This window comes from Lathyrus oleraceus, chromosome 3, assembly GCF_024323335.1.
Source record: "Lathyrus oleraceus cultivar Zhongwan6 chromosome 3, CAAS_Psat_ZW6_1.0, whole genome shotgun sequence".
Classification (NCBI taxonomy): domain Eukaryota; kingdom Viridiplantae; phylum Streptophyta; class Magnoliopsida; order Fabales; family Fabaceae; genus Lathyrus; species Lathyrus oleraceus.
The window spans coordinates 447,944,007-448,016,095 of record NC_066581.1 but is presented as its reverse complement, the minus strand read 5'-3'; positions in this window follow the sequence as shown (position 1 = coordinate 448,016,095).

Sequence of the window (72,089 nt, the reverse complement as noted above, 5' to 3'; positions counted from 1 at the left end):
CATGATTTCTCGTCGTAAAATCTGATGGTCCAAACAAACATGAGTTTCCATGGTACATATAACAATCACCCGAACCTAGGTCGGAAGCTCCATCAGTCCTCTTCTGAAACGCTGCTCTACTAGTCTTAGACGTGATAACACTTGGCTTCGATGATTTCAAAGCTCTGAAATAATATCGGGATCGTATCGTGTGCTAGATTTTCAGACTCGAATTAGATTGTGTGTGGCAGGATCGAAGAGTAAGAGGATGAATCGAAGCGACACGCCGAACTTTGAATCACGAAGATAATGAAGGAGAACTTACAAAAATTGATCTTTGATTTGACCAGGTATGAATTCCTCTTCCATGATTCTACTATGCTTCTTCTTCCTCTGCGTTGTATGTATGAACGAACGATGCTATTGAACTTTTGATAGCATGTGGACCAAAGAAGGGATGACCGAAGAAGCCCACAATGATAAGCCCAAAAGAAAGATCATTAAACCAAGATATCTAGAAGATTATGTCACTCAAGATGCAACAAATTCAGTTATGAGAAAATGAGCTGGCAGCTTATCATTGGATTCACCAAATCTTGCAAAGATTATTCTCTAGATTCTTCCTTTTGAATGCATTTTGTCACTATCAATTTGTTATGTATTGCTTATAAATAGAATGTTTAAGGAATGAATAAAATAAGCAAGTTTTCATACCAATCTGTCTCTCCCTCTCTTATTCTGTGGAGGCTCTTAGTCCTCAAAATCTAGGTTTACTATCTTTCCCTAACAATTTTGGTGCTCTCATTGTCCTCCTTCCATGGCTGACGGCACTCGTTCGAAAGTTATCGACGATGCCATCGCACGATTAACATCAAAACAAATAACTCTCACCAATTCCCAAACACTCATGGCCTCCAAAATTGATGACATCCTCGACAAACTTCTGCCCTCGAACCGCCGTCGCATTCAGCTACATCAGGCTCTTCATCCGACAACTCCAACAAACCTCACCGTATGAAACTCGATGTACCGCGCTTCAACGGCACCGATGCAGTGGGTTGGATGTTCAAAATCAACCAATTTTTTGAGTATCATGCTACCTTAGAATCGGAACGTTTGACGATCGCATCCTTCTACATGGAAGGCCCAGCCTTGGGATGGTTTCAGTGGATGTCTAAAAATTCTCTGATCCCATCGTGGACATCATTTCTACATGCACTGGAAGCTCGTTTTGCACCATCTGAGTATGATGATCCAAAGGGGGCGTTGTTCAAACTCACGCAGAAAGGGTTTGTGCATGATTACTTGACGGAATTCGAAACCCTAGCCAATCGTATTGTGGGGTTAGCTCCTTGTTTTCTCTTGAGTTGTTTCGTTTCCGGACTCGTACCGGAAGTTCGTCGGGAATTTCAGGCATTGCAACCGATATGTCTGATTCAGGCGGTTGCTCTGGCTCGCTTGCAGGAAGAGAAAATCAACGAAAGTCGTCGATTCTCACGATCCAAAGGTATTCTTCCTACTCCTCCTACAACCCACCAATATTTCAAACCACCCCCCACTAGCACCACCAAAACTTCTCAACCTCATTTCAAATGCCTCACTCCGTCTGAGATGTCACTACGGCGTGAGAAGGGATTGTGTTTTAACTGCGATGAGAAGTTCATTCAGGGCCATAAGTGTGCATCAAAGTTCTTTGTGTTAATAATGGAGGAAGATGAACACCTTGAGTCCGACAACAGCGCATCTGAAATTTCCCTTACCCACGATCCTGACCCGAATCCAGACCAAGCACAGATCAACTTCCATGCCCTTTCGGGTAACCTTGCCCCGGAAACACTTCGCATGGTGGGCCGGGTCTCCACCCAGAATGTGGTGATACTGATCGATGGTGGTAGTACCCATAACTTTATCCAAGAGAGGTTAGTCAAGTCACTTGGGCTTAAGGCCCAACCCACTTCATCACTTAGGGTTATGGTTGGTAAGGGTAATGAGATAAAATGTCATCAGATTTGCCCCCAAGTCCGGATACATATCCAATCACACACTTTCATCATTGATTTACACGTGCTCCCTATTAGCGATGCCGATATTGTGCTAGGAGTACAGTGGATGAAATCATTGGGACCTATTTTGACGGATTACAATGACCTTACCATGAAGTTTCTGCAAAAGGGTAAGATGATTGAATTGAAAGGAGAAAGAGATGGCGGTCTTCATCACATATCTGCACAACAAATACGCCGTCTCCTTCACACTGATGGCGCTAGCGCATTTTTCCATATCCAGGTGGTGAATCCCGAGCCCCTTTCACTCCAAATTACCAACCCTCAAATCCAAATACTTCTTCGCAAGTATACTTCCCTGTTCCAGATGCCCTCCACTCTTCCACCTACCCGTGACACGAATCACTCTATCCACCTTTTTCCACAAACCAAACCTGTCAATGTCCGTCCCTATAGATACCCTTATTTCCAGAAACAAGAGATCGAGAAACAAGTTGATGCAATGTTGCATAATGGTGTGATAAGGCCCAGCACTAGTCCCTTCTCCTCACCTGTTCTCCTTGTTAAGAAGAAAGACGGCTCTTGGAGGTTTTGCATGGATTACCACGCACTGAATGCCATTACTATCAAGGATCGATTTCCAATTCCAACAGTAGATGAGCTGTTGGATGAATTGGGGGGCGTTGCGTGGTTTACTAAGCTTGATTTGCTACAGGGATATCATCAGATTCGAATGCAAGAAGATGACATCAAAAAAACTGCATTTCGGACACACCAAGGACACTATCAGTTTAAAGTGATGCCATTTGGCCTCTGTAACGCTCCTTCCTCTTTTCAAGCTACTATGAACACCATTTTTAAACCGTTTCTGCGCCGGTTTATCATTGTGTTCTTTGACGACATATTAATCTACAGTACCAATTTTGAGGATCATTTGATGCATGTAGAGCAAACTTTTCAGGTCCTAGAAGCTGGACAATTTCTTCTCAAGCAATCCAAGTGCTTATTTGCTCAACGTCAGATTGAATATTTGGGGCATATTGTGTCACAACAGGGGGTCAAACCAGTTCAAGAAAAGGTTGCAGCAATTCAACTATGGCCCAAACCTACTACTATCAAAGCTCTCCGCGGTTTTCTGGGATTAACAGGTTTTTATCGTCGTTTCATCAAAGGTTGTGCAACCATTGCTGCTCCTTTGACTCAATTGCTCAAAAAGGATCAATTTGGATGGTCACCTGAAGCGCAATTGGCATTCGATGGTCTCAAACATGTTGTTAGTCATGCACCAGCATTGGTTCTTCCTAATTTTACTTTGCCATTTACTGTTGAAACGGATGCTTCGAGAATTGGTATGGGGGTTGTGTTGTCCCAACAGAACCACCCAATTGCCTTCTTTAGCAAACCTTTTTGTCCTAAAATGATGCGAGCTTCAACATATGTGCGTGAACTCTTTGCCATTACCTCCGCTGTTAAGAAATGGCGTCAATACCTATTGGGTCATTCATTTGTCATTCTCACTGATCATCGAAGTTTGAAAGAACTCATGTCTCAGATTATTCAAACCCCAGAGCAACAAATGTACCTGTCACATTTGATTGGGTATGATTACACGATTCAATACCGTTTTGGCAAAACTAACATTGTGGCTGATGCTCTTTCTCGCATACCAGAGGTGACTTCTGCCGAATTCCTCTTCTTGTTGGTGCCCAGTTTCTCCTTTTTAAAATCCCTGAAGAAGGAACTTTTACAACAACCCGAGTTCAACACCAAACTGCAACAAATTCACGCCAACCCCACTAGTAGTCCAGATTTTAAGGTGGCTCATGATCTGATTTATTACAAGGAGCGAATATGGTTACCTCGAACCACTCCTTTCATCCAACTTTTACTTGAGGAGTTCCACAAAACCCCCACAGGCGGTCATATGGGCGCTACAAAAATATTGGCACGCATCAGCCCCAATTTTATCTGGACAGGAATCAGGGAGGATGTACAACGCTATGTTCTTACTTGTTTGGATTGCCAACATTCCAAATATGAAACAAAGAAGGCAGTTGGTTTATTGTGTCCTTTACCTCTCCCACATGCTCCTTGGGAGGATTTGTCCTTAGATTTCATTGTTGGATTACCTGCGTATCAAGGTCACACGACAATTCTCGTAGTAGTTGACCGATTTTCCAAGGGTGTGCATTTGGGCATGTTGCAACCCCATTACACGGCTTACAAAGTAGCACTGTTGTTTCTTGAAATTTTGGGAAAAATTCAGGGCATGCCGCGAAGCTTGGTTTCCGATCGTGATCCTCTTTTTGTGAGCCGCTTTTGGCGCGAGCTTTTTAAACTAAGTGGTACCAAGCTACGGATGAGTTCATCATACCATCCACAAACACATGGGCAAACTGAGGTTTTGAACAGAGTCATCGAACAATACTTGCGCACTTTTGTCCATACCAAACCAACAACGTGGGGAAAGTACTTGATGTGGGCAGAATGGTCTTACAATACATCTCAGCATTCATCAATTGAAGTTGTGGACGAATTGCTAGCCTCTCGCGAGTCTATGCTGACTGAATTATGACATAAATTAGCCAAGGCACAGCGGGTTATGAAATAAATTGCTGATACACACAGACGTGATGTGCAGTATGACGTAAGGGATTGGGTATTGGTTAAACTTCATCCACATCGGCAAACTTCGGTAACTAACACAACCTATTCCAAGTTACACAAACGCTTTTATGGTCCATTTCAAATTCTGGAGAGAATTGGCGCTGTCGCGTACAAGCTACAGCTACCGTCCGAGTCCAAAATTCATCCGGTTTTCCATTGTTCGATGCTCAAACCATTTCACCAAGCTACTGCTACATCAGTTCCTGTGGCAACTCTACCCCCTGACACAGTAGAGAATCAGCCTATCATCATTCCCATGGTGATACTCAACACTCGTTGGACTCAGACAACGGAACCGCGTCTTGAGGTGTTAGTGCAATGGCAGGGTCTTCATGCTGATGATACATCTTGGGAGGATTGGGAGACTCTTAACGGAACTTACCACCTTGAGGACAAGGTGCTTCCTGATGAGCTGGGGAATGATATCATGTGGACCAAAGAAGGGATGACCGAAGAAGCCCACAATGATAAGCCCAAAAGAAAGATCATTAAACCAAGATATCTAGAAGATTATGTCACTCAAGATGCAACAAATTCAGTTATGAGAAAATGAGTTGGCAGCTTATCATTGGATTCACCAAATCTTGCAAAGATTATTCTCTAGATTCTTCCTTTTGAATGCATTCTGTCACTATCAGTTTGTTATGTATTGCTTATAAATAGAATGTTTAAGGAATGAATAAAATAAGCAAGTTTTCAGACCAATCTGTCTCTCCCTCTCTTATTCTGTGGAGGCTCCTAGTCCTCGAAATCTAGGTTTACTATCTTTCCCTAACAACTTTTTTGTGTGAATGAATGGAGAAGATCTTCGATTCTTTGTGTGTGAATCATCGAAGATTTTGGATTTTTGATAAAGTGAGATTTTTTATGAGTGCAGAATATGAAAATTTTACTCAACTAACCCAATTTTTCAAAAAAAAACCCAAAATAACCCCAGATTAATTCTCAAACTACCCCAAGGTGGCGCCATGGCGCCAGATAAATTGGCGTCCGCTCTCTATAACTCTCTATGTTAAAGAGGTTGAGCCAATTGGATTGGCTAGTGCACCTGGTGTTGCCAATTGAATTGGCGCCCAGGTCTAAAAAAGAAGAGGAGACGCCAATTGGTCTGGCGCCTCTGTGTATTGCATAATGTTTTTTAAAAAATAATGTAGTTTTAGATGAAAGTTGAAATCGAATCAATTGATATTAATATTAATATGCGTTTACATAAGAATACCATAAAGACTAATGTCATTGACTGGGATGACCTAACCGAACTCCGGTACCATATCTCCTAGCTACCCGAACGCGTGGCCCTAACCCACGTTGATGCGAGTTGGTTTGTTGGTTAGATGACCTAAAGGAAAAAAAATAGAAGTATTGAGAGACTCAATGCCTTACGTGGATAAGTGCGAGTAAACAATGATAAGGATGTTATGGAAGTGATGTTTGGATCAAATGATATCAGTTTGATTGTTGTAATCAGTTAGAAATGTTGTGGTTGTCGCGCAAAAAGTCAATATTTGACCAAAAGTCAAATGGTGTATAAATGGCCAATTTTGTAGTCTTTGTACATCTATGGACTTTGAATTAGATTGTATGAAATAATATTTGATATTTGAATGCATTGACTGTTGAAATGAATTGTATGTATATGAAATATATTACATGATAACATGAATCGACATGGAATAGACTAAGTGATGAACTTGATGAATACCTAATCATGGATCACTGGACATGACCATAACTTGGATGAACAATGCCAAGCATGAAACAAAAACTCTAGCAAGACCCAAGATGTACAATGAACTAGGTCATAATCAAATATTCGTGGACCAAACATCAATGGCAATGCAAATGGCATGAATGATATTGTCTAGATGAAATAGGTTAGGCATGGACTAAGCATGAGACTATGATCAGATACAATGCTAGGGATGAATTGAATCAAGTGGAAGTTGTGATGCCATGTAAATGGGCTTGAACAAGTGAACATAGACAAGCAAAAGATGAACATGTAAGGCCAAGAAATGAATGCTAAGCACACCAAAGAAACCTCCACAATAGACCATGAACAAGTGGGCCTTGAATGGATCTTCATCAGGCAAGTGAAGCATACACAATGGATGATGCACAACCATATGGATACCAAACACCACAACAATCATTTCAACCTTTCCTCGACGCATCATTCACACCAATGTCTCCCTTCAATCATCTTGGTCGTCCTCCAATAAATCAAACACATCCCAACTACTCCGGCATGGGTCATGAACTCTGCTATGGCGGTAGTGCTTCATTGCAGGTGGTGGTGATGTTCCTGGGCCTTCAAATCCTTAAACACATGGGGTGAATCGTCAATGTGAGTTAGGGTCACGCGTTCGGGTAGCTAGGGGATGTGGTATCGGTGGTCGGTTAGGTAATATCGGTCAACGACATTAGTCTTTATGGTATTCGTATGTAAACGCATATTAATATTAATATCAATTGGTCTGATTTTGACTTTCATCTAAAACGTACATTGTTTTTCAAAAAAACGTATACAATAAACAGAGGCGCTAAACCAATTGGCGCTTCCTCTTCTTTTTTACACGTGGGCGGCAATTCGATTGGCAACACCAGGTGCACTAGCCAATCCAATTGGCGCCACCTCTTTTACCTAGAGAGCATGCGCCAATTCATATGGCGTCACCTCTTTAAAGTGGGGTAGTTTGGGAATGAATCTGAAGAAAAATGAGTTATTTTGGGATTTTTTTTGAAAAAGTGGGTTAGTTGAGTAAATTTTTTTAAGAATATCAATTTATAGAGTTCAAATTTCAATTAGAAAAGAAACTCAAATTCACATTGAAATGCTTCTGTCAGTTGCAAATGAAATGAATCAGTTATGTTAGTTATCCATCTCCAAACTTAGTTAGTGAAATTAGTTCTAAACTTCCAACTCAGTTTTATGTTTTAATTGTTATGAAATTCAGATGAATCTGAATTTGGTGTGAATTTGATCTTTGACTTCCTTTTCTATGTGTGTTGCGTTTTATGTTAGTCATGGTGGTGCATTGGAAATCTTATGCAGGTGCATGGATGATTTGCGTTTGCTGCAGAATATAGAGGTACATGGCCAATTTCGTGAAGAATTTTTATTCTCTGCATTTCTACTTTTGAGCCACTACTTCCTTTCTGCCATATACAAAGTTAAACCGATGCCTTACTTTTTTAGCAGGTAGTGTATTGGCCTGCATAGCTTCTGTCATGCATCATGCAACTTCATTGGTGGAACCACACTAATATGAAAAACGCAACCGCTTTTCATGGGAATTTTCAAGGAGCTGATTCAGATTTGGATAGAACAGCTTCAACTTATCCGACCTTGCAATCTATGATCGTTGGGCATGACAACCGATGTTTCACATATGATCCATGCTGCCAGCTTTCGGGTGAGTCACCATACTCGTCATTCCGATATTGTTAGTTGTTTTTTGAAGTAAAAGGGACTTGTGGAAACAAGTGTTAATTATGACTTCTTGGATGAGTGTGAGCCTAGCAAGCAACATGACTGATTGTTTAATTAGATGTTAAGGTCTTAATTAATTGTTATATTGGTGGGATATTGCTGTTAGATTTGGTTGATATTTAAGAGTTGGTTGAAACTCAAATTGGAATGAAATGTGAACGAAATTCATTTCCTAATTTCATGGAATGCACTCTGTTATGTTAATTAGGGGTTGCTGAATTGTTAGTAACAAATGAAATTAGTTAATATGTCTAGTTAACTACATATTAAATACACCCCTCAATTGTGACAGGTTTGCAAATCATTGGAGCTTATGGAACGCCGACTGAATTTGAGGATGACCTGTTGGTGCAGGTATGCCTTCAAATCGTTAGGTTTTGTTAGTTGCATTGTAGTTGGGCAAAAACAGTTGTGTTAACAAATTCTAGAGTTTATGGATGAAAATTTTAGAAATTTTTTAGTTAGAAAAAAGTGTTACAATGTTAGAAAACTAAAGGATAGAGAATTATCAAAATGTTTATAGGTTAGAAAGTTAAAATTGATTTGTGTAGAGAAATTATGATGTTGCTTTGGTTGGATGTTATGAATTAGGATGAATGCAAATGTTGACATATTATGTATTAATGAATTGTACACATTGAAGATTGATTCATGAAATGTATTTGACTTAATGGTGTATTGAATGCAGGATGCCTTATGCTTGGAAGTGGATCATGGCTTCACAAATGTGACATGGAAGCATAGTGATGGAAAAGGCTAAAACATGGCTTGCTTGCATATGAAGCAAGCTTGAAATTGGAGTCAAAAGAGGATATGGGAGAATGAAGAATCAAATAATGTAAATTTAGGGCTAGGTTTAGAAAATAGGTGAGTTGACTATGGTCAAGGTTGACCAAAAAGTCAACAGTTGATCAAAGTCAACTATTGGTCAAAGTTGCCATTTATTTTGTAATTTTTGTAGAAATGATGTAAATGATGTTGTATGGATGTAATGAACCCTTATGAATGCAAAATAGTTATTAGGATTTAATGAAAAAGTCTTATTGGAAAATTGTGGATTTTCCCTCCAAAACAAGTTTGAACCAAATTGAATCAAACGAATCATGGTTTTGCATAAAAATAATAAAACAAGGCCTTGAGTCATCAAGCAAATAATCATGTAACAAAACATAATCAAATGATTGATTCCAAAGAAAAAAGCATGATGCAAATCAAATGGCGCACAAAATTAGGGTTTCAAAATCACCAAGGGAAAACCACAAGATCAATGAGCACCCAAGGTCAAGGACTTTATGCACAATGAAATATCTGAGGTCTTAAACACCAGGGATTAGGTTTAGATGGCTTGACCCAAATGGAGGCAACATCAAAATCCATGGGGCTTGATTCTTAAGCACACCCTAAATTTTGTTAGGTATAAATAGCCATAAACTTTAAATATATGATGTATATTTCCAGGTGCACGATGCACATGTATTTGGAATGAATGAATGCAAATGAATCTCAAATCAAAAGTCGGACGAAAAGTGGGGAAAGGAAGGTAAAATTTTGAGGTACGACATGAGTTATGCCAAAGATCTTGTAATGTGTTGTGATGTTGTAACCTTCCTTTGAATCTTCAACTTCCTTTCATCTTGTATGAATCTTTATCCATTGAATAATGGAATAATACATAACACCTTTCAAAGTACTAGGTATTTACCAAAAGGTAGAACATACTAAAGATGTCACATCACCATTCCTCGAGCCTTGCAAAATAAAACCCTAGTTGACTCTATCCATAATTTCGGAGCTTTGATAAGACAAGACTGCTTTGGTACAATGTACATATCAACTTCTCTCCATGTATTAAGAATTTGAGTTGTCATCAGAAGTTGGGTCATGAGACCAGAGTGTGATGCCTTCAGAGGCGATGAACTAGTTCAGATTCTGATAAATCAGAATCAGACTTTAAGTTACTTTTCTACATGTGCTTTCAATTAGGATATATTCTATTCTTGTGATCTTGCACACTTGAATAACTACTAGCAAACCCTGTTTTTCTTTGAATACATTATTATCATAAAAAACTTTTAGGGGCATAAACAAATCTTACTCCAACAATCTCCCATTTTTTGATGATGAAAAAAAAGAGTGTTTAAGAATAATGGTTGGTGATTTAATTAACACAGTCTAACATCAGAGTCTGAGGTTTGTTAGCTCCCTTTAAGTTAGACAGTCCATTAAGGTGAGGTTTGGAAGCTCCCCCTAAGTCTGATAGTCCATTAAGACGGGGTTTGTAATCCCCCCTTAACTCCTTATCTATGTTAGTGGAATCATATAATTATAATCAACAAATTATAACATCAAGGTCTGATTTTTGTAAGCTCCCCTTAAGATTGACAGACCTTAGGTTGAGGTTTGTAAGTTCCTCCATTAGTCTGACAGTTCATTAAGGTAAGGTTTGAAAGATTTTTTTAAATCATGTCTTTGTTAACTAAATTATTTTGATAAAGAATAAAGTCCATATGGAAGCATTAAATAATTAGGGTTCTGGATAATTTAAAGCTATAAAAAACTTTTAACCTTCTTAAATAATCCCATAATTTTCTCCCCCTTTTGTCATCAAAAAAAATAATTAAGAAGTGTATATACTGATGAAAAAAAAGCACGTGAAGCACATTTTTTAAGATGGTCAAGGGTAGACTATGAAACATGGTTTCCAATAAATAGTAAGCTTTAGAGACACAAGACTCAAAGAACATAGTCTTCAAGATAGAAGAGATGCGAGACATACCCCTATAAAGGAAAATTTATAAACCAAATCACATAGAGTAAGACTCTCACAAAAAGAAACGGGAAAGAGAAAAATATTAAGGAAGATAAATGGGATTTCCAGAAGGATATTCGTAATCAGATGAGTAAATAGGAAAAAGAAGAAAAAAATAAGGCTAAGGATTTGGTGAAAACTCATATGACCACACCAGCAAAAAGCACATCCGAGGAGTTACTGAGAAAATCAGAATGCTATCATCGGATGAGGATTGGGATAAATATTATAAGTCTTTTCTGGAAACTTATAAGGGAAAAGAATACTAGGAAGATACAACATGAAGACTATTGTAATAGTGTTTAGAATACAAGGATAAATATTATTAGTCACATATTGCCTTAAAATGATTTACGCTTAAGAGTCAGTCAGTAGTAAACACAAAACATATGATTTACGATTTTATTTAAAAAAATACAGAGATAAAGCATAAAACATATAAAACAAACAATAACAACTAAGTAGAAGAAGAAAATCCATTTACAAAGGCCACCTTGACCTTAAACGGGTCAACAACTTTCAAAGCTTCTGTAAGCTTCAACTTATCTCCCCAGACTTTTGATTTAACCTCAGTCATATTTATCTCAACTCTTTATGGAATGAAGAGTTAAAAAAAGAACCCTTTCATAAGGAATGTAACATGACTTTCTCTCCTGAAAGGAAGACAAAGTCATTTTCAGATACTCAAACATAACTTAAGGAAGGTTAATATTCAGACATGGGTTGAGAAGTAACAAAAAAGGTTGTTCATTAATATCCAAATAAGTCAGATCCTTGTTCTTTGGCAAGAAGTTTCAGATCAGAAGATGATACCATACTAATGCCTTGGAATTGAGATTAGAAAGTTTTGATAGGTCAGAGAGATCTTCAAGGATAAGATGAGGAGAAAAATAAGACTCCCAAACAAGCATATCCAAAACCACACCTTCTTCCTCATAATTTATTGCATTGGAAATAGTTGTAGGGGAGATGGTGATAGGGACACTAAATAAAACTATAAGAATAACAAATTCTAGATGTAGATCCTGAATGGAAGCATTTACCTAGAAATCCATGATCAAGTTAGGGTAAGTATGACGATAAAGCATATCAAAGAAATTATCCCAAACATTTTGGGAGACAGTGCTTTGAAGATCAAAGCCAAGAGCCATCATTTCCTCAAAATCAATTTGTCCTTCAATGATTACATCCAATTGCTTTTCCATCCCAAAGTTAGATCTAAATACTATCTTAGATAGGGAAAGATAGAAGAAAGATAAGAAGGATGCAAATAAACACACCTAAGTTTCTAAAGATATAGAAGATGATTTGTCAGAAAGATACAAGACAATTGTCTTCTCTTTAAGACCACTCAAGAAATATCTTTTAGAAAATAAAACAATGAACACAGGAAAATAAGTAAGTAAACATGAGTTGATGACACAAGGGTAATATCACATAAATCAAGAAGTTGCACATCATTTACCTACCTTTTTTTAACGAAACAGTTCATGTGCAAGATAATTATTAAGAATGTGAATACATACTGAAACACATAATCCACTTCTAGAGTCTCAGTGTCTGATGATTTGTAGAAGCCACTTTTAATCAGAGGAAGTTTCCTAGATTTTGATATAAGCTACTTATGAGTAACATCGGACTTTGATACTCTGATCAGATACAAACACTTATTCATCAACATAGACCATGTTCAGATTTTTCTTGAGGAAATCAAATATTTCAATGGCTAAGGGTTTTGTAAATATGCCAGCCAATTGATGATGAATATCAATGAACTTAATATCTATATTCCCTTCTAAACATAGTCTCTTATGGAGTGATGTTTAATCTCAATATGCTTTATCCTGGAGTGCTAAGCTGGATTATTAGTTAAACAAATTGTACCAGTATCATTCAAAAAGATATTGTCTCCACATATATGATAATCTTCTAACTAATATTTCATCCAGAGTAGCTTTGTGCAGCACTTAGTAGTAGAGATGTAGTCTGCTTCTTCTGTGGAAAGAGAAATAGTTGCTTGTCTCTTGGTTGCCCAGGATTTTAGGTTTCACATATGAATTGATAACTTTCACTGATGAACTTTCTTTCAGTTCTATCCTCTACATAATCAACATCACAAAATCCAACTACTTATAATCTAGATATTTTTTATAAAGAAGTCCTAGATTTGTTATTCCTTTCAGATACCAAAAGATTCTCTTAACAATAGTCAAATGAGTTTCTTTAGGATCTGATTAGAATTGTATGCACAAACAGACGCTGAGTAGGATACCAGGCCTAAAAGCAGTTAGATAAATTAAAGATCCGATCATACTGAAGCTAGCGGAAATATACTCGAACGCATCGCACGTTCGAACATACAACAGAGTCTCCATCGAACTTTATTTATTTCCGAAGGAAATGGAAAACATCCATAAAACCTGGGGGAAAGATATATGATTGTTAAGGAAGTCGGTTATGCAAGGGGAAGGTATTAACACCCCTTACACCCATGGTACTCCATGGGAAGCGTTTTGATTGTTCTTGCTCGAATGGGTGTTATATCTAAAGATTTCGCGTGAAATAATAAAGGAAAGGAAAGAAAATTATAAGACCACAATTTTGACCCTAAGATCCCTCATGCTCTTATCATCATATGCATTAGCATTAGGATCACATATTGGAATCCTCCTTACCCCTCATTCATTGGTTTTGCATTGGGAGAGATTACCAAGCACCATTTGATTATATCATACTTTGTATTTTTATCATTTACTAACCAAAATACCAAAAATATGTCTTTGTATTGCCTAAACCTTTTTGTAGGTAGTACACATTCTCACCTTTGAAAATTATTCCAAGAGAAAAGTTACTATAAATGACATTCCAAACAACGTTTATGTTGGGGTCTAGAGCTAGTTTTGCTTGGAAAGTCATTTTTCATGGTGAGAGATTATAAGTTATTTTGTCTAAACCCTAATTTGGAGGTCAACTTCACAAGACCATAACTTGCTCAATTTTTATGAGATGAAAGCCATTAAAGTTGCACAATAAAATTAAAGATGTCTACTTCAACTTTGATGTTTGGAGGAATATCTAATTAAACTTTTATATGCATGTGATATGAGGATACATTATAGGTCATTTTGGACCAATGCCATTGAACAAATGATTTTCCTCAACTTCAAAAATGCATAACTCATTTATTCTAAATACAAATGAGGTCGAATTTGTGACCAGTTTGAAGGACTTTGAGAGAGATACAACTTTGACGAAGGAATTTTTCTCATTTGAAGCTCATAGAAAAAGTTAGCCAAGGTGGAATAAGTGAACATATGGCTTGACACTTAGAATTGTTTTTGATATGTTTGATTTTCCCAACTTCCACCTCAAAATTCATCATGATCCAAGCTTCAAATGAGAAAGTGTTGAACATGAAAGTTGTTCCTATTGATCTAGCCTTTCCGAAAAGTCCAATTTCATCACATTTGGACAAAGTATGAGTAACTTGCATACCATTTGGCATAAATGAGTTTGAATCTTTCATACACAAATGCATGGCTTACCAATGTGACTTCAGCAATGTTAGTACTCATTTTTGGACCAGAAGGAGTGATTACTTGGGCATATCATATGCCCATGCACCCATGCAATGTACATTGCTATTTTTGGAACTTTGATTTCAAGTGTGGATTTAGCAATCATATGGCTATAAATAGAGCCCCTTGCCTTCAGAAATAAGGACCCTGCACGCCAGCTTTGAATCCCAATCTCCAAAACCCTCTAATTCAAAGGATAACCTTGAGAATTTCCATTGGAAATTGAGTTTGAATCTCACTGTTTTGAGATTCAAATCTCCAAGAGTCCCGTAGCTTTTGTTCATTCAATTCCATTCCATCAAGTGTGCAGAGCAAGATCAAGAGCAGTTGAAAGCAAGATCGTGTTCATATAGACCTGCATTGAAGGTATTTTTCAGAATTTTTCATCTCTTCGATTCTCACTTAATTCTCCATAATTCTTCTTGATATTTGGTTGTCTGAAGTCCGACCAATGTAGGCAACAAGATTGAGTTGATTTGAGGTCAAATCGAAGCAACTTAGATCATGATCCTCAAATTTCAACTCCCTGTATCTTTCAATATACTTGGAATTATGAGAAATTGAGGCCAGATTCAAGCTCCTGAGCATTTTTACTTTAAATATATGTCCTTCTTTTTTATTTTGGTGATGGTTGTGAGTGAACCAGTCCGGTGAGGCTCACCAGAGAAGGGGACCGGAGCTTTAGCTCCGGTGGTGTGTTGGCGCTCATCTGAACCACATGATCCCTTTTAAATGTTTTAATCTCGTGCATTGGTTTTGAATACTATCCTTGTAGCGCTTTGACTCGTGTCCATCATGGAACGCGCGTTGAGGATCACTTGATCTCCCACCTCAATTAATGAGGGAGATCAAGTGGTCCACGTTTTTTTTCCTATTTTCTGATTTTCATTTTAATTGGTTTATTTTCATTAATTCATATTATTTTAATATTGATCCAAAAAATATGAGAGTATCACCAAAAAAATTTAAATAAATCCCTCTTTCATTTTATGAATTTAAAATTATTTTTTGGATCATTATTAATATTTTTCATGATTTAATTATTTTCGTGAATATTTTTAATTGTTTAAAAATAGTTTTAAGTTTCCAAAAATTATGAAATTTTTTATCCAAGGTCCTTTTACCTTGTTTGACCTATGATAACTCTCACGGTCATTTATTTGGTGTTTTGTTGAGTTTTTAGGATTTTGACCAACCATAATTTAATTTAATGCATATTTTAATTGATTTTATTTGTTTAATTGCAAAATAAATTGTGTTGAGCTTTTGATATTGACTTGTTGAGTTTGACTTGTGTTGTTGGGCCTTGGTCAAGGTTGATTTGACTTTGTTGAGTTAAAATCATTGGATTTAGGGGATTGCTGAAATGTATATTTTATCTCCCAAAATGAATGAATGGTTTTAATTTGATAAAAGTCCTCCTTTGACAAATTTGTGTTGATTCTATTTCCCCTCCCTCTTCATCTCAATCCCATTCTCTTCTCATTCATTTCATTGATCTATGATATCTCTATATCCTAAGGCTAGTTGATTGCAAAATCAACATAAGTATGGATGAGATTAGGTCCACCCCTTTTGCATATTCTTTTAAGTGTGGTATGTTTTAGGAGTATGGTTCATAATACCATATCTCAAACATGCATTAGCACTAAAATTTATATTGCCCGACCTCAAATAGTTATGATTTCTACATAAGTCCAATTACGATTGCTTAACATAGCGCTAAGTTTGTGACACAAAAGGCATAGCATTCTAGTAAGTGAGATTGTAAGTCTCCCCTCTTTCATGGTATTATGCGGAAACTTGGCCTTTTTTCCTTCCTTTGGAAAATGTCTTGGTTCAAGGATCCATGCTTGTGAATAGTGGGTTGAGTGTTCTCCAAAGAATGACTTAAACAAAACAAAAGCAAAAGCAATACTAACTTCTAATCAACTAACAACTAACATTTAATTTCAAGCCATTTTATTTTATGCACTTTACTTTTAAGCCTTGTTCATTTGCCATTATTCATACCATTTAACTTGTTTATTTTAATGCCATTTTCACTTTCCTCACTTGAGCCATATTTTGTGATTATATTATGATTGTATATACTTGTTTGTGTTTGTGGTCCCTTGACCTTAATGTACATAGTAACAAAAAAAACCTAAAAGACATTTGTGTGGACTGTTTGATTTGATCTGAGACATTGGACTTAGAATTAGGCAACACTCCCTATGCAAAAAGACTTGGCCAATGCCAACTTTCATGAAATCAAGTGCTTGTGAATTAAAACTTCATCTGAAGCAAGTAGTCTAATCCCATTTGAGTTCATCTGCTACATGATCTTATTGGAGTTGTTACTTTGAACCTGTGTCTAATGCCTATCTTTGAGGTCATCTGATACATGGAGATTATGAAAAATATGATGGAGTTTCTAAGTTTGGATGTGGCTATCTTTATTTGATGTCTTGCTATCCGCCTTGCTATGTGTGTATTATTATTGCTTGATTCTAAAGTCCAATGGAAATTTGGGTTTCTATATGACATTCTTGTCTATTGGATTGCAGCCCATTGGTCAGATCTTTTCAACTCTTAACTTTTAAATTTGTGCTTAGGATTAGTCTCTTCATCTCCTTCCCAATTCTTTAATTCCAAAATCTTTCCCTCCTTTTAAAATCTTCTTTGCTAGTGTTTTTCTAAACTTAGACCGTATTGCAAATTAGAAACTTCGGCCTTATGCCATTGCATTTTCAAACTCTTTTTCTTAATCAAACTTGTAAATAAATCTAATCATATTGACTTAAAATTTTCAAAAGACAAAAAGAACTAACACTCATTCAAACCTTTTTAGGCCTTTTGTGCCTTTGTTAAACTTAAACATTTGTTAAAAGCAATGCATCCACTTTGAAATTGATACCACGAACTACGAGGTTTTGATCCCTAAGATCCCTCATGCTATCTCATCATATGCACTAGCATTGGGATCTTATCTTGGCATCCTCCTTACCCCTCATTCATTGGGTTTGTATTATGAGAGATCTCCAAGCACCATTTGATTGTATCATACTTTGTATTTTATCATTTACTAAACAAAATACCAAAAATATGTCTTTGCATTTGTCCAATTATTTTGTAGGTAAGGCATATGATCACCTTTGATCTATCAAGTTCACATCTAGGGTTTAAGACCCTCTTTGCCAAGATCACAATCAAAGAATGGTACATAATGGATTTATACATCATATATGAATCCCAATGAGCTTCATATGTTAGTTTTGATCATCAAATCATCAAATGTTTGAAATTGGTTTGCCTTGGAAACCCTAGTTCATCTGGGTATCTTGTGTAACTTCTTCACCAAGTTGCTTCAACATTTGGTAAAATATTTCAAGGTACACCTCAAATTTAATCATCTTATGCATATATGATCTCCCATGGGTCCCAAAAGTCAAGAGAATTGCAAGGTAGCGAGTTGGTTAATGGTGGTTGACCAGAGGAATTCATTTGATCAAAACTGGGATCCCCTAGACCCTCTCTCCTACAATTTTTATCATACGAAAATTATTCCAAGAGAAAAGTTACTCTAAATTACATTTCAAACAACTTTAATGTTTACGTCTAGAGCTAGTTTTGCTTGTAAAGTCATTTTTTATGGTGAACGATTATAGGTCATTTTATCTAAACCCTAATTTGAAGGTCAACTTACCAAGGCCATAACTTTCTCAATTTTAATGAGATGAAATATTTCCAAGTTGCACAATCAAATTTAAGGTGCCTACTTCAACCTTTATGTTTGTATGAAAATCTAGTTCAACTTTTATGAGCATGTGATATGAGGATACATTATAGGTCTTTTGGACCAATACCATTGAACAAGTGATTTTCCTCAACTTCAATAATGCATAACTCCTTCATATTAAACCCAAATAAGGTCAAATTTGTGACCACTTTTAAGGAATTTTAAAGAGCTATAACTTTTACTTATGAACTTTTCTCATTTGAAGCTCACATAAAAAGTTAGCCAAGGTGGAATAGGTGAACATATGGATTGACACTTAGAAAACTTTTTGATATGTTAAAATTTTCAAACTTCCACCTCAAAATTCACCATGATACAAGCTTCAAATGGAAAAGTGTTCAACATGAGAGTTTTTCCTCTTGATCTAACCCTTCGAAAAAGTACAATTTCATCCATTTTGGACAAGATTTGAATAGGCTTCACATGGCTTGAACATGGCATCATCATTTGGCAAAATTAAAACTTCAAACATCCATACACAATTGCCTTGCATTCCAATTTTCTTTCAGACTCATTCACACATGATTGTGGACCTAAGAGAGTGACTTCATGGGTCTGTATACGCCCATGCAAGCATGCATCATCCATTGCCAAATTTGGAAGTTTAATTTGAAGGTGCAAATAACATGAGTTACAACTATAAATAGAGGTCCCTATACTCACAATTAAGGACCCCCTCGCGCCATCTTTGCTACAATACCCCAAACTCTTCCATTTGAAAGGAGAAACCTGAGAATTTTCTTTGAAAATTGAGTTTGAATCTCACTGTTTTGAGATTCAACACTCCAGGGATCTGAAGCCTTTGGTTGATTCTAATCTACTTCTGCAAGCTTCTTGAGTGAGATCAGGCAAGAATCAAAGCAAGAGAAATCGAATTCTGCAATGCATTAAAGGAATTTTCCAGAATTTTTCATCTCTTCGATTCTCACTAAATTCTCCATAATTCTCTTGGTTCGTTGGTTGTCTGAAGTCCTACCAATGTAGGCAAGAAGATTGAGTTGCTTTGAGCTCAAATCGAAGCAACTCAGATCATGTACCTCAAATTTCAACTCCATGTATCTCTCAATATACTTGGAATTAGGATGAATTGAGGCCAGATTTGTGATCATTTCCATTTTTAATTTAAAATCATGCCCTTCTTTTTTATTTTAGTGATGGTGATGAGTTGACTAGTCTGGCGTGGCTCGCCTGAGAAGGTAACCGGAGTTTTGCTCCGGTGGTGTGTTGGCATGGTCCAGAGCCAATGGATCTATTCAAATTATTTTAATCATGAGTGTTGGTTTTGAATACCTTGTTTGTGGCGCGCTGACTCAAGTTCATGGTGGAACGTGTGTTTGGATTAACTTGATCTGCCACCTCAATTAATGAGGGAGATCAAGTGGTCCACGTTTTTTCAAAATTTTCAATTTTCATTTTATTTGTGTTATTTTCATTAAATCATATTAATTTTAATATTGATCCAAAAAATATGAGAGTTTCACCAAAAAAATTTAAATAAATTCCTATTTCATTTTCTGAATTAAAATCATTTTTTGGATCTTTATTAATATTTTTCATGATTTAATTGATTTTGTGAATATTTTTAATTGTTTAAAAATACTTTTAAGTTTCCAAAAATTATGAAATTTTTCTCCAAGGTCCTTTGACCTTGTTTGACCTATGATAAATCTCATGCCCATTTCTTTGGTGTTTAGATGAGATTTTAGGAAATTGACCAACCATTATTTAATTTAATGTATATTTTGATTATTTTTAATTGTTTAAATGCCAAATAAACTGTGTAGAGACATTTTAATTGACTTGTTGAGTTTGACTTGTGTTGTTGGGCCTTGGTCAAGGTTGATTTGAGTTTGTTGGGTTAAGATCATTGGAATTAGGGGATTGATGGAATGTAGATTCCATCTCCCAAAATGAACGGATGATCTTAATTTGGTAAAAGTTATCCTTTTACCAATTTGTGTTTGATCCCTTCCCCCTCCCTCTTCATCTTATTCCCCTTCTTTACTCATTCATGTCATGGACCTATGATATCTTTATATCCTAAGGTTAGTTGATTGCAAAATTAACATGAGTATGGATGAGATTAGGTCCACCACTTTGCATATTCTTTTTGTGTGTGGTATGTTTCATGAGCATAGTCCATTATACTATGTCTCTAACATGCATTAACACCAAAATTCTATTGCCCGACCTCAAATAGTTGTGACTTCTACATAAGTCCAATTATGATTGCTTAACATAGCGTTAAATTTGTGACACAAAAGGCATAACATTCTAGTAAGTAAGATTGTAAGTCTCCCCTCTTTCATGGTATTGTATGGAAACTTGGCCTTTTTTACTTCCTTTGGAAGATGTCTTGGTTCAAGGATCCATTCTTGTGATAAGTGGGTTGAATGTTCTCCATAGAATGACTTAAACAAAACAAAGCAACAACAATACTAACTTCTAATCAACTAATAACTAACATTTAATATCAAGTTATTTACTTTTATGCACTTTAATTTTTAAGCTTTATTCATTTTCCATTATTCATACCATTCAATTTGTTTACTTAATATCATTTTCACTTTGCCCACTTGGGCCATAATTTGTGATATATTATGTTTGTATATTTTTGTTTGTTTTTGTGGTCTTTTGACCTTAAAGTACATAATAAGAACAAAAACCCTAAAAAACATGTTGGGTGGACTGTTTGTTTGAGCTGAGGCTATTGGACTTAGAATTTAGGCAACACTCCCTATGCAAAAGGACTTGGCCAATGCCAACTTTTCTGAAACAAAGTGCTTGGGAATTGAACTTCCATCTGATGCAAGTGTTGAGATCCATTTGAGTTCATCTGATACATGATCATAGTGAAGCTGTTATTTTGAACCTGTGCCTAATGCCATCTTTGAAGTCATCTGATGCATGGGAAATTTCGAAGAAGATCATGGAGTTGCTAAGCTTGGATGTGGCTATCCTTATTTGATGCCTTGCTTTTCACCTTACTATTTGTGTATTGATGTTGCTTGATTCTAAAGTCCAAGGGAAATTTGGGTTTCTATATGACATTCTTGTCCATTGGATTGCCGCCCATTGGTCAGATCTTTTAAATCCTTAACTTTTAAATTTGTGCTTAGGATTAGTCTCTTCATCTCCTCCCTACTTCTTTAATTTAAAATCTCTCCCTCCTTTCAAAATCTTCTCTGCTTGTGTTTGTTTTCTAAACTTAGACCATATTGCAAATTAGAAACTTTGGCCTTATGCCATTGCATTTTCAAACTCCTTTTCTTAATCAAACTTGCAAATAAACTTAACTATACTTGACTTAAAATTTCAAAATTCAAAAATAACTAACACTCATTCAAATCATTTTAGGCCTTTGTGCCTTTGTTAAACTTAAATATTTGATTAAAAGTAGTACACTCATTTTGAAATTGATACCACGAACTACAATATTTTGATCCCTCATTTTTATGTTGGTACAGAGGCACAAGTCTGAAGGTCTTGTCAAACACAAAAATATAATTAATGGATTCTTTTCTCATCCCTCCACTCTATTTTATTGCAAACATCATTTTATACAAAACACATATGCACACAAAAAAGGGATCCCTAGGATTACCTAGGACACTTTGGGTGCTAACACCTTCCCTCTATGTAACCAACCCCCTTACCTGTAATCTCTGGCATTTTATTAGTTTTGATTTGAAAACTTCTTATCTTTTGGGTTTTGTTCGTACTTTTTCCTTTTCCCTTGGAAATAATAAAAGCGTGGTGGCGACTCTGGTTTTATTGATGTCTAGCTTATCCATAGCTTGATGATCATGAATTTACCGCTGCAAAAGTTAAGTGGCGACTCTGCTGGGGAGTAGTCTCCAGTGGGTTTAGCCTACCTTTTTGTGTGTATATTTGTATATTTGATGTTTGTATATTTGTTTGTATTGTATATAATTTGCTTGTTTTTCTTGGTGATCTCTGAGTGGTGAGATAAGTTCTAACCCGAACTCAAGTGCAATTAAGATATGAGGATGGTATAGTCATGTTCGACTTGTGTGGAGTAGTCCTTAACAAGTTGGCTTGAGACCCATCTACTCAGTGGAGACCCTTTTGGAGTTATGAATATCACACAAGTTATTTGTGGTTAGGCATTACTATCTCCGATTTGGGGTAGTGTGGAGAAGCTAAGGGACATAGAACATTTAACCCCTCTTAGCCTATTTAAGACGTAGTGTGGAGACTGTTCAGGTGTAGACTTGATAACAGTTGTTACACGATACTACACTCAGACGAGTTTCTCTTGAGAATATTATGGGTTGATGAGTCAGTCATCCTAACCTGTAATATCCAATAGATGGAATTAAGACTCTGGGAACTTTTTAGAACATGATATATATGTTTTTATCCTTAGTTCACTCCTTTGGGATGGTTCTTACCCAGACTCCATGCTCGTGACTCACAACAAACCCTCTATTCTTGGTTGATCCAATCAAGTCTTGTCAATATCAATGGAACTTGGGTGTTGATAAGGTGAAAACCATAATCCACTAAAATGGATGATTGATCTTGACAATGACTTGATTCATCCCTTAACCTTTGTTTGTTTTCCTTGTGTGTGATCCCTTATTTGTGATTGTTGCATTCATGCATTCATGTGCATCATAAAGTTAATCACACGAAAATTTCAAGGAACTGAGGTCTTATTTGCAAATATTTTCAGACCGTGGATTCTGGACGAAAGAACACTAAGAAGTATAGTTTCAGATGTCCCGACTTGAAAGAGTTAAGGAAGCTAGCATCCTTTGTATTAGATCCATTGGACTTTAAACAACGTCATGGGAAGCTTCTGTCTATCTTGTCTACTGATGTGGTTGAAGGGCTTCTGAGTGTGTTGGTTCAGTTCTACGATCCTCTCTACTATTGCTTCACTTTTCCTGATTATCAGCTTGTGCCTATGTTGGAGGAGTATGCCCGTCTTTTGGGGATACCTGTTTCTAACAAAGTGCCATTTAGTGGATTGGAAGAGATTCCCATATCTCATCTTATAGTTGAAGCCCTTCACTTGAAGAAGTCTGAGATATAGGCTCATTGGGTGAAGAAAGGAGGATTGTTTGGGTTGACTTCTGAATTCCTCATCAAGGAAGCTACTTCCTTTGCTCAAGCCGGTAGTGTGGATGCTTTTGAAGTTATCTTTGTGTTGCTCATCTATGGTTTGCCTTTGTTCCCTAACATTGACGGTTTTGTTGATGTTAACGCCATTAGAATTTTCTTAATTGGGAACCATGTGCCTACTTTGTTAGGAGATATGTACTTCTCTTTGCATCTAAGGAATTCTAAAGGTAGTGGAACAATTATTTGTTGCGTTCCTCTTTTGTACAAGTGGTTTATTTCTCACTTGCCTCCGACGCCTACTTTTGTGGCGAACAAACAATGTCTAAGATGGTCTCAGAGACTTATGTCTCTCACTAATGATGATATAGTTTGGTATGATCCTTCATTAAGCAGCTTGGAGATTAATGATTGTTGTGGTGAATTCTCTAATGTACCTCTCATTGGTACACAAGGAGGAATTAACTACAACCCTGCTTTGGCTCGTCGTCAACTTGGGTTCCCCTTGAGAGACAAACCTAATAACACTTTGTTATAAGGTTTTTTCTATCAAGAGGGTAAAGATCCCCAACATTTGAAGCAGAAGATGGAACATGCTTGGCATAACGTGCATAGGAAAGGAAAATCCGAGCTTGGTATGTGCAATTGTGTAGCTTTGGAAGCTTACACTCTTTGGGTGAAGAAGGGAGTTTTGAAATTGAAAATGCCATATGCTTGTGAGAGACCTATGTCTATGGTTATGGTTGAACCATTAACTCTACCTAATTAAGAAGTAGAGGAGTTGGAAGACGCATTCGCCAAGATGAAGCAAGAGAATAAAATGTGGGAAGAGCGTTTCCATGCTTTGAGCAGAAAGCATGAAGAACTTCAGCTTGAGTCTTAGGACAAAGATGCACTTATTCAGCTACTTGAAGACCGAGTAACGAAAAGACAAAGAGAACTAGAGGTTTCATCTTCCTCTAGTATGCCTCAGCCTTCCGTCGCTTGGAATAAGATTGTTGATCAGCTTGTCCTCGAGAAGACTCAGATGAAGGTTTCTTTTAAGACCGGGATTCGACGTATTCGAAGGAAGTATACGCCTGCGGCTAGATCTTCTAACATTTTTGTTAGGGATCCTTAGGATGACTAGTCTCCTTTTCTCTTGTGTTTTGTATTTTGGTTTATGAAATTGTACTCAGTGTAATCCTTCCAATTATTATAAATAAAAGAGATTTTTATGGTCATATCAATTTGTTGCAATTGTTGTTATATATATATATATATATATATATATATATATATATATATATATATATATGTATATATATATATATATTTGCAAATAATATATATATATATATATATGTATATGTATATATATATATATATATATATATATATATATATATATATATATATATATATATTTGCAAATAATATAGTAAGTTTCTTGAAAATAAAAACAATCAAGCATTGCATTTCATGCATCATTTGCATAGCAGGTTTCTCTTTCGCCAGATGTCTTATTGGTATTTCTTCTCTGCTTCAGCCAAGCTGACTTATTGATATAATACCCGTGCCAATAACTCAAAGATTATGGAGCATATAGAGCAAGAGAACAGAGATTTGAAGGACGAGATCGCCCGTCTGACTTCCATGATGGATTCAGTGTTAGCTGCTCAAAGCCAATCTTCTCCTGCTCAAAGCCAATCTTCTCCAATGCCTACAACTCCACCAATTGAGGTCATTGTCTCAGAAGGATAAAGAGACGTTCAAGGAGTACACTCAATGATGGAAAGAACTTGCCGCTCAAATTGCCCCTCCTTTAGAAGACAAGGAGATCACTAAGATCTTCCTCAAGACCCTGAGCTTATTTTACTATGTGCGGATGATTGCCAATGCCTCCAGTGATTTTACCGAGATAGTAAACATGGGGATTAGGATAGAAGAAGGTGTCAGAGAGGGACGATTATCTAAGGAGGAAGCATCGTCCAATAAGAGGTATGGTAATAGTTTTAGTAAGAAGAAGGAAAGTGAAGCTAATGCAGTGTCTGTTGGGAGGCAGATGATGCCTCATGTTAGAAGAAGTCAACCACCCGTCAACACCATCATCAAGTATCATCTATAATCCTAGTATTTTCTAACAATTAGTCAACACCAATTCAACAACAACAACGTCAACAACCGCCACCGCAACGAACAAACACCTACAACAATAACAATACCAACAATCATCAACAATAGCAAAACATTGAGAGGAAGAAGGTCTCTTTCGACCCTATTCCTATGACATACGCAAAATTGTATCCATCATTAGTTCTCAAGAACCTTTTGCAACCAAGAAACCCACCTCAAATCCCTGAACCACTTCCATAATGGTACAAACCGGAACTCCGATATGCCTTTCACCAAGGAGCACCCAATCATGATATTGAGAATTGCTACCCCTTGAAGTATGAAGTCCAAAAGCTGGTTAAGAGTGGAATGGTATCCTTTGAGGACCGTGCACTAAATGTCAAAGCTAACCCACTGCCTGCCCATGGAAATTCATTTGTTAATATGGTGGACGGATGTCCTGGGGAGTTCAAGGTATTTGATGTACGCTTCATTAGAAGGTCCTTGGTGACGATGCACAAGGATATCTGTTTGGTAAGAGATTGTGAGCATGACCATGATGGTTGTGCTATTTGCAGTGTCAATCCTAGAGGTTGTATGGTTGTGAAGAGAGACATCTAGAGGTTGATGGATGAAGGTATGATTCAGATTATCCAGTCCCGTCATGTAGATGATGATGTGAATGTTATTGTTCTCATTTTTAAAACTCCGAAAAGAGTAATAATCCAGTACGATAGTAGCAACAATAATAGTGTCAGCAATAGATTTATATCGCTGTTAGTTATACGGTCAGCGGGTCCCGTACCGTCTGCATGCGATAAGGCTGTCCCGTATCAGTACAATGCTACCATGCTAGAGAATGTTTAAGAGGTTTCTTTGCCTACGGCCAGTTCTGTAGTGAGCATAGTTGATGTTACTAAGGTGACCCGCAGTGGTCATGTCTTTGGGCCGATGTTCCCTAAGAATGTGGAAGATATATCTGTTAGTAAGAAAGTTGATATGCCAGTGGTAGATTCTATTAATGCTCCAAAGTGTCAGTCTGGTGAATCCAACGGTTTGAAGCATAACAATGATGATGAGGTGCTCAAATTGATAAAGAAGAAAGAGTTTAATGTGGTAGAGCAGCTGCTCCAAACCCCCTCCAAGATTTCAGTGTTGCCTCTACTTATGAACTCAGAAGCGCACAGAGAAGCACTGCAGAAAGTTCTAGAGCAAGCTTATGTAGAACATGATGTTACGGTGGATCAGTTTGATCATATTGTAGCTAACACCACTTCCTGCAACAATCTCAGTTTCTGTGATGAAGAACTCCCCGAGGAGGGTAGAAATCATAATTTGGCTCTGCACATCTCGATGAATTGCAAGGATGACGCTTTGTCAAATGTGTTGGTTGACACCGGTTCTTCATTAAACGAACTTCCGAAGTCAACTCTGTCAAGGTTGTCATACCAAGGAGCTCATATAAGGTATAATGGCGTAATCGTCAAAGATTTTGATGGTTCTCGCAAGACGGTAATTGGAGAGGTGAACCTTCCTGTGAAGATAGGTCTGAGTGACTTCCAAATTACTTTTCAAGTAATGGATATCCACCTTGCCTATAGATGTTTATTACGAAGGCCATGGATTCATGAGGCAGGAGCCGTTACTTCAACGTTGCATCAAAAGCTGAAATTTATAAAGAATGGGAAGCTTGTTATTGTTGGTGGGGAGAAGGCGTTGCTGGTGAGCCACCTGTCGTCTTTATCTTATGTGGAAGCTGAGGATGAGATTGGAACTCCATTCCAAGATCTATCTATTGCTGAGGAAAAGAGAGTTGGGGAACCTATGTCCTTATATAAAGATGCGCAAAGGATTATTGAAGATGGTCAGTCTGACCAATGGGGACGAATGGTAGAGGTCTCCGACAACAAGAGTAGAGCCGATTTGGGTTTCCAACGAGGTTCATCAGTGGTCAAAGCTGAAGATGTGCAACCCAATTTCCATAGCGGAGGGTTCATTCATGGTAATGAACAACACTTAGCTGCTGTGATAGAGGGTGATGAAGATGAAGACTGCACCAATTTTGTGACGCATGGAAAAGCTTGCGACAATTGGACTGTTGTTGATATTCCTGTTATTGTGCATCGATCTAAGTAATTGCTTTTATTTGTTTTTGAAAATCCTTCTCCTATGCCTAAGGGAGAAGTGGACATTGTTTGGGCATTTTTCAAATTTGATCATCAATAAAATATAATTCTATTCATGCACATCTATGATGTTTTCTTTTTTCTTTTTGCTTTATTCTAAGAATCGTAATCACAAAATACATGAATAAATAATATAATTGTCCATCTGCATAATATTTGGTCACAATTCACTTCTCCAAAATCAAAATACCAAATTATTATGCAGGTTGGTTTCTAAACCCATTGAATACAATGATCCTACTCCTTCTCCAAATTTTGAATTCCCTGTGTTCGAGACTGAGGAGGAAAGTGATGAAGAGGTATCTGATGAATTGTCTCGTCTTCTTGAGCATGAGGAAAATGCCATTCAGCCATTTGAAGAGCAAATTGAGTTAGTCAACTTGGGTTCCGAGGATGATGTGAAGGATGTCAAGATTGGGTCTCGATTGTGTCCTGATGTTAAGAACGGGTTGGTTGATCTTCTCCGAGAGTATTCAGATGTGTTTGGTTGGTCCTATTAAGACATGCCTGGTTTGGATTCTGATATCATGGAGCATAGATTTCCGTTGAAGCCAGAATGCCCGCCAGTCAAGAAAAAATTAAGGAGAACTCATCTTGATATGGAAGTAAAGATCAAAGAAGAAGTGCAAAAGCATATTGATGCCAGTTTCCTTGTTACTGCTGAGTATCCACAGTGGGTGGCCAATACTGTGCCTGTTTCGAAGAAGGATGGAAAAGTCCACATGTGTGTTAATTATAGAGATTTGGATAAAGCCAGTCTGAAAGATGACTTCCCTTTGCCACACATTGATATGTTGGTAGACAATACAACAAAATTTAAGGTCTTTTCATTTATGAATGGATTTTCCGGATATAATCAGATCAAGATGGCACCCGAAGATATGGAGAAGACCACATTCATTACACCCTGGGGAACATTCTATTATAGAGTGATGCCTTTCAGTTTAAAGAATGCTGGTGCAACTTACCAAAGAGAAATGACTAATCTTTTTCATGATATGATGCATAAAGAGATTGAAGTCTATGTTGATGATATGATTGCTAAATTTATTGATGAAGAGGAACATGTTGAGCATTTGTTTAAGCTATTCCAGCGTTTGAGGAAGTATAAACTCCGCTTGAATCCCAATAAGTGTACATTTGGTGTTCGTTCTAGTAAGTTGTTGGGCTTTATTGTCAGCGAGAAGGGTATTGAAGTTGATTCTGCCAAGGTCAAAGCAATACAAGAGATGCCTGCGCCTAAAATTGAGAAGCAAGTCAAAGGTTTTCTCGGCCGCTTGAATTATATCTCAAGATTCATTTCAGACATGACTGCCATGTGTGCGCCTATATTCAAGCTTCTTCAGAAAGATCAGTCTTGTGATTGGAACGAGGATTTCCAGAAAGCTTTTGATAGTATCAAAGAGTATTTGGTTGAACCTCTGATTCTGTCTCTGCCTGTGGAAGGAAGACCGTTGATCATGTATATGACTGTGCTTGATGAGAGTATGGGTTGTGTTCTAGGTCAGCAAGATGAAACTGGAAAGAAAGAATATGCAATTTACTACCTCAGCAAGAAATTCACCGATTGTGAGACTCAGTATTTTATGCTTGAGAAAACTTGTTGCGCATTGGCTTGGGCTGCTAAGCGTCTGCGTCAATATATGTTAAATCATACCACTTGGTTGATATCCAAAATGGATCCAATCAAGTATATATTTGAGAAGCCTGCTTTAACTGGGAGGATTGCCCGTTGGCAGATGTTGTTATCAGAGTATGATATTGAATACCGATCTCAGAAAGCAATTAAAGGTAGTGTCTTGGCTAACCATTTGGAAGGGCCAGAACCTAGTTCCCGTTGGGGCATGGTATTTAATGGAGCTGTTAATCAATATGGTAATGGCATTGGGGCAGTAATTATTACTCCTCAAGGCACGTATTTTCCGTTTACAACTAGATTGACTTTTAAGTGTACAAATAATATGGTTGAGTATGACGCTTGCATTATGGGGCTTGAAGAGGCCATTGATCTCAGAATTAAATATTTGGATGTTTATGGAGATTCAACTTTGGTTGTGAATCAGATCAAAGGTGAATGGGAGACGAATAAACCCGGTTTGATGCCATATAGAGATTATGCGAGGAGGATTTCAACTTTCTTTACAAAGGTTAAATTTCATCATATCCCTTGTGATGAAAACCGGATGGCAGATGCCCTTATAACGTTGACTTCAATGATCATAGTGAAATATTGGAATGAGGTCCCCAATTTGGCTGTGATGCCTCTTGATAGGCTAGCTCATGTGTTCACTGATCGATAACAGATGTCCTCCCTGTCAGATTTTGTTATCCCCGTACCCAGTAACTGGTAGTGGATAAAATATTTCTACTCCTCTTGTGTTGAAGTTCTTCTCTTTCCCAATTGAGTTGAGTGTGTACTTCCGTAGTGGAATCGTTGTTCCTGCTTGGTTTGAGTATTTCAGTTTTACTCTGACCTACCCATTTCCCCTACAGAAGTTCCTTTTGTCCCCCTGGTTGAGTCTTTCCATTCTTCATGGAAATCCCTTGTGTCCCCCTGCAGTTTTAAGTCATAGCATGGCCTATGCATAACCATTTACTCCCTTCAGAGTCTCTGTCTCCCTAGTGAGTTTTCCTTACGGAATGCATTATTCTCCTGTAGATTTCCAGTCTCTCCGGATTTCTTTTCCTTTGTGGCAACATTTCCACACAAAAATTTATTTTAACATTTCATTCATACGCATCACGAGGTCTCTCAGGGATCAAAATTTGTTTTTATATGTTGTTATTTAAGCCCATTCTACTGAGTCGATACAAAGGTTTTAACCTTCATCTCCTTAGTCAGAACGTCCTTAAATAGGGGTAGCTGTAAGACCCTAATTTGGACCCTCATGCTATCTCATCATATGCACTTGCATTGGGATCATACCTTGGCATCCTCCTTACCCCTCATTAATTGGGTTTATATTAGGAGAGATCACCAAACACCATTTGATTGTATCATACATTGTATTTTATCATTTGCTAACCAAAATACCAAAAATATGTCTTTGCATTTGTCCAACTATTTTGTAGGTAAGGCACATGATCACCTTTGATCTATCAAGCTCACATATAGGGTTTAAGACCCTCTTTGCCAAGATCACAATCAAATAATGGTCCACAATGGATTTAGACATCATATATGAGTCCCCATGAGCTTCATATGTTAGTTTTGACCATCAAATCATCAAAAGTTTGAAATTGGTTTGCCTTGGAAACCCTAGTTCATCTGGGTATCTTGTGTAACTTCTTCACCAAGCTGCTTCAACATTTGATCAAATATTTCAAGGGACACCTAAAATTTCATCATCTTATGCATATATGATCTCTCATGAGTCCCCAAAGTCAAGATAATTGCAAGCTAGCAAGATGGTTAATGGTGGTTGATCAGAGGAATTCATCTGATCAAAACTGGGGTCGCCTAGACCTTATCTCCTACAATTTTTATCATATGAAAATTATTCCAAGAGAAACGTTACTCTAAATTCCATTCCAAACAATTTTCATGTTGAGGTCTAGAGCTAGTTTTGCTGGTAAAGTCATTTCTTATGGTGAAAGATTATAGGTCATTTTGTCTAAACCCTAATTTGAAGATCAACTTCCCAAGGCCATGACTTGCTCAATTTTTATGAGATAAAAGATTTCCAAGTTTAACAATCAAATTTAAGGTGTATACTTCAACTTTGATGTTTGGAGGAAGAGCTAATTCCACTTTTATGAGCATGTGATATGAGGATACATTATAGGTCATTTTGGACCAATACCATTGAACAAGTGATTTTCTTCAACTTCAAAAATGCATAACTCCTTCATATTAAATCCAAATAAGGTCAAATTTATGACCATTTTTAAGGAATCTGAAATATCCACAACTTTGATGAATGAACTTTTCTAATTTGAAGATCACATAAAATATTAGCCAAGGTGGAATAAGTGAACATAAAGCTTGACACTTAGAATTTTTTTTGATATGTTAAAATTTCCAAACTTCAAACTCGAAATTCACCATGATACAAGCTTCAAATGGAAAAGTTTTCAACATAAGAGTTATTCCTATTGATCTAACCTTTCCAAAAAGTCCAATTTCATCCATTTTGGACAAGATTTGAATGGGTTGTGCATGGCTTGAATATGGCATCATCATTTGGAAAAATCAAAACTTCAAACAGCCATACACAATTGCCTTGAATTCCAAGTTGCTTTCAGACTCATTCACACTTGATTATGGACCTAAGAGAGTGACTTCATGGGCCTGTACACGCCCATGCAAGCACGCATCATCCATTTCCATATTTGGAAGTTTAATTTGAAGGTGTAAATAACATGAGCTACAACTATAAATAGAGGTCCCTATGCTCCGAATTAAGGATCCCCTCGCGCAAGCTTTTCTCCAATACCCCAAACCCTTCCATTTGAAAGGAGAAACCTGAGAATTTTCTTTGAAAATTGAGTTGGAATCTCACTGTTTTGAGATTCTAGTCTACTTCTGCAAGCTTTCTGAGTGAGATCAAGCAAGAGCAATCGAACTCTGCACTTCATTGAAGGTATTTTCAGAGTTTTTCATCTCTTTGATTCTCACTCAATTCTCCATAATAATCTTGGTTCCTGGTTGTCTGAAGTCCTACCAATGTAGGCAACAAGATTAAGTTTCTTTGAGGTCAAATCAAAGTAACTCAGATCATGTACCTCAAATTTCAACTCCATGTATCTCTCAATATACTTGGAGTTAGGATGAATTGAGGCCAGATTCGTGATCAGTGCCATTTTTACTTTAAAATCATGTCCTTCTTTTTTTTATTTTAGTGATGGTGATAAGTGGACAAGACCGGCGAGGCTCGCCTGAGAAGGTGATCAGAGTTTTTTTGCTCCGCTGGTAAGTTGGCATGGTCCGAAGCCACATGATCTATTCAAATTGTTTTAATCACGAGCATTGGTTTTGAATACCTTGTTTGTGGCGCGCTGACTCAAGTCCATGGTGGAATGCGCGTTTGGATCCACTTGATCTGCCACCTCAATTAATGAGGGAGATCAAGTGGTCCACGTTTTTTCTGATTTTTCAATTTTCATTATATTTGTGTTATTTTTATTAATTCATATTAATTTTAATATTGATCCAAAAAAATGAGAGTTTCAACAAAAAAATTTAAATAAATTCCTCTTTCATTTTTTGAATTAAAATTATTTTTTGGATCATTATTAATATTTTTCATGATTTAATTGATTTTGTGAATATTTTTAATTGTTTAAAAATACTTTTGAGTTTCCAAAAATTATGAAATTTTTTCTCCAAGGTCCTTTGACCTTGTTTGACCTATGATAAATCTCATGGCCATTTATTTGGTGTTTTGATGAGGTTTTAGGAAATTGACCAACCAGTATTTAATTTAATGTATATTTTGATTATTTTTAATTGTTTAAATGTCAAATAAATTGTGTAGAGCCATTTTAATTGACTTGTTGAGTTTGACTTGTGTTGTTGGGACTTGGTCAAGGTTGATTTGACTTTGTTAGGTTAAGATAATTGGATTTAGGGGATTGATGGAATGTACATTCCATCTCCCAAATGAATGGATGATCTTAATTTGGTAAAAGTCCTCATTTGACCAATTTGTGTTTGATTCCTTCCCCCTCCCTCTTCATATCATTCCCCTTCTTTACTCATTCATGTCATGGACCTATGATATCTCTATATCCTAAGGCTAGTTGATTGCAAAATTAACATGAGTATGGATGAGATTAGGTCCACTATTTTGCATATTCTTTTTGTGTGTGATATGTTTCAAGAGCATAGTCCAATATACTATGTCTCTAACATGCATTAACACCAAAATTCTATTGTCCAACCTCAAATAGTCGTGACTTCTACATAAGTCAAATTACAATTGCTTAGCATATCGCTAAATTTGTGACACAAAAGGCATAGCATTCTAGTAAGTGAGATTGTAAGTCTCCCCTCTTTCATGGTATTGTATGGAAACTTGGCATTATTTCCTTCCTTTGGAAGATGTCTTGGTTCAAGGATCCATGCTTGTGATAAGTGGGTTGAGTATTCTCCAAAGAATGACTTAAACAAAACAAACCAAAAGCAATACTAACTTCTAATTAACTAACAACTAACATTTAATTTTAAGTTAGTTACTTTTATGAACTTTAATTTTTAAGCTTTATTCATTTGCCATTATTTATACCATTCAATTTGTTTACTTAATATCATTTTCACTTTACCCACTTGGGCCATAATTTGTGATATATTGTGTTTGTATATACTTGTTTGTTTATGTGGTTTTTTTGACCTTAAAGTACATAATAAGAACAAAAACCCTAAAAAACATGTTGTGTGGACTGTTGGTTTGAGCTGAGGCTATTGGACTCACTATGCAAAAGGACTTGGCCAATGCCAACTTTTTTGAAACAAAGTGCTTGGGAATTGAACTTCCATCTGATGCAAGTGTTGAGATCCATTTGAGTTCATCTGCTACATTATCATAGTGAAGCTGTTATTCTGAACCTGTGCCTAATGCCATCTTTGAAGTCATCTGTTGCATGGGAAATTTTGAAGAAGATCATGGAGTTGCTAAGCTTCGATGTGGCTATCTTTATTTGATGCCATGCTTTTCACCTTGCTATTTGTGTATTGATGTTGCTTGATTCTAAAGTCCAAGGGAAATTTGGGTTTCTATATGACATACTTGTCTATTAGATTATCGCCCATTAGTTAGATCTTTTCAACCCTAAACTTTTAAATTTGTGCTTAGGATTAGCCCTTCATCTCCTCCCCACTTCTTTAATGTCAAATCTCTCACTCCTTTCAAAATCTTCTCTGCTTGTGTTTGTTTTCTGAACTTAGACCATATTGCAAATTAGAAACTTTGGCCTTATGCCATTGCATTTTCAAACTCCTTTTCTTAATCAAACTTATAAATAAACTTAACTATACTTGAGTTAAAATTTCAAAAGACAAAGAAATAACACTCATTCAAATCATTTTAGGCCTTTTGTGCCTTTGTTAAACTTAAATCTTTGATTAAAAGAAATACCCTCATTTTGAGATTGATACTACGAACTACGAGGTTTTGATCCCCCATTTTTATGTTAGTACGTAGGCACAAGTCCGAAGGTCTTGCTAAACACAAATATATAATTAATGGATTCTTTTCTCATCCCTCAACTCTATTTTATTGCAAACATCATTTTGTACAAAAACACATATGCACACAAAAAAGGGCTCCCTAGGAGTACTTAGGACACTTTAGGTGCTAACACCTTCCCTCTGTGTAACCAACCCCCTTACCTGTAATCTCTGGCATTTTATTAGTTTTGATTTGAAAACTTCTTATCTTTTGGGTTTTGTTCGTACTTTTCCCTTTTCCATTGGAAACAATAAAAGCGCGGTGGCGACTCTGGTTTTATAGATGTCTAGCTTATCCATAGCTTCATGATCATGAATTTACCGCTACAGTACATAGGATCAAGTCCGAAGGTCTTGTCAAACACAAAATATAATTAATGAATTATTTTCTCATCCTCACACTCTATTTATTTCAAACATCATTTTGTACAAAAACACATATGCACACAAAAAAGGGCTCCCTAGGAGTACCTAGGACACTTTGGGTGCTAACACCTCCCCTCTGTGTAACCAACCCCCTTACCTGTAATCTCTGGCATTTTATTAGTTTTGATTTGAAAACTTATTATCTTTGGGTTTTGTTCGTACTTTTCACTTTTCCCTTGGAAACAATAAAAGCGCGGTGGAGACTCTGGTTTTATTGACGTTAAGTTTATCCATAGCTTAGTGGTCATGAATTTACCGCTACAGAAATTAAGTGGCGACTCTGCTGGGGACATAGTCTCCAGTGGGTTTAGCCTACTTTTGTGTGTGTATATAATTGTATATTTGATGTATGTATATTTGTTTGTATGATATAATCTGCTTGTTGTGTTTAGTGATCTTTGAGTGGTGAGATAAGTTCAAACCCGAACTTGAGTGCAATTAAGATAGGAGGATAGTATAGTCATGTTCGACTTGTGTGGAGTAGTCCTTAACAAGTTGGCTTGAGACCCATCTAATCAGTGGAGACCTTTTTGGAGTTATTGGTGTCACACAAGTTATTTGTGGTTAGGCATTACTTTCTCTGATTTGGGGTCCGAGAAGCTGAGAATCGTAGAACATTTAACCTACCTTGGCCTATTTAGGATGTAGTGCAGAGACCGTCCAAGTGTAGAATTGATGACAGTTGTTACGCGATACTACACTCACACGAGTTTCTCTTGAGAATATTATGGGTTGATGAGTCAGTCATTCTAACCTATAATATCCGATAGATGGAATTAAGACTATGGGAACTTTTTAGAACATGATCACAGGTTTTTATCCTTAGTACACTCCTTTGGGATGGTTCTTACCCAGACTCTATGCTCGTGACTCACAACAAACCCTTGATTCTTGGTTGGTCCAATCAAGTCTTGTCGATATCAATGGAACTTGGGTGTTGATAAGGTGAAAACCATAATCCACTAAAATGGATGATTGATCTTGACAATGACTTGATTCGTCCCTTGACCTTTGTTTGTTTGCCTTGCGTGTGATCCCGTATTTGTGATTGTTGCATTCATACATTCATGCGCATCACAACATTCATCACATGAAAAATTTCAAGGAAATGAGGTCTTATTTGCAAATATTTTCAGACTATGGATTATGGACGAAGGAACATTAAGAAGTACAGTTTCAGATGTCTAGATTTGAAAGAGCTAAGGAAGTTGTCATCTTTTGTATTAGATCCCTTGGATTTCAAGAAACTTCATTGGAAGCTTCTATCTGTTTTGTCTACTGATGTGGTTTAAGGACTCTTTAGTGTGTTGGTTCAGTTCTATGACCCTTTATACAGTTGCTTTACTTTTCCCGATTATCAGCTTGTGCCTACGTTGGAGGAATATGCCTATCTCTTGGGAATACCTGTTTCTACCAAAGTCCCTTTTAGTGGATTGAAAGAGATTACCATATCTCATATTATAGCTGAAGCTCTTCACTTGAAGAAGTCTGAGATAGAGGCTCATTGGGTGAAGAAAGGAGGGCTGTTTGGATTGACTTATGAGTTCCTCATCAAGGAAGCTACTGCCTTTGCTTAAGCCGGTAGTGTGGATTCTTTTGAAGCCATCGTTGTGTTGCTCATCTATGGTTTGTCTTTGTTCCATAACATTGACGGTTTTGTTGATGTTAACACCATTAGAATCTTCTTGATTGGAAATCTTGTGCCTACTCTGTTAGGATATATGTATTTCTCTTGGCATTTAAGGAATTCTAAAGGTGGTGGGACTATTGTCTGTTGTGTTCCTCTTCTGTACAAGTGGTTTATTTCAAACTTGCCTCAGACGCCTGCTTTTGTAGAGAACAAACAATATCTACGGTGGTCTCAAAAACTCATGTCTCTCACTAATGATGATATAGTTTGGTATGATTCTTCATTGGGTAGCTTGGATATTATTGATTGTTATGGTGAATTCTCTAATGTGCCTCTCATTGGTACATAAGGAGGAATCAACTACAACCCTTCTTTGGCCCGTCGCCAACTTGGGTTCCCCTTGAGAGGCAAACCTAATAAAACTTTGTTAGAAGGTCTTTTCTATCAAGAGGGTAAAGATTCCTAACATTTGAAGCAGAAGATTGTTCACGCTTGGTCCGTGCAACTGTGTAGCTTTTGAAGCTTACACTACTTGGGTGAAGAAGAGAGCTTTGGAATTGAAGATGACGTATGCTTGTGAGAGACCTATGTCTATGGTTGTGGTTGAGCCATCAACTCTTCCTAACCAAGATGTAGAGGAGTTAGAAGACACACTCGCCAAGATGAACTGAGAGAAGGATATGTGGGAAAAGTGTTTCCATGCTTTGAGTAGAAAGCATAAGGAGTTGCAGCTTGAGTCTAAGGACAAGGATGCACTTATTGAACTTCTTGAAGACCGAGTAGTGAAGAGACAGAGAGAGCCTGAGTTTTCATCTACCTCTAGTATGCTTCAGCCTTCCATCGCTTGGAAGAAGATTTTTGATCGGCTTGTTCTTGAGAAGACTCAGATGAAGGCTTCCTTTTAGTCTGAGATTCGATGCATCCGAAGGAAGTACGCGCCTGCAGTCAGATCTTTTGTCATTGTTGTTAGGGATCCTTAGGATGACTAATTTCTTTTCCTCTTGTATTTTGTACTTTGGTTTCTGAAATTGTACTCAGTGTAATCCTTCCAATTATATAAATAAAAGAGATTTTTATGGCCAATAAAATTGTTACAACTGTTATTATTATATTTGCAAATAAAATAATAAGTTCCTTGAAAATAAAAACAATCAAACCATTGCATTTCATGCATCATTTTCATAGTAGGTTTTCTCTTTTGCCAGATGTCTTATTGGTTATTCTTTTGTGCTTCACCCAAGCTGACTCATCGATACAATACTCACGGCAATCATTCAAAAATCATGGAACATCTAGAGCAAGAGAACAAATAATTGAAGGACGAGATCGCTCGTCTGACTGCCATGATGGAGTCAGTGTTAGCTGCTCAGAGTCAATCTTCTCCAATGCCTGTAACTCCTCCTCCTTAGAGGACTTTCATTTCTGAGGTTGCTACCTCCACCATTCCTGCTACTGCTGCTCATTTTGTACCTGCCATGCCTACAGGATTCTCGTGGGGAATTCCACCCAATTTTATGCCCGAGGGTTTCGCGCCTACTTTTGTTTCCATGCTGGCATCTAGCCCAGTCATGTATGTGCCACCACTTGTTGTTCATACTATGCCTCATATTGAGGACACCATATATCATTCCGAGCCGTCTGAGGGTCCGGATGTTTATGAGAAGATGAATGAAATGAAAGACCAATTCCTTGAGCTGCAAAAGGAGTTGAAGACCTTGAGGGGAAAGGATCTGTTCGGTAAGAGTGATGTGGAACTTTGCTTGGTTCCGAATGTTAAGATCCCGATGAAGTTCAAAGTCCCTGACTTTGAAAAGTATAAGGGGAATACTTGTCCACTCAGTCATCTCGTCATTTATGCTAGAAAGATATCGATGTAAACTGATAATGATCAGTTACTGATTCACTATTTCCAAGACAGTATGACTGGTTCCGCTTTAAGGTGAGAAACTTAAAATTCAAGTTGCAAAGGCGTATGCCAAGAGGAAACATTATAGGTCATTTTGGGCCATCATCATTGAACAAGCAATTTCCTCAACTTCTAAAATGCATAATTGCCTCGTGCCAACCCAAATGATGTCAAATTTCTGACCAAATTGAAGAGGGATGAAAGACCTACAACTTTGTGGAAGGAACTTTTTCCATTTGAAGCTCATAGCAAACGTTATTCAAGGTGGAAGAATTGGTCATTTGACTTGGTACTTAGAAAATTTTAAAATATGTTTGATTTCTCAAATTCCACCGTAAAATTCATCATGATCCAAGCACCAAATAGAAACGTGTTCAACATCAAAGTTGTTCCCCTTGATGCCACCTTTTCAAAAAGTCCAAGATCAACTCACTTACATGTCCTTTTGCATAAGTTTTTTTTTGGAAAAATTTGAATTCAAATAAACATATCCTTTTGCATGCTTACATGTTATTGTTTCAATACTCAATATGCACGAATTTGAGTTGAATTGCATAATTAATTGGGCCCAAATCATTGCCCATTCATCCATGCACCAATGTTACTAATTTTGCAAATTTTCAAAGGGTGCAAAAATGAATCCCATTGCCTATTTAAACAAGTACATTACTTCAAAAATGAGACACACACATTTCCCAAGCTTTGCCAAGAGACCCCAGAACCCTACACCATAGAGTTCCTTGAGGATTTCTTAGAAATCGAGTTTGAATTTCACCTTATGTTTTGAGGTTCAAACTCCAAGGACTCATTGCCTTTTTCATCTCAATTGCTCACTGCAAGCAAGAGGAGGAAGAACTAAGCAAATTCAAATCGAGATAAAGCCAATTTGAAGCTACCCAAAGGTGATTTTTCAGAAACTTTGAGCCTTCGATTTTCTCTCAATTCTTCACCATTCTCTTTTATTTTTGGTTGGCTGAAGTCCTACCAATGTAGGCAACAAGATTGAGTGGCTTTGAGGTCAAATCAAAGCAACTCAGATCATGAACCTCAAATTTCAAATCCACGTATCTTTCAATATACTTGGAATTTGAAGATATGGTGGTCAGATTCAAGCTCATGAGCATTTTTCCTTTAAAATCATGTCCACACTTTTTATTTAGGTGAAGGTTGGTCGTGGACCAGTCCGGTGAGATCCACTGGAGAAGAAGACCGGAGTTAGGGCTCCGGTTGTGTGTTGGCACTATCCCAACCTTCTGATCCATTTGAAATGTTTTAATCTTGACCGTTCCTTGTAACTACCATCCCTATGACGCGTTGACTGAGGTGTATGGTATGAAGCGCGCGCTTGGCCATCAGATCTACCACCTCAATTAATGAGGGAGATCTGATGGCCCTTGTTTTTTTGTATTTTTTGAATTTTCCATTTAATCCACTTATATTATTTAATTCATAATAAATCCATTTTTAATCCAAAAAATATGGGACTTTTACCAAAAATCTTTAAATATTTTTATTTTCCATATTTTGAATTAAAATTAGTTTTTGGATTAATTTTAGTTTTTTTCATGATTTAAATGTTTTTGTACATGTTTTTAATTGTTTTAAAATACTTGACTTTCTAAAAATTGTGAAATTTTTTGTCTAAGGTCCTTTGACCTTGTTTGACCTATGATAAATCCCTTGGCTATTTATTTGGTGTTTTGAAGGGATTGAAGGTTTTGTCCAAATTAAAATGCATTTTAATTCATCTTTTAATGTGATTTTTAATTGATTAAATGTTTAAAAATATTGTTGAGTCATTTTTATGGTCTTGTGATGTTTGACTTTCGGTTTAGGCCTTGGTCATGGTTGATTTGAATTTCGTTTGATCAAAACCATTGGATTTAGGGGATTGGTGAAATGTATATTTCATCTCCCAAAATGAATGGATGGTATTGATCATATGAAATTCCTCTCATGATCAATTTATGTTTCTATCTCCCCCCTGTTCATATTTATCCCTATTCTTCCCCATTCCCTCATTGACCAATGAAATCTCTTTATGTCTAAATTTTAATTGATTCATCAATGACCTTGTGTCAGATCAATCAACATAAGTCTGAGTGATATAGGTCCTTCCCCTTTTTCTTTTAGTGTGTGGTATATTTTAGGAGTTTGGTTCTTTGTACCAAAACTCTAACATGCATTAACCCCTATATTTTTATAGTTCGGCCTCAGATAGTTGCGACTTCTACATAAGTCCAATTACGATTGCTTAACATAGAGCTAATTTTGATCAAGAAGGCATATCATTCTAGTAAGTGAGATTGTAAGTCTCCCATTCTTCATGGCATTGTGTGGATCCTTGAAATTTTTTTCTTTCATGAGAGTTAGTGGCATAGTTGTTGAATTATCCATGTTGGAGCCTGTAGCGGTAAATTCATGACCATCAAGCTATGGATAAGCTTAACGTCAATAAAACTAGAGTCGCCACCGCGCTTTTATTGTTTCCAAAGGAATAGAGAAAAGTACGAACAAAACCCAAAGATAAGAAGTTTTCAAATCAAAACTAATAAAATGCTAGAGATTACAGGTAAGGGGGTTGGTTACAAAGAGGGAAGGTGTTATCATCCAAAGTGTCCTAGGTACTCCTAGGGAGCCCTTTTTATGTGTGCATATGTGTTTGGTATAAAAGATGTTTGAGGAAAATAGAGTGTGGGGTTGAGAAAAGAATTCGTTGATTACATTTTGGCGTTTGACAAGACCTTCGGACTTGTGCCTACGTACCAACATAAAAATGAGGGATCAAAGCCTTGTAGTTCGTGGTAAAAATTTCAAAGTTGATGAATTGTTTTTAACTAAAGTTTATATGAAAAGGCACAAAGGGCCAAAAGTTTGAATGAAGTTGTTAGCTCTTTTTGTCTTTTGAAATTTTAATTCAATATGGTTAAGTTTATTTATAAGTTTGATTTAAGAAAAAGTTGGAATGTTCATTGGCATAAGGCCAAAGTTTCTAATGATTAAAATAAGCTCTAAGTTTAAAATCACAAGCAAACAAAGTTTTTAAAAGAGGGAGAGATTTTGAAATTTAAGAAACGGAAGGAGATGAAAAGGCTATCCTAAACATAAAATTAAAAGTTTAAGAGTTGAAAAGGTCTGATCAATGGGATGCAATCCAACAGACAAAAATGTGATATCGAAACCCATATTCCCTTGGACTTTGACAAGCAACAAGCAATAAGAAAATAAGTAATATCCAGGCATTATGAAGATCAAAGCATCAAATAAAGATAGCCACATCCAAGCAAGAAATCCCAAAAGCTAGTAGTCTTCTTTTTCTTCTCATGTATCAGATGAAATATTCCTTGATCAACTCAGAGCAAAGCATCAGACACACGACTAAAATAACAATTAAGCACAAAGAGAGAGTGGTAGATGACTTCAAACAAGAACCAAGGCTTCCATCATATGAAGGCTTAATTCACAATAGCTTGGTCTCAAAATGCTTGCTAATTCTAAGTCCAAGAGTTCATATCAAGATCAACAGTCCACCAAATGTTTTTTAGGGTTTTTGTTGTTATTAAGTATGTTAAGGTCCTAAGACCATAAAAAAAAATCAAAACAAACAAACAATTACATATAATCACAAGATATGGCTCAAATGAGCAAAATGAAAATGATATAAACATAAACAAGTTAAATGAAATCTAAATGACAATGAATGTTAAATGACTGAAATTTAAATTGCAAAAAGTAAATGACTTGAAAGTAAAACAATATTAAGAAGATCATTATCAGTCTGAGTAGACATTGAAATATGGACGCTTGCACTATCCAAACCCATATACCATTTTAAAGTATGGACGCTTAAGTCGTTGAAAGTATGGATGCTTGCACTATCCAAACCAATATACCATTTTAAAGCAGCTCCAGTTAAACTGTCTTGGAAATAGTGAATCGGCAACTGATCATTATCAGTTTAAGTAGACATTTTCCTAGCATACATCACAATATGGCTTAGCGGGAAAGTATTCCCTTTGTATTTTTCAAAGTCGGGGACCTTGAATTTAACCGGGATCTTAATATTGGGAACCAGGAAGAGTTCAGCAGCACTCTTCCCAAACAAATATTTCCCTCTCAAAATATTCAACTTCTTACGCAGCTCGAGGAATTGATCTTTCATCTCATCCATCTTCTCATACACATCTGGGCCCTTAGACAACTCAAAATGGTAGATAGTGTCCTAAGCACATGGCAGAGTGTGAACAACAGGAGGTGGCACTGACACGATCGGGCTAGATTCCAATAGAGAAACAAATGTGGGCGCATACCCTTCTGGCATAAAGTTTGATGGCATCCCCCAAGGAAATCCAGCAGGCATATAGGGAATAGATTGACTGGTAGCAGCAATAGGAAAAGTTGAAGTAGTCACCTCAGAGATAATAGTCCTCTGGAGAGAAGTTGCAGGAGTTGGTGATGACTGGTTCTCTGCAGCAATGACATATTCCATCAGCACCGTTAATCTGATAATCTCATCCTTCAGCTCTCGGTTCTCTTGCTCTATATGCTCCATGATCCTTGTTTGATTAGCGCGAGTGTTATAACGGTGAGTCAGCTTGGCTGATGCACAAAAGAAGAACTGATAAGATATCTGGTGGAAGAAAACCTGCTATGCAAATGATGCATGAAATGCAATGTTTTTTATTGTTTAATTTCAAGGAACATATGAAGTTTTATTTGCAAATATTAAATAATAATAACAACTTGATTAACCATAAAATCTATTTTTATTCATAAAATTTGGAAGGATTACACTAAGTACAATTTCAGAAACCAAATTATATATACAAGAGAAAAGGAAACTACCATCCCAAGGATCCCTTAGCAACTATATCAGATGATCTTGCTGTGGGTGCATACTTCCTCCGGATGCGCCACATCTTAGATTGAAAGCATGTCTTCATCTGAGCCTTCTCAAGAACTAGTTGATCAACGATCTTCTTCCAAGCATCGGAAGGATGAGGCATACTAGAGGAAGATGGACCCTCTGGCTCTCTCTGTCTCTTTACTGCTCGATCCTCAAGAATCTCAATAAGTCCGTCCATGTCTTTCGACTCAAGCTGCAACTCTTCATGCTTTCGGATCAAAGCATGGAACCATTCTCCCCATATATCTTTCTATTTCTTCATTTTGATGAGTGTGTATTCCAACTCCTGTACATCTTGGTTAGGGAGAGTTGATGAGTCACCCACAACCAAAGACATAGGTCTTTCACAAGCATACAACATCTTCAGCTCCAAAGCTATCTTCTTCACCCAAATATTATAAGCTTCCAAAGCTACACAGTTGCATGGACCAAGCTCGGATCTTTCTTTCCTATGTACATTATGCCAAGAATGTATCATCCTTTGCTTCAAATGTTGGGGATCTTTACCCTCTTAATAGAAAAGACCTTCTAAGTGAGTGTTATTAGGTTTATCTCTCAAGGGGAACCCAAGTTGACGACGAGCCAAAGTAGGGTTGTAGTTGATTCCTCCTTGTGTACCAATGAGAGGAACATTAGAGAATTCACCATAACTATAAATAATATCCATACTACTCAATGTAGAATCATACCAAACAATATCATCATTAGTGAGAGACATAAGTCTCTGAGACCACTGTAGACATTGCTTGTTCTTCAATAAAGCAGGCAATTGAGGCAAGTGGGAAATAACCCACTTGTACAAAAGAGGAACACAACACACAATAGTCCCTCCCCTTTAGAATTCATCAAATGCAAAGAATAATGCATGTCACCCAACAGAGTAGGAACAAGATTCCTAATCAAGAAGATTCTAATAGCGTTAACATCAACAAAACCGTCAATGTTAGGGAACAAAGCTAGACCATAGATGAGCAATACAAAGGTGGATTCAAAAGCATCCATACTACCGGCTTGGGAAAAGACAATAGATTTACTAATGAGGAACTCAGAAGTCAACCCAAGAATACCTCCTTTCTTCACCAAATGAGTATCAATGTCAAATTTATTTAGATGAAGAGCTTCAGCTATAATATGAGCCCTGGGAATCTCCTTCAATCCATAAAAAGGTACTTTGTCAGATACCGGTATACATAAGAGATGGGCATACTCCTCTAATGTAGGCACAAGCTGATAATCAGGAAAAGTGAAGAAGTGGTAGAAAGGGTCATAGAACTGAACAAAAACACTCAAAAGTCCTTCAATCACATCAGCAGATAACACAGATAAGAGCTTCCCATGACGTTGCTTGAAGTCCAAGGTATCTAATACAAAGGATGACAACTTCCTTAGCTCTTTCAAATCAGAACATCAGAAACTGTACTTCTTAGTGTTCCTTCGTCCACAATCCATGGTCTGGAAATATTTGCAAACAAGACCTTAGTTCCTTCAATTTTATTTTTCTGCGATGAATGATATGATGCGTATGTATGCATGAATGCAACAATCACACACAAGGGATCACACACAAGGAAACACAAACAAAGGTCAAGGGATGGATCAGGTCATTATCAAGATCAATCATCCATTTTGGTTTATTATGGTTTTTACCTCATCAACACCCAAGTTCCATTGATATTGACAAGACTTGATCGGATCAACCAAGAAACAAAGGGTTTGTTGTGAGTCACAGGCGTGGAGTCATGTTAAGAACCATTCCAAAGGAGTTTGCTAAGGATAAAAACCTATAGATCATGTTCTAAGAAGTTCCCAAGGTCTTAATCCCATCTATTCTATATTACAGGTTATGATGATTAATTCATCAACCCAAAATATTTTCAAGAGAAACTCGTCTGAGTGTAGTATCTCGTAACAACTGTTATCAGGTCTACACCTGAACAGTCTCCGCACTACGTCCTAAGTAGGCCAAGTTGGGTTAAATGTTCTACGGTCCTCAGCTTCTTGGACTCCAAATCAGAGAAAGTAATGCCTAACAACAAATAACTTGTGTGACATTAGTAACTCCAAAATGGTCTCCACTGAGTAGATACGTCTCAAGCCAACTTGTTAAGGGCTACTCCACACACGTTTAACATGACTATACCATCCTCCTATCTTAGTTGCACTCAAGTTTGGGTTAGAACTTATCTCAGCACTCAGAGATCACCAAGCACAACAGACAAATTATATCTCACAAACAAATATACAAACATCAAATATACAAATATACACATAAAAAAGTGGGCTAAACCCACTGAGGACTACTCCCCAGCAGAGTCGCCACTTAATTCCTATAGCGGTAAGTTCATGACCATCAAGCTATGTATAAGCTTAACGTCAATAAAACCAGAGTCACGACCACGCTTTTATTGTTTCCAAAGGAAAAGGGAAAAGTACGACCAAAACCCAAAGATAAGGAGTTTTAAAATCAAAACTAATAAAATGCCAGAGATTACATGTAAGGGGGTTGGTTACACAGAAGGAAGGTGTTAGCACCAAAAGTGTCCTAGGTACTCCTAGGGAGCCCTTTTTAAAATGTGCATATCTATTTGGTATAAAATATGTTTGAGGAAAACAGAGTGTGAGGTCTATAAAAGAATTCATTGATTATATTTTTGCGTTTGACAAGACCTTCGGACTTGTACCTAAGTACCAATAAAAAAATGAGGGATCAAAACCTCGTAGTTCGTGGTAAAAATTCCAAAGTTGGTGAATTGATTTTAACAAAAGTTTAGATGAAAAGGCACAAAGGGCCAAAAGTTTGAATGGAGTTGTTAGCTCTTTTTGTATTTTGAAATTTTAAGTCAATATGGTTAAGTTTATTTACAAGTTTGATTTAAGAAAAAGTTGGAAAGTTCATTGGCATAAGGCCAAAGTTTCTAATCATTAAAACAAGGTGTTAGTTTGAAATCACAAGCAAACAAAGTTTTGAAAACAGGGAGAGATTTTGAAATTTAAGAAATGGGAGGATATGAAGAGGATATCCTAAACATAAAATTAAAAGTTGAAGAGTTGAAGAGATCTGACCAATGGGATGCAATCAAACAAACAAAATGTGATCTAGAAACCCATATTCCCTTGGACTTTGACAATCAACAAGAAATAAGCAAATACGTAATATCCATACATTATGAAGATCAAGGCATCAAATAAAGATAGCCGCATCCAAGCACGCAATCCCAAAAGCTAGCAGTCTTCTTTGTCTTCTTGTGTATCAGATGAAATATTCCTTGATCAACTCAGAGGAAAGCATCATACACAAGACCAAAATAACAATTAAGCACAAAGACAGAGTAGCAGATGAATAAAAGCAAAATCCAATGCTTGCATCAGATGAAGGCTCAGGTCACAATAGCCTGGTCTCAAAATGTGGGCTTTGACCAAGTTCTTTTGCATAGGGAATGCTGCCTAATTCTAAGTCCAAGAGTTCAGATCAAGATCAACTGTTCACCATATGTTTTTTAGGGTTTTGTTGTTATTAAGTATTTTAAGGTCCTAAGACCATAAACAAAATCAAAACAGACAACAAATATATACAATCACAAGATATGGCTCAAATTAGCAAAGTGAAAATGATATAAACATAAACAAGTTAAATGAAATGTAAATGCCAATGAATGATAAATGACTGAAATTTAAGTTGCATAAAGTAAATGACTTGAAAATAAAGCAATATTAATAAGAATTAGTTAAATATTAGTCAGAAGTTAGTCAAGTGTTAGTGGTGATTTTTAATTGATTAAGTCATTCTTTGGAGAACACTCAACCATTCATTCACAAGTATGAATCCTTAAACCAAGACATCTTCCATGAGAAGGGCTCCAACTTGGATAATTCAACAAGTATGCCACTAGCTCTCATGAAAACAAAAAAGGTCAAGTCTCCATACAATGCCATGAAGAATGAGAGACTTACAATCTCACTTACTAGAATGCTATGCCATTAGGGTCAAATTTAGCTTTATGTTAAGTAGTCGTAATTGGACTTATGTAGAAGTCACGACTATTTGAGGTCGGGCAATAAAAAATTAGGTGTTAATGCATGTTAGAGATTTGGTATGAAGAACCAAACTCCTAAAACATACCACACACTAAAAAAAAAGGACAAGAGGGAGAGACCTATCTCAGTCATACTTGTATTGGTTCATCAGACACAAGGTCATTGATGAACCAATTAGCCTTAAGACATTAGACATTTCATTGGTCAAATGAGGGAATGGGGAAGAATAGGGATTAAGATGAAGAGGGAGGGGAAGACAGAAACACAAATTAATCATGGGAGTGTTACACCCCAAAATTTGCCCTCCTCATTCATGCATTCATTTAGCATTTCATATTGCATTTCATCATGTCAATCAGAATTAGATCCAAAAAAAAAAAAATATATATATATATATATATATATATATATATATATATATATATATATATTATATATATATATATATATATATATATATATATATATATATATATATATATAAATTTTTTACAAAAAAAAATAATAATAAATTATTTTTAATTAATTAAATAAATAATTAAATAAATAAAATATAATAAAAAAATTTGGACTTGGGTCTCTCTCATTTGAGCCCACAAAACCATGAAATTCAGTCTATAAATACCAAGGTTTCACTTGAGAGAACACAGAACAGAAGAGGAGAAGAAGGAAGAGAAGCAAAATACTCTGAGGTTTCCTTGGAACAAAACCCTGAGGAAAAAGATAGTGAGAGAAGACCTAACGGAGTTCAGAGCAGCCTCCAAACCCCGAAGGGAACTCAACTACACAGAATCACCTCTGCCTCACATAAACCCTAAAGATTGTTTTGTAAACCTCACGGGTGCAACTCAATTTCAATCAAGCTCTCCAATCAGGTTTGCCATTATTCCCATTACCTTTGCCCATGGGTTTAATATGTATATGAATGTATAAACAATGCCTTGAATGTTTAACCGTTTAATTTTTGAGTGTATGCCATAGGGTTTGAGGTTTCTGAAACCATACTGTTATTCATGAAAAAAATGCTTATGATGTTTCACTAACCCTTTTGTTGAATTTTTGTGAGGGCTCACATGACTTTTGCAGGGATAACTTGCGTGGTTTCCCACTTTATTTGTGGAATAACCCCTGGAGGTTCATTCCGATTACCTGTACTGACTCACTTTTCTTTGATGGCATTAGCTTGGAAGGATCTCAGGGTTTCTCATTCCTCTAATTGCTGTTACTTCGGATCTTTATCCGCGTGGTACTTTTACATTTTTCCCGCATTTTACTGCTTTCCTAGCTGGAAGACCTCGATAGGAGGCAACGTTTGAGCCCCTTGGTGGCATTTTACTTTGAGATACATGTTTTGTGTTTTGTATTCATATCCCTGCAGGTAGCGCGGTTCCTTCGTCAAGGACTGCCTTTTTTCCCTCGAGCATCCCAAACCCTAAAACCCAAAGCAACACGCTAACTCCTTCTACTACAGGCGAGTAAGTCTCCAAAGGTCGAGCATCCGGTAGATTGCGTAGTAACGTTGTTCGTCCAAAACCCAATCCATAACCCCGTAGTTAGCCGAACTACGTTTTGCTCTGATTCTCAGGCCAGATGAGATACGTAGGCATAAGACGCGATGTCTTAGCGAGCACACATCCCCCAACCCATAGGTCAGCCGAGCTACGAAGACTCTGATTCTCATATTCAGATGAGATACGTATGCAGTGGATGCGACATCCGCGCGAGTCATTTTCATTTAACCCTTTTTTTTTGTAAACAGCACAAGATAAACCCACACCCTTTAGACAAGAACTACAAAAGTGGATCCCGTAGAGTACTACGGATGCGTAGGGGTGCTAATACCTTCCCTTCGCATAACCGACTCCCGAACCCAAGATTTGGTTGCGAGACCCCGTCTTGTCCTTTCCTTTTTCAGGTTTACTTCGAGCGTTTCCTTTCCTTCCTTTGGGACGAATAACGCACGGTGGCGACTCTTCTGTCTTTTCCTTTCGCCGGTTGTTTTTTTTCGCACTGTATTTTTCAGGTTGCGACAGGGAGGAATTTCATCAAATCCAAACCATCCATTCATTTTGGGAGATGAAATATACATTTCATCAATCCCCTAAATCCAATGGTTTTGATCCAACAAAAGTCAAATCAACCTTGACCAAGGCCCAAACAGCAATTCAAACATCACAAGACCATAAAAATGGCTCAACAAATTTTTTAAACATTTAATCAATTAAAAATCAATTTAAAAATGAATTTAAATACATTTTAATTTGGTCAAAACCTAAAATCCCTTCAAAACACCAAATAAATGGCCAAAGGATTTATCCTTGGTCAAACAAGGTCAAAGAACCTTAGACAAAAAATTTCATTATTTTTGAAAAGTCAGAAGTATTTTTAAACAATTAAAAATATGCATAAAAACATTTAATTCATGAAAAATTTGAAAATTAATCCAAAAAATATTTTTAATTCAGAATATGAAAGAGAAAAATATTTAAACATTTTTGGTGAAAGTCCCATATTTTTTGGATTAAAAATAAAATTAATATGAATTAAACAAAATAAAAGGATTAAATGAAAATTCAGAAAAGAAAAAGAAATTAGAAAAAACAAGGGCAATCAGATCTCCCTCATTAATTGAGGTGGCATAACAGATGGTCAAGCACGTATCACCCACTATAGTCCACAGTCAACGCGCATGTACAAGTGGTATTTAAAAGCAATGGCTCCGATTAAAACATTTAAACGTGATCAGATGGCCAAGAGGCGTGCCAACATGCCACCAGAGCTAGGGCTCTGGTCGTTTTCTCCAGTGAGCTTCACCGGACTAGTCCAACTTCATCTCAATGAAAAATGAAAAACAAGAACACTATTTCAAAGAGAAAATGCTTAGGACCTCGAATCTGGCCTCAATTTTCTCCAATTCCAAGTATATCAAAAGATACAGGGATTTGAATTTGGAGGATCATGATCTGAGTTACTTCGATTTGACCTCATAGAAACTCAATCATGTTGCCTACATTGGTAGGACTTCAGCCAACTAAAAATCAAAGAGAATTGTGAATAATTGAGAGAGAATCGAAGAGATGAAGTTTCTAAAAATTCATCTTTAAGGGAGCTTGAATCTTGGTTGATCTTTCTTCCAATTCACCTTGGCTCGACTTCAGAAGCTTGTAGGAGTTGAATTGGATCAAAGACAGGCTTGGACTCTTGGAGTTACAACTTCAAAATTGAAGTGAAATTGAAACTCGATTTTCAATTTAAAACCTTCAAGTTTATCCTCTATTAGTGAGGGTTAGGATTGCAGGTTCAAAGCTTGGGCAAGGTGTCCCAATTCTGAGCATGAGGGGTCTTATTTATAGGCTATGCATTTGCTTTCCACACACTTCATTCAAAATTTGAAAAATAGAAATCTCACTTGCATGGATGCATGGATGTGTGATAGGCCCATCCAATGATGCCAAATGATCCATAATTCTGTGTTATCCAACCTGAAATAATGTCACATTACCATGCATAAAGGAAATGAATGTTAACCATAAATCTTACCAAATGGAACCTTATGAAGAACACATGCGTAAGTCCATAAATCTTGGTCCAAATGAGATGATCTTGGACTTTTTGGAAAGGTGAGATAAAGGGGAACAACTTTTATGTTGAATACTTTTCCATTTGAAGCTTGGATCATGACAAATTTTGAGGTGGAATTTTGTTGAATCAAACATAAATGAAAATTTTCTAAGTACCAAGCCAAATGTTCACTTCTTCCACATTGAATAACTTTTGCTATGTGATTCAAATGGAAAGAGTTCTTTAATAAACGTTTTAGATCTTTCAAACCTCTATAATTTGGTCACGTATTTGACCTCACTTGGATTTGTAATAAAGGAGTTATGCATTTTATATTTTGAGGACAATCTCTTTTTCAATGGTAATGGCCCAAAGTGACCTATAATATTTCCTCTTGGCACATGCATTTGCAAGTTGAATTTGAATTTATTAAAAGAATCAAAGTTTTATAGGACATATTTAATTGGATCATGAAACTTGAATGACCTTCATATCATAAAAGTTTAGCAAGTTATGGTCCTTGGAAGTTGACCTCCTAACTAGGGTTCAGACAAAATGACCTATAGTCTTTCACCATAAAAAATGACTTTCCAAGGAAAACTAGATCTTTACTTAAACATGAAAGTTGTTTTGAATGTCATAAAGAGTAAATTTTTACTTGGAATCATTTTCATATGACAAAAATTGTAGGAGATAGGGTCTAGTGAACCCCAGTTTTGACAAATTGACTTTCTCTGGTCAACCACCATGAACCAACTTGCAAACTTGAAGTTATCATGATATTTTGGACACATGGAGGATAATATATGCATAAGATATGTAATATGAAGTATCCCTTGAAATATTTGATCAGATGATGAAGAAACTTGTTGAGGAAGTCATAGAAGATACGTGGATAAATTTGGGATTCTAAGGCAAATAAGCTTCTAACTCTTGATCAATTCTTGATAAAAAGGATAAATGGAGATCATGGGGATACATTTATGATGTCTAGGGTAAATGTGAACCATATCTTGATTAGTCTCCTTGCATTGAGGGTCTCAAACCCTAGATATGAGCTTGATGGAGCATGGGTGGATGCATACACTACCTACAAAAGAAGTAAAGCTATACATAGACATATTTTTGGTATTTAGGTAAGTAAATAATGAAACAACAAAGAATGATACAATCAAATTTGCTTGGTGACCTCTCCCACTGAAAACCCAGTGAATGAGGGGTAATGAGGATGCCAAGGTGTGATCACAAAGCCAATGCATGTGATGAGATAGCATGAGGGATCTTAGGGCCAAAATTGGGGTCTTAAAGAGCCCTTCTCATGGAAGATGTATTGGTTTAAGGATTCATACTTGTGAATGAATGGTTGAGTGTTCTCTAGAGAATGACTTAACCAATTAAAACTCAACACTAACATTTAACTAACCATTGACCAACTCTTAAAAATATTGCTTTACTTTCAAGCCATTTACTTTATGCTCTTTAAAATCCAGTATCCTTATCATTCATTTCCATTTACATTTCATGCAACTTGTTTATGTTTCAAGTCATTTTCACTTTGCTCATTTGAGCCATATCTTGTTATTGTATATCTTGTTTGCTTGTTTTCGTTTTTTTTGTTGTCTTAGGACCTTAAAACACCTAATAACAACAAAAGCCCTAAAAAACATTTGTTGGACTGTTGAGACTTGATCTGAGCTTCTGGACTTAGAATTAGGCAACATTCCTTATGATAAAGGATTTGGCCAACGCCAACATTTGAGAATGAGCTATCTTGAGTTATGCCTTCATTTGATGCAAGACCTTGAGTGTCCTTGATTCATATACTACTCTGTCTTTGTGCTTAATTGTTATTTTGTTATTATTGTCTATGTCTGATGTTTTGTTTTGAGTTGATCAAGGAATATTTCATCTGATACATTGGAAGACAATGAAGACTGCTAGATATTGAAGTGCTTGCTTGGACGTGGCTATCTTTATTTGATGCCTTGATCTTTATAATATCTGGATATTGCCCATTGCTTATTGCTTGTTGTTTCATTAAAGTCCAAAGGAAAATGGGTTTCTATATTACATTCTTGTCTGTTGGATTGCATCCCATTGGTAAGATCTTTTCAACTCTTAACTTTTAAATTTTTGCTTAGGGTAGTCTCTTCATCTCCTTCCACTTCTTATATTTCAAAATCTCTCCCTCTTTTTAAAAACTTTTCTTTGCTTGTGATTTCAAAATTAGACATGTTTTAATGATTAGAAACTTTGGCCTTATGCCACTAAATTTTCAAACTTCTTTCTTAAATCAAACTTGTGAATAAACTTAACCATAATGACTTAAATTACAAAAGATAAAAAGAACTAACAACTCCATTCAATTTTTTGGCCTTTTGTTCCCTTTATTTTTAAAACTTTTTTTGTTAAAATCAATTCACTAACTTCTTTGAAATTTTTACCATGAACTACGGGGTTTTGATCCCTCATTTTTATGTTGGTACGTAGGCATAAGACCGAAGGTCTTGTCAAATACAAAAATATAATCAATGAATTCTTTTTCTCATCCCCACACTCTCTGTTTTATCAAAGATCTTTTATAACAAAAACATATGCACACATAAAAAGGGCTCCCTAGGAGTACCTAGGACACTTTGGATGATAACACCTTCCCTATGTGTAACCAACCCCGTTACCTGTAATCTCTGGCATTTTCTTAGTTTTGATTTGAAAACTTCTTATCTTTGGGTTTTGTTCGTACTTTTCTTATTTCCTTTGGAAATAATAAAAGCGCGGTGGCAAGTCTAGTTTTATTGACATTAAGCTTATCCATAGCTTGATGGTCATGAATTTACCATTAAAGAAATTAAGTGGCGACTCTGTTGGGGAGTAGTCCTCAGTGGATTTAGCCTACTTTTTATATGTATATATTTGTATATTTGATGTTTGTATATTTGTTTATGTGATATTATTTATATGTTGTGCTTGGTGATCTCTATGTGGTGAGATAAGTTCTAACCCGAACTTGAGTGTAATTAAGATCAGAGGATGGTATAGTCATGTTCAACTTATATGAAGTAGTCTTTAATAAGTTGGCTTGAGACCCATCTACTTAGTGGAGACCCCTTTGGAGTTATTGATGTCACACAAGTTAATTCTGAATAGACATTACTTTTTCCAATCTAAGAGTCCGAGAAGCTGAGGATCGTCGAACATTTAACCCAACTTGGCCTATTTAGGATGTAGTGCAGAGACTGTTCAGGTGTAGACTTGATAACAGTTATTACGTGATACTACACTCAGACGAGTTTCTCGTGAGAATATTACGGGTTGATGAGTCTTGATCCCATCTATCGGATATTATAGGTTAGGGTCAAGACTCATCAACCCATAATATTCTCAAGAGGAGTCCTAATAATATTTAGTTAGAGAATCTTAATTCCATCTATCGGATATTATAGGTTAGGATGACTGACTCATCAACCCATAATATTCTCAAGAGAAACTCGTCTGAGTGTAGTATCGCGTAACAACTGTTATCAAGTATACACTTGAATAGTCTCCGTACTACATCCTAAAGAGGCCAAGTTAGGTTAAATGTTCTACGGTCCTCAACTTCTCAGACCCCAAATCAGAGAAAGAAATTCCTAACCTCAAATAACTTATGTGACATTTATAACTCCAAAAGAGTCTCCACTGAGTAGATGGATCTCAACCATACTTTTTAAGAACTACTCCACACAAGTGGAACATGACTATACCATCCTCCTATCTTAATTGTACTCAAGTTCGGGTTAGAACTTATCTCACCACTCAGAGATCACCAAGTAAAACAAGCAAATTATATCACACAAACAAATATACAAACATCAAATATACAATTATATACACATAAAAAAGTAGGTTAAATCCACTTAATTCCCCAGCAGAGTCGCTACTTAATTCCTGTAGCGGTAAATTCATGACCATCAAGCTATGCATAAGCTTAACGTCAATAAAACCAGAGTCGCCACCGCGCTTTTATTGTTTCTAAAGGAAAAGGGAAAAGTAAGAACAAAACCCAAAGATAAGAAGTTTTCAAATCAAAACTAATAAAATGCCAGAGATTACAAGTAAAGGGGTTGGTTACACAGAGGGCAGGTGTTAGCACCCAAAGTCTCCTAGGTACTCCTAGGGAGCCCTTTTTTATGTGTGTATGTGTTTTTGTATAAAATGATGTTTGCAATAAACAAAGTGTGGGGATGAGAAAAGAATTCATTTATTATATATTTGTGTTTGACAAGACCTTCGGACTTGTGCCTACGTACCAACATAAAAATGAGGGATCAAAACCTCGTAGTTCATGGTATCAATTTCAAAGTGAGTGAGTTGCTTTTATCTAAAATTTAAATTTAAAAGAGGCACAAAGGGCCTAAAAGAGTTTGAATGAGTGTTATTTCTTTTATTCTTTTTGAAATTTTAAGTCAATATGACTAGATTCATTTACAAGTTTGATTTAAGAGAAGAGTTTAAAAATACAATGGCATAAGGTCAAAGTTTCTAATTTACAAAAAAGTCTAAGTTTAGAAATCACAAACAAAGAAGATTTAAAAAAAAGGGGGAGATATTTGAAATTTAAGAAGTGGGAGGAGACGAAGAGACTAATCCTAAGCAACTTAAAAGTTAAGAGTTGAAAAGATTTGACCAATGGGATGCAATCCAATAGAGAAGAATATCATATATAAACCCATGTTTCCTTTGGACTTTAAATCAAGCAATATCAATAATCAAGTAGCAATATGAAGAGCAAGGCATCAAATAAAGATAGCCACATACAAGCAAGCAACTTCACAGTCTTCTTCTTAATCATTCATGTATCAAATGACATACTCCTTGATTGGCTCAGAATAAGGCATTAGACACAGGTTAAAAATAACAATTGCATCAAGACCATGTAGCATATGAATTCATGTGGATCCCAATACTTTCATCAGATGAAGCTGAAATCACAAATACTTTGTGTCAGAAATGTTGGCATTGGCCAAGTCCTTTTGCATAGGGAATGTTGCCTAATTCTAATTCCAAAGCTCAGATCTAATCCAACAGTTCACATAAACATTTTTTAGGGTTTTTGTTGTTTATTAAGTATTTTCAGGTCCTAAGACCATAAACACAATCAAATATAGACAACCACAATATATGGCTCAAGTGAGCAAAGTGAAAATGGCATAAACATAAACAATTTAAATGATATGTAAAATGGTAAATGACTTGAATTTAAATTGGATAAAGTAAATGACTTGAAATTAAAAGCAAGATTAATAAAAAGTTAGTAAAATTTTAGTTGATTAGATGTTAGTTGAGTTTTGCTTTTCAATTGATTAAGTCATTCTTTGGAGAACACTCAACCCTCTATTCACAAGAATGGATCCTTGAACCAAGTATTCTTCCAAAGGAAGGAAAAAAGGCCAAGTTTCCATACAATACCATGAAAAAGGGGAGACTTACAATCTCACTTACTAGAATGCTATGCTTTTGGGTCAAAATTTAGCGCTATGTTAAGCAATCGTAATTGGACTTATGTAGAAGTCACAACTATCTAAGGTCGGCAATAGAAATTTTGGTGTTAATGCATGTTAGAAATATGGTATAATGAACCATACTCCTAAAACATACCACACACAAAAATAAAATGATCATAGGATGGACCTAATCTCATCCATACTTGCATTGGTTCATCTAACACAAATTATTGATGAACCAATTAGCCTTAGGATATTGAGACTTCATTGGTCAATGAAAGGGATGGGATAGAATGGTATTGAAGATGAAGAGGGAGGGGAGATGAGACAAACACAAATTGGTCATGGGAGGGATTTTATCAAATTAAAATCATTCATTCATTTTGGGAGATGAAATGTACATTTCATCAATCCCCTAAATCCAATTATTTTAATCCAAAAAAATTCAAATCAACCTAGAGCAAGGCCCAAACAACTAGTCCAACCTCACAAGTCAATAAAAATGGCTCAACATAATTTCTACACAATTAAACAATTAAAATCAAATTAAAATGCATTTAAATTAAATTATGTTTGATCAAAAACCTAAAACCTATTCAAACACCAAATAAATGGCCAAGAGATTTATCATAGGTCAAACAAGGTCAAAGGACCTTAGACCAAAAATTTCATAAGTTTTGAAAAGTCAGAAGTAGTTTTAAACAATTAAAAATATGCATAAAAACAATTAAATCATGAAAAATAAAAAATTTAATCCAAAAAATAATTTTAATTTAGAAAAGGAAAAAGGAAAATATTTGATTTTTTTTGGTAAAAGTCCCATATTTTTTGGATTAAAAATGAAATTAATATGAATTAATCAAAATAAAAGGATTTAATAGAAAAATCAAAAAATCAAAAAAACAAGGGCCATTTGATCTCCCTCATTAAGTGAGGTGGCAGATTATATGGCCAGGAGCGCGCATTCCACATGGACATGAGTCAAACACGCTGTAGGCATGGTAATCAGTTTGGACGCGTGAAATTAAAATATTTCAAATAGATGAATTGCCTGGATTGATCCAGCGCACCATCGAAGCCCTAGCTCCGGTCATCTTCTCCAGTGAGGACCACTGGAATGGTCCAACCAAAACCTTATGGAAAATGAAAAGTGAATACACTAATTTGAAGGAAAAATGCCCAGGAGTACGAATCTGGCCTCAATTTTGTGCAATTCCAATAATAAAAAATGATACAGGGATTTGAATTTTGAGGATCATGAACCGAGTTGATTCGATTTGACCTCAAATCAACTCAATCTTCTTGCCTACATTGATAGGACTTCAAACAACAAAAAATCAACAAGAATGGTGAAGAATTGAGGGAGAATCGAAGAGATGAAAATTCACCTTCAATGGAGCTTCAGATTGGCCCGATCTTGCTTTCAATTATGCTTGGCCTTGCTTCAGATGCTTGTTGGAGGTGAATTGGATCAAGGAGAAATATGGACTCTTGGAGTTTCAATCTCAAAACAAATGGAGAATTGAAACTCGATTTTCAAAGAAAATCTTCAAGCTTATCCTTCATTGGTGAGGGTTTGGGGTTGCAGGTTCAAAGCTTGGGCCTTATGTCCTTAATTATGAGCAATGAGGGTCTTATTTATAGCCAAGGATATTGATTTCCACACACTTCCAAATTTGGCAAATTTTGAAAATTCTCTTTGCATGCTTGCATGGGCGTGTGCTAGGCCCATCAAGTGATATAATTTGAACCATAATTGAGTGTAAACCATGCTGAAATCATGTTGGAAGGCCATGCAATTGTGTATGTAAAGTGGAAGTGGAAAACATCCAAATGGTTCTTCAACTTACACCCATGTGCAAATCCTTCATACTTTGGCCAAATAAGGTGATCTTGGACTTTTTGGAAAGGTGAGATCAAGGGGAACAACTTTCATGTTGAACACTTGTTAATTTTAGGATTGGGTAATGATAAATTTTGAGTTGGAAGTTTGGGAAATCAAACATATTTGAAAATTTTCTAAGTCCCAAGTCAAATGTTTACTTCTTCCACCTTGAATAACTTTTTCTATGGACTTCAAATGAGAAAAGTTCCTTCATCAAAGTTATAGCTCTTTAAAACCTATTCAACTTGGTAAAAGATTTGACCTCATTTGGATTTGGCATTTAGGAGTTATGCATTTAGAAGTTGAGGAAAATCACTTATTCAATCGTATTGGCCGAAAATGACCTATAATGTTTCGTCTTGGCACATGCATTTGCAAGTTGAACTTGAACTTCCTCCAAACAGAAAAGTTAAAGTAGACATCTTGAAGTTGATCATGAAATTTTAATGGCTTTCATCTCATAAAAATTGAGCAAGTTATGGTCTTGGTAAGTTGACCTCCAAACTAGGGTTCAGACAAAATGACCTATAATCTTTCACAATAAAAAATGACTTTACAAGAAAACCTTTCTCTAGACTTCAACATGAAAGTTGTTTGTAATGTCATATTGAGTAACTTTGATCTTTGAATCATTTTCATATGACAAAAATTGTAGGAGATAGGGTCTAGGGAACCCCAGTTTTGACCAGTTAACTTTCTCTAGTCAACCACCATGAACGAACTTGCTAGCTTGACATTATCTTGACTTTTGGGACTCATGGAGGATCATATATGCATAAGATGATGTAATGTGAAGTATCCATTGAAATATTTGATCAATTGTTGAAGAAACTTGTTGAAGAAGTCACACAAGATACCCAGATGAATTAGGGTTTCCAAGGCAAACAAACTCCAAACTCTTGATGATTTCTTGAACAAAATAACATATGGTGATCATGGGGATCCATATATGACGTTTAGAACCAATCTAAACCATTTCTTGATTGCACTCCTTGCATTGAGGGTCTCAAACCCTAGATATGAGTTTGATAGAGCATAAGTGAGCATATACACTACCTACAAAAGCAACAAACTATACATTGACATATTTTTGGTATTTTGGTTAGTAAATAAAGAAAAATGAAGTATGATGCATCAAATGTGCTTGGTGATCTCTCCCAATGCAAACCCAATGAATGAGGGGTAAGGAGGATGCCAAGGTGTGATCCCAAAGCCAATGCACATGATGAGATAGCATGAGGGATCTTAGGGTCAAAATTGGGGTCTTATAGCTTCCCCTATTTAAGGACGTTCTAGCTGAGGAGATGAAGGTTAAAATATTCGTATCGACTTAATAGAATGGACTTAAATAAAAACATATAGAAACCAATTTTGGTCCCTAAGAGACCTCATGATGCATATGATATGAATGTTAAAAAATAATCTCTGTAGGGAAAATGTAGCCACAAAGGAAAAGAATCCAGAGAGACTGAAAGCCCACAAGAGCATAATGCATTCCCCAAGGAAAACTCATTGGGGAGACAAAGACTCTGGGGATTAAAAGTTGCGCGTAAGCCAGGCTACGACTTAAAACTGGTGGGCGACACAAAGCAGTTGCAAGAAAATAAACCAATGGAAGGACTCAGCCGGGGATAGAAGGAAATCTACAGCAGAAACATGTATATCAGAACAAAGCTGAAATGCCTGAACCAAGCAGGGGATGACGACTTCACTAGGGGAATAACCACTCAAACTCAACTGGGGAAGAAAAGATCTTCGACACAGGAGTACCAGAATTACATCATCTATTACCAGTTACTGGATAAGCAGATAACATCATCTGACAGAGAGACATCCATTACCGGTTAGGGTAAACATATCAAGGATGACTCGCTATGGGAAACAAGAGGTGTATTCATTACCCGTTACTGAGTAAGAATAGCCTGCTGGGGAAAAGCCAAATAGGATTTACAACTACCAGTTACTGGGAAGAAGACCGAAGAGAGAGAATATTCGTCACTAGTTAAAGTGAACATATCAAGGATAAACTCAAAGGGAAGAATATCTGTCATCGGTTAAGATGAATATATCAAGGATAGACTGTCGGGGAAAATTAGGAATTGCATCTATCAGTTACTGAATATAATACCAAAAAGAGAATATTCATCACTGATTAGGATGAACATATCAAGGATAGACTTAGAGGGGGGAAATATGAATTATATCTATCAATTATTGGATAGAATACCAAAAGAGAGAATATCCGTCTCCGGTTAAGATGAACATATCAAGGATAGACTCCGTAGGGGGAAGCAGAATTTATAACTACCAGTTACTAGGCAAAAGACCACAACGAGGAGGAAACTCGTCATTGGCTAGGATGAACATATCAAGGTTAAACCGTCTGGGGAATGAAATAGGGATTACAACTACCTTTTTACTGGGTAGACTACCACAAAGAGAATATTCGTCACCGGTTAAGATGAACATATCAAGGATAGACTCAAAAGGAAAGAATATCTGTCATTGGCTAAGATGAACATATCAAGGATAGACTACCTGGGGAAACGTAAAACGAATCCGCTGGAAAAACAAGAGGAAGTAGATTACTATTACCGGGCATTGGGTAAGAGTAAGGTACTCACAAATTGAGAAGAATACTACCAGTTACTGGGTAACAGAATCTCAAGGGACCAAAAGCATTGATCTAGGTAAGATCTAGAAAGAGACGATCAAACAAAGACTCAACCCAATGAGGATATAACTCAGGGGGAGTGGTTCCATCCAGACAATCGACTGGGGAGGAAGCTGAAATAACAATCATCCACGAGGAAATAACTCGGTGGAGAGTGAGAAAGGTTTAGAAAAATCTACTTAAGGGGCTGACACTCTACAATTAAGGGAGGACAGACACACGAAATCTGCTTGGGGAAATGATATCACCATAGCAGAGGATAAAAAAGTGAAATAATAATGCAATAATGAAATATATGAATGTATATGTATATGTACGTCTATATATATGATTGATGATTATGCTGTCAAAGACGACCGCGAAGGATACAAATGTCATTGATTTGGATCATTGATACAACACTCGGCTAATCTCAACAGGATGGAGGCGTCTACTGGATAAAGAGATCTTAAGGATGAACATGAATCATCCATATCAAAGGCTCGATCCTGGTTGGGGAAAGAGGACAAATCTGTTGAGGATCTGCACCATCAACTCTGCGGGGAATTTTAGGTCAACACCATATCAAATGGGAGACAACCTTGTAGAGGACCAGAAATATTGCTCACGAACCAAGGCTAACAGGAATCAAACACAAACTCTACTGGCGACTTGAGGGGAGTAACAATTTGTGCTGAATTTATGCAAACCACTGAGAAAATGCGCCTACAACCCAAAATAGGGAGGCAATTAGGAACTCTACTAGGGAAACCAACAAAACTCGACTGGAGATGTTGAGTTACCGTTTGGAAAAGATGACCTAACCAGCTGTTTAGGGAAGACCAACAATGCTTCACATTTTAGGGCTCACCTGTTCTCAGAGTGCTCTTAAAAAGTAGTTGCCTTTATTATTTAAGAAAAACATGATTTTGATTTTTTAATTCAATTTCGAAAATGATCATCATAAAATTTAATTCTATTTGGCTGAAAGATAAATAAGAGTAGAAACAATTGGATAAAAAGCTCAACTTTATTTAATAGAATGGTAGCCTGTAAATGACAAGATTCCATAGATCTTTACAAGAGTTGAAAAATGGTAATTTACATGGAAAAGGGCTACATTGAATACAATGATCACTAATCCTTTTACCGACTTCAATATCCACTGTGCTCTTGGTTTCAGTTGAAGATGATGAATCAGAACCAAATGACTTGCTCAAGCATGTCTTCAAAACTGAAGATCAACCGAATGCAGTTACTTGCCATAATCCCTAATTTTTGCATAGATTTCCCCAAGGTGGGGTACTCAATTTATCGGGATAAATGTTTCTGTTTTATGTCTAACTTTTGCTTGGATCTCCCTTTCGGGTTTTCAATCCACCGAGACACTCATTTTTGTGTAAGCCGCACTTTCGGTTTTTCAACTTAGCGAGTTGTTCTTTTCTTTTTAGGCGAAGTATTTATTGATTGCATTGGTGTTCATAGGACGTGTGAACTATTCACCATCCATAGTTGTAAGAATCAAAGCACCGCCTAAAAAGGCTCTCTTAACAACATATGGGCCTTCATAATTAGGAGTCCATTTGCCCCTAGAATCTGGTTTAAAAGATAGAATTTTCTTGAGCACAAGGTCACCTTCTCTAAATATGCGAGGTCTGGCCTTCTTATCAAAAGCTTTCTTCATTCTCTACTAATATAATTGATCATGACACATGGTAGTCAACCTCTCCTCTTCAATCAAGTTCAACTGATCATACCTGGTCCGACACCATTCAACTTCTGTCAACTTGACTTCCATCAAAACATGCAATGATGGGATCTCAATCTCTACTGGGAGCACAACCTCCATGCCATAAAAAAGTGAGAAAGGGGTCGCCCCTGTTTAAGTGCGGATGGATGTACGATACCTATGCAAAGCAAATGGGAGCATCTCATGCCAATATTTGTAGGTCACAACCATCTTCTGGATGATTTTCTTGATGTTCTTGTTTGCAGCTTCAACAACCCCATTCATCTTGGGTCTGTAGGGAGAGGAATTAGGATGTGCAATCTTGAAGTCTTTGCAATGAGCTTCCACCATATTATTATTCAAGTTCGATCCATTATCAGTAATGATCTTACTTGGCACACCATACCGATATATAATCTGATTCTTGATAAATCTCACAACAACTTGCTTGGTTACATTTACACATGATGCTGCTTCAACCCACTCTATGAAGTAGTCAATGGCCACTAGAATGAAACAATGTCCGTTCGAAGCTTTAGGCTCAATCATACCAATCATATCAAATCCCCACATGGAGAAGGTCCACGGGGAGGAAATGAAATTCAACAGTGTCGGGGGAACATGAATCTTATCTGCATATATTTGACACTTGTGGCATTTCTTCACAAACTTGCAACAGTCAGATTCCATTGTCAGTTAATAGTAACTTGCTCACAACATCTTCTTAGCCATAGCATGACCATTGGAATAAGTACCAAAGGAACCTTCATGGACTTCAGTCATCAAAAGTAATTTGAAAATGACTCAGACCTATCTTCACCGGAAGGTCCACTTCTCTTATGACAGTCTTGCGAGAACCATCAAAATCCTTGACGTTCATGCCACTGTATCTCATCGGGGCGCCTTGGTAGGATAACCTTGATAGGGTCGACTTGGGGAGTACATTAAAAGAAGAACCGACATCAACCAACAAATTTGACAATGCATCTTCCTTGCAGTTCATCGATATATGCAGCGCCAAATTGTGGTTTCTGCCTTCCTCGGGAAGTTCTTCATCACAAAATCTCAAGTTGTTGCATGAAGTAATGTTAGCCATAATGTGATCAAATTGATCCACAGTTACATCGTGTTCCACATAGGCTTGCTCCAACACTCTTTGAAATGCTTCTCTGTGCACTTCAGAATTCATGAGCAGAGACAACACTGAAATCTTAATCAATCTCAACACTTCATCGTCATCATTAGGCTTCAATTTGCTGGATTCACCAGACTGACACATTGGAGCGCTAACTGGATTTACTGCGGGTATATCAATCTTTTTACCAACAAACACATCTTTTATCCCCTCTTTTGGAAAGATAGGTCCAAAAACACGACCACTAGGGGTCACCTTTGCTATATCGACAATGTTCACAACAAAATTGGTTGTAGGCAACAGAACCTCTTGACCATTATCTACCATGGTAGCATTATACTGACATGGAACAGCTCTATCGGATGCATACGGGACGGGGCCGCTAACCGTATCACTAACGGAGATACCGATCTATTGACGTTGTTACTGCTGTTGCTGTCAAACTGAATCACTACCCACTCTGAGGTCTTAAACATAGGAGGAATCACATTGACATCGTCATCCAAGTGACGAGATTGGAAAATCTGAATCATACCCTCATCCATCAGCCTTTGAATGTCTCTCTTGACGATGCGCACCCTCGAGGGTTTACACTACAAATCACACAACCATCATGGTCATGTTCATAATTACTAACCAGGAAAGTGTCCTTATGTATTGTTACCAAGGACTTTCTAGTAAAGCGAACATCATAGATTTTGAACTCTCTGGGACAACCATCTACCATATTGACAGAAGAATTACCATGAGCATGCAATGGGTTAGCTTTCACATTCGGTGCACGATCCTCAAAGGACACCATCCCACTTTTCACTAGCTTCTGGACCTTATACTTAAACGGGTAACAATTTTCAATATCATGGCGGGGAGCCCCTTGATGAAAGGCGCAACGGAGTTCCGGCTTATACCACCATGAAAATGGTTCTGGAATTTACGGCGGATTTCTTGGCGGAAGTAGGTTCTTGAGAACCAAAGACGAATAGAGTTCAACATATGACATAGGAATAGGGTCAAAAGAGACATTCTTTCTCTCGAAATTTTGTTGTTGTTGATTATTGGTGTTGTTGTTGTAGTTGTTTGTTCTTTGTTGTGGCTGTTGTCGGTGTTGTTGTTGAACTAGTACTGATTGATTGTTTGAAAATACTGGAATAACTGACGAGACTTGGTGATGATGCTGACGTGGTTGCGGATTTCTTTTGACATGAGGCCTCCTCTTCCTCCCTACTAATACTGCATTAGTTTCACCTTCCTTCTTTCTAGCAAAACTGTTTCCATATTTCTTGCTTGATGATACCTCTTCCTTAGACAAACGTCCCTCTTGGACTCCTTCGTCTAACCTCATCCCCGTGTTTACCATTTCAGTAAAATCACTGGGGGAACTAAATTATTCGTTCGTAATAAAACGAACTCAAAGTCTTAAGGAAAAACTTGGTTATCTCCTTCTCTTCAAACGGAGGATTGGTCTGAGCAGTAAGCTCTCTCCACCTATGGGCATACTCTTTGAATGTCTCTTTGTCCTTCAGAGACATAAACCTCAGCTGGTCTCAATCAGGCGCCATGTCCATGTTGTACTTATGCTGCTTCACAAAAGCTTCACCCAAATCATTAAACGTGTGAACACTTGCACTATCTAGCCCTATGTATCATCTAAAAATGGCACCAGTCAGACTGTCCTGGAAGTAGTGAATCAATAACTGATCATTATCAGTTTGCGTTGACATTTTCCTGGCATACATAACAAGATGGCTAAGTGGACAAGTATTTCCGTTATACTTTTCAAAGTTAGGGACTTTGAACTTCATCGGGATCTTGACATTCGACACTAAGCAAAGTTCAACAGCACTCTTATCGAATAGATCTTTTCCTCTCAATGTCTTCAATTCCTTTCGCAGCTCAAGGAACTGATCCTTCATCTCGCCAATCTTTTCTAAAACATTCGGACCCTCATACGGCTCAGAATGGTAGATGGTGTCCTCAACACGAGGCAGAGTGTGAACAATTGGAGGTGGAACAGACATGACCAGGCTAGATGTTGGCATAGAAGCAAATGTGGGCATAAACCCTTCAGGCACAAAGTTTGGTGGCATTCCCCGCGGGAATCCGGCAGGCATAGTCGCAACAATAAGCACAGTCGAGGTAGCAACCTCTGAGATGACAGTCCTCTGAGGAGGAGGAGTTGCAGGAGTTGGAGAAGACTGATTTTGAGTAGCTAGAACAGACTCCATCATAGCAGTCAGGTGAGAAATCTCATCCTTCAACTCTCGGTTCTCTTGCTCTAAGTGCTCCATGATTCTGGGTTGATTGGCGTGAGTATTGTATCGGTGAGCCAGCTTGGGTGAAGCACAGAAGAATAACTGATAAGACATCTGGCAGAATAAAACCTGTTATGCAAATGATGCATGAAATACAATGTTTTGTTTATTTTTGTTTTCAAGGAACATACTATTTTATTTGCAAATATATATAATAATAACAATTATAACAATCTGATTGACCATAAAATATTTTTTATTCATATAATTTGGAAGGATTACACTGAGTACAATTTCAAAAACCAAAATACAAATAAAAGAGAAAAAGAAACTAATCATCCTAAGGATCCCCTAACAATAGTGTCAGATAATCTGGCTGTAGGCACGTACTTCCTTCGGATGCGTTTATTTTCGGACTCGAAAGAAGTCTTCATCTGAGCCTTCTCGAGGACAAGCTGATCAATAATATTCTTCCAAGCACTGGAAGGCTGAGGCATACTAGAGGAAGATGGACCCTCTAGCTCTCTCTGTCTCTTCACTGCTCGGTCTTCAAGAAGTTCAATAAGCGCATTTTTGTCTTTAGACTCAAGTTGCAACTCCTCGTGCTTTTGGCTCAAAGCATTGAACCATTCTTCCCACATATCCTTCTCTTGTTTCATCTTGGCGAGTGCGTCTTCCAACTCCTGTACATCTTGGTTAGGGAGAGTTAATGGCTTAACCATAACCATAAACATAGGTCTGTCACAGGCATACGACATCTTTAACTCCAAAGCTCTCTTCTTCACCCAAGAAGTGTAAGCTTCTGAAGCTACACAGTTGCACGGACCAAGCTCGGATCTTCCTTTCCTATGCAAATTATGCCAAGCATGAACCATCTTCAGCTTCAAATGTTGGGGATCTTTACCCTCTTGATATAAAATACCTTCTAACTGTGTGTTATTAGGTTTGTCTCAATGGGAACCCAAGTTAACGACGAGCCAAAACAGGGTTGTAGTTGATTCCTCTTTGTGTACAAATGAGGGGAACATTATAGAATTCACCACAACTGTCAATAATATCCAAGGTACTCAATGCAGAGTCATACCAAACAATATCATCATTAGTGAGGGACATAAGTCTCTGAGACCATCGTAGACATTGTTTGTTCTCCACAAAAGCGGGCGTTAGAGGCAAGTGCGAAATAAACCACTTGTACAGAAGAGGAATACATCACATAATAGTCCCACCACCATTAGAGTTTCTCAAATGCAAAGAGAAGTACATATCACCCAACAAAGTAGTTACAGGATTCGCAATCAAGAAAATTCTAAGGGCGTTAACATCAACAAAACTATCAATGTTAGGGAACAAAGTCAATTCGTAGATGAGAAACACAAAGATGGCTTCAAAAGCATCCACACTAACGGCTTGAGCAAAGGCAGTAACTTTCCCTATGAGAAACTCATAAGTCAACCCAAACATTCTTCCTTTCTTCACCCAATGAGCCTCAATCTCATACTTCTTCAGATGAAGAGCTTCAGCTATAATATGAGATCTGGGAATCTCCTCCAATCCACTAAAAGGCACCTTGTCAGAAACGGGTATTTCCAAGATATGGGCATACTCCTCTAACGTAGGCATAAGCTGATAATCAGGAAAAGTGAAGCAACGGTAGAGAGGATCATAAAACTAAACCAACACACTCAAGAGACCTTCAACCACATCAGCAGATAACACAGATAGAAGCTTCCCATGACATTTCTTGAAGTCCAAGGGATCTAATACAAAAGATGATAGCTTCCTTAGCTCTTTCAAGTCAGCACATCTGAAAGGTCAAGGCAAACAAACAAAGGGGATCACACATAAGGCAAACTAACAAAGGTCAAGGGATGAATCAAGTCATTGTCAAGATCAATCATCCATTTTGGTAGATTATGGTTTTCACCTTATCAACACCTAAGTTCCATTGATATTGACAAGACTTGATTGGATCAACCAAGAACCAAAGGGTTTGTTGTGAGTCACGAGCATGGAGTCAGGTGAAGGACTATCCCAAAGGAGTGTACTAAGGATAAAAACCTGTAGATCATGTTCTAAAAAGTTCCCAGAGTCTTAATTCCATCTATCGAATATTACAGGTTAGGATGACTAACTCATCAACCCATAATTTTCTCAAGAGAAAATCGTCTGAGTGTAGTATCGTGTAACAACTGTTATCAAGTCTACACTTGAACAGTCTCCACACTACATTCTATGTAGGCCAAGTTAGGTTAAATGTTCTACGGTCCTCAGCTTCTCGGACCCTAAGTCAGAGAAAGAAATGCCTAACCACAAATAACATGTGTGACATTTATAACTCCAAAAGAGTCTCCACTGAGTAGATGGATCTCAAGCCAACTTGTTAAGGACTACTCCACACAAGTGGAACATGACTATACCATCCTCCTATCTTAATTGTACTCAAGTTCGGGTTAGAACTTATCTCACCACTCAAAGATCACCAAGTACAACAAATAGATTATATCACATAAACAAATATACAAACATCAAATATACAATTATATACACATAAAAAAGTAGGCCAAACCCACTGAGAACTACTCCCCGGCAGAGTCGCCACTTAATTTCTATAGCGGTAAATTCATGATCATCAAGCTATGGATAAGCTTAACTTCAATAAACCCAGAGTCGCCACCACACTTTTATTGTTTCCAAAGGAAAAGGGAAAGGTACGAACAAAACCCAAAGATAAGAAGTTTTCATATCAAAACTAATAAAATGCCAGAGATTACAGGTAAGGGGGTTGGTTACAAAGAGGGAAGGTGTTAGCACCCAAAGTGTCCTAGGTACTCCTAGGGAGCCCTTTTTTATGTGTGTATGTGTTTTGGTATAAAATGATGTTCGCAATAAATAGAGTGTCGGGATGAGAAAAGAATTCATTAGTTATTTTTTTGTGTTTGACAAGACCTTTGTACTTGTGCCAACGTACCAACATAAATATGACTGATCAAAACCTCGTAGTTCGTGGTATCAATTTCAAAGTGAGTGAGTTGCTTTTATCTAAAATTTAAATTTAAAAGAGGCACAAAGGGCCTAAAAGAGTTTTAATGAGTGTTAGTTCTTTTTTTCTTTTTGAAATTTTATGTCAATATGATTAGATTCATTTACAAGTTTGATTTAAGAAAAGAGTTTTAAAATACAATGGCATAGGGTCAAATTTTCTAATTTACAAAAGAGTCTAAGTTTAGAAATTACAAACAATGAATACCTTTTTAAAAAAGGGGGAGAAATTTGAAATTTAAGAAGTGGGAGGAGATGAAGAGACTAATCCTAATCATAAATTTAAAAGTTAAGAGTTGAAAAGATCTAACCAATGGGATGCAATCCAATAGACAAGAATGTCATATAGAAACCCACTTTTCCTTTGGACTTTAAATTAAGCAATATCAATAAGCAAGTAGAAATATGAAGAGCAAGGCATCAAATAAGGATAGCCACATCCAAGCAAGCAACTTCACAGTCTTCTTCTTAATCTTCCATGTATCAGATGACATACTCCTTGATTGGCTTAGTATAAGGCATTAGACACAGGTTCAAAATAACAATTGCATCAAGACCATGTAGCATATGAGTTCATGTGGATCCCAATACTTGTATCAGATGGAAGCTCAAATCACAATAACCTGGTTTCAGAAATGTTGGCATTGACCAAGTCCTTTTGCATATGGAATGTTGCCTAATTCTAAGACCAAAGCTCAGATCAAATTCAACTGTCTAAATAAACATTTTTTTAGGGTTTTTGTTGTTTATAAGTATTTTAAGGTCCTAAGACCACAAACAGAAACAAGATACACAATCAAATATAGACAACTACAATATATGGCTCAAGTGAGCAAAGTGAAAATGGCATAAACATAAACAATTTAAATGATATGTAAAATGGAAAATGAAATGGTAAATTACTTGAATATAAATTGCATAAAGTAAATAACTTTAAATTAAAAGCAATATTAATAAAAAAGTTAGTCAAATGTTAGTTGATTTGGTTTTAATGGAATTTTGCTTTTCAATTGATTAAGTCATTCTTTGGAGAACACTTACCCCTCTATTCACAAACATGGATCCTTGAACCAAGACATCTTCCAAAGGAAGGAAAAAAGGCCAAGTTTCCACACAATACCATGAAATAGTGGAGACTTACAATCTCATTTACTAGAATGCTATGCCTTTGGGTCAAAATTTAGCGCTATGTTAAGCAATCGTAATTGGACTTATGTAGAAGTCAGAACTATCTGAGGTCGGGAAATAGAAATTTTGGTATTAATGCATGTTAGAGATATGGTATAATGAACCATACTCCTAAAACATACCACACACAAAAAGAAAATGATCAGAGGATGGACCTAATCTCATCCATACTTGTATTGGTTCATCTAACACAAAGTTATTGATGAACCAATTAGCCTTAGGATATTGAGACTTCATTGGTAAATGAAAGGTATGGGATAGAATGGGATTGAATATGAAGAGGGAGGGGAGATGAAACAAACACAAATTGGTCATGGGAGGAATTTATCAAATTAATATCATTCATTCATTTTGGGAGATGAAATGTACTTTTCATCAATCCCTTAAATCCAATGATTTTAATTCAACAAAAGTCAAATCAACCTAGACCAAGGCCCAAACACATAGTCAAACCTCAGAAGTCAATAAAAATGGCTCAACATAATTTCTACACAATTAAACAATTAAAAATCAAATTAAAATGCATTTAAATTAAATTATGTTTGATCAAAATCCTAAAACCTCTTCAAAACACCAAATAAATGGCCAAGAGATTTATCATAGGTCAAACAAGGTCAAAGGACCTTAGACAAAAAATTTCATAATTTTTGAAAAGTCAGAAGTATTTTTAAACAATTAAAAATATGCACAAAAACCATTAATTCATGAAAAATATCAAAATTAATCCAAAAAATAATTTTAATTCAGAAAATGAAAGAGGACAATATTTAATTTTTTTTAGTGAAAGTCCCATATTTTGTGGATTTAAAATGAAATTAATTTGAATTAATCAAAATAAAAGGATTTAATAGAAAGAAGAAAAAAAAACAAGGGCAATATAATCTCCCTCATTAATTGAGATGGCAGATCAGATGGCCAGGAGCGCACATTCCACATGGACATGAGTCAAACACGCTGCAGGGACGGTAATCAGTTTGGACGCGTGAGATTAAAATATTTCAAATAGATGAGATGGCCTGGATTGATCCAGCGCACCACCGAAGCCCTAGCTCTGGTCATCTTCTCCTGTGAGGACCACCGGACTGGTATAACCAAAACCTTATGGAAGATGAATAGTGAATACACTATTTTGAAGGGAAAATGCTCATGAGCACGAATCTGGCCTCAATTTTGTCCAATTCCAAGTATATAAAAAGATACAGGGATTTGAATTTTGAGGATCATGAAGTGAGTTACTTCGATTTGACCTCAAAGCAACTCAATCTTCTTGCCTACATTGATACAACTTTATACAACCAAAAATCAACAAGAATGGTGAAGAATTGAGGGAGAACCGAAGAGATAAAAATTCTGAAAATTCACCTTCAATGGAGCTTCAGATTGGCACCACCTTGCTTTCAATTATGCTTGGCTTT